General features: G+C 34.7%; 4 long non-coding RNA genes across 4 annotated transcripts; 1 reads left to right on the top strand and 3 right to left on the bottom strand.

The window, feature by feature from the left end:
* Nucleotides 1-694: 694 nt before the first annotated feature.
* LOC122144969 lies at nt 695-1,616 on the bottom strand. Its single transcript, XR_006160001.1, has 3 exons — nt 1,488-1,616; nt 833-871; nt 695-729 (listed from the first exon to the last, which is right to left on the bottom strand). It is a non-coding gene; the product is annotated as an uncharacterized LOC122144969 (long non-coding RNA).
* Nucleotides 1,617-17,454: 15,838 nt separating this feature from the next.
* Nucleotides 17,455-22,325, bottom strand: LOC122144972. The gene is made up of 4 exons (XR_006160003.1): nt 22,145-22,325; nt 20,739-20,991; nt 20,294-20,375; nt 17,455-18,978 (listed from the first exon to the last, which is right to left on the bottom strand). It is a non-coding gene; the product is annotated as an uncharacterized LOC122144972 (long non-coding RNA).
* An 831-nt stretch (nt 22,326-23,156) lies between these two features.
* Nucleotides 23,157-34,446, bottom strand: LOC122144968. The gene is made up of 3 exons (XR_006160000.1): nt 33,820-34,446; nt 31,350-31,425; nt 23,157-23,198 (listed from the first exon to the last, which is right to left on the bottom strand). It is a non-coding gene; the product is annotated as an uncharacterized LOC122144968 (long non-coding RNA).
* Nucleotides 34,447-37,484: 3,038 nt separating this feature from the next.
* On the top strand, nt 37,485-39,371 carry LOC122144970. Its single transcript, XR_006160002.1, has 3 exons — nt 37,485-38,131; nt 38,237-38,317; nt 38,997-39,371. It is a non-coding gene; the product is annotated as an uncharacterized LOC122144970 (long non-coding RNA).
* The last annotated feature ends 24,580 nt before the right edge of the window (nt 39,372-63,951 follow it).

Genomic DNA, 63,951 nt, shown 5'->3' with positions numbered 1-63,951 from the left:
TATTGCTGCTCTAGCTCTGGCAAAAAAAACAATGAATGATTAGATCATTACCTGTAACCTTGAAAGTATGTTATGCCCAGATAAAGTACCTTTCTTCAGCAGCTCTTCAAGAAAATGTATTGTACACTCCCACATCTGACCGACTGAAATAGTGTTCAGCTTACTGATCTCTCCGCTGGCCAGAGACGCTTCTTACCCTAAACAAACAAACCAGCTCAGAGCAAGAACAAACACCACAACTGAAGAATCATATGACCAAAATGAGACTTCTGTACCATGCTCATTAACAAAACTGGAGCTTGGTGAGAACTCGCGGTTCTCTGTGCTGGGATGGGAGGTTAAACATCCGGACTGTCCTGTGGACTGGCCCTCTTTCATCTGTAACCAGGTACCCTTCAGGTGACAGTCTAAACCCACGTTCCGCAACTGAAACCCCGGGCTGGATCCGGAGGCCCAAAACGACCCATGGTCCTTCATCTGGCCACATTCATTGTTCTAGGTCCTGTCAGACAGACCATTACATCAGCTTACTAACCCACCGCTAGAAAAATATTTTGAAGGTTTTAGACTGTAATCATTTACACATAATAAAGTAATATATAAATGGATAAAGCTACTTTAACATATGTAATATAACTAATCTTCATAATTGTTACTATTAAATATATATATATATATATACACATACAACAAAGACTGACTCACCTGTCTGACCCTCCTGCACAGCACCTGCATTCATAACACACACAGCGTTACAGCGCACACACACACACACACACACACACAGTACAAACACATGAAGGACTGGAGCAGCAGTCTGTGTAACACTCACACTCGCCATAATGTGTGCACAGCTTCACCTCACTGCTACCTGCAACAAACAAACACATACAACACTATTTTCAAAGACTTTAAAGAACAAACAGAATAATTAACAATAATGAACTATTACAACAATAACTTACATAAAGTCCAATATAAAGTGTTATGTAACGTTACATAACTATAAATAAAAATATACATGTACAAAAATCATGTTTGGTTTTTTTAATTAAGGTTTCTCACAGTAGACAAGTATTATTTGAGCCAGTGTTTCTATCTGTTACATTATATCAAACAACATTGTATTAAAAAAACAAAACGGCACTCGTTTTCTAGACTAACGTAACGTTAAATAAAACTAAAAAGAAGTTAAATGTCCAAATCTGTCATATGCACATTAATATGTGTACAAATGATCATGGCAGTGGTATATTATGTTTTTCTTTAAGGCATAAATCATCTTTTAATCAGCTCAAACCCACACAAACACTCCACTGTGATGATCCTCTCACTTTAACTTCACACACGATTAAAGACGACACAAAACGCGACTCGACATGTTCTTCTGGTATTATAGAGCTACATGACACGGGTTTAATCGCGATTTGTCGTTATATTTAAAGTGTTTTATAAGGTAAAGCACTGCGTGTTCTCCACTTACTCACCCAGTTTGTCTTTCACAAGGTTCTGCTGGATCACGTTCGCACGCCGAGCGTCATGACGTCACGACGGAGCGCCGCAGAGCGCAAAAGCCGTGAAGAAATGTAACGTAAATGTTGAGTGATTAAATAAAAAGGACAAAATAAAGGCCGCGAAACCGTTAAAATAAATAACCAAATAAATATTATTTTAAATGTTAACAATTCGTCACATACACAATTATACAATTATACAGAGCATATATAATCGTCTCTTGCTGTCTCTTCCTGAAGTCCACAATCAGCTCTAGTTTTGCTCACACTCAGAGAGAGACAATTGTCCTGGCACCATGATGTTAATTTCTCTACCTCATCCAAGTATGTTGTCTCATTATTGTTGTGAATGAGGCCCAGAACCACAGCATCATCAGCAAATTTGATAATAGCTGTGGGAAGACACACAGTCATGTGTGTAGAGAGAGTAGAGCAGGGGACCCAGGACAGAGCCCTGTGGGGCTCCTACGTCCAGGGTGATGGAGCTGGAGGTGAACTGGCCTACTTTCACAGCTTGAGGTCTGCCGGTGAGGAAGTCTTGAATTCAGTTGCATAGTGAAGAATTCAGGCCGAGGTCCATGAGTTTAGAAGCCAGCTTGATGGAGACTATAGTATTGAAAGCTGAGCTATAATCGATGAATAGCAGCCTTACATAGTTCCTGTTATTGCTGTCAATGTGTGAGAGAAGAGTGCAGGATGTGAGAGATGGCATCTTCAGTGGATCTGTTGGGGTGATAGGCAAACTGAAGAGGGTCCAAAGTATCCGGGATGGAGGAGCAAATGTTGTTCTTTATAAGTTTCTCAAAAACCTTCATGACTGTTGACGTGAGGGCAACCAGACGATAGTCATTCAGACAAGAGGGGTTCTTGTTCTTAGGCACAGGGATGATGACAGATTTCTTAAAGGAGGTGGGAACCACCGAGGTAGCAAGAGACTCATTAAAAATAGATGTAAACAAACCAGCGAGCTGATCAGCACATAATAACAATAACACGTTAAAAGATAGATATGTTATTATTTATATATGTATTTAACTGAAATATGTACTGTTACTATATATTAAACATTTAACGTTAAACAAAATATATTAATAAATCTAATAAAAATATATCAGTACAGAAAAACAATATTACACATATATAACTTATGAAATGGAAAATATACTATAGGTTTAATTTAATAATTCATGTTGACTACTAGTAGTAGTACTGTAGACCAATGATATGATAGAAAGTACAATAAAAGTATTTTTATTTACGTTTATATTATGGAGGGCTAAATAACTCAAAATTAAATCACTAAATAAATGTTGAAATATATAAGTAAATCGTTAAATACATAAATAAATAAATATTAATTAGTTTATTTATTTATTCATTATTATTTCATTATCCGTTATTAATTTCCTCTGTCAGTCTTCAGCGGTCATTATGAAATCACGCATGCGTTGACAGGCAACGTCCTCTTGGTGTCAGCAACAGCGAAGCAAACGCTTGCTATTCTGCAGCTGTGCCACTGATCTATAAAAGAGAATATTATTATACAGATCAGTGAGCTCTGCTTTTTATGGCACTATAAGAAATCACAGACAAAAACAGCAAGAAACAACAAAGAGCAAAGGAGAAAGAGAAAGCAGTGGCAAGGTTATAAAAGAGCGGGAAGCTGTCATGAGGTGACCGTCGCTGCACAGGAAGGTTAGACGGGGCGAATGTGTCAGCAGGCCAGAAAAAGCCTGTTTGAGGGGCAGCGCTTCCCCCTGAAGACTGACGCGTCCTCACGACGCAGTGAGTGAGCGAGGTTTGTGCCAGAGGCTTTTACTCTCTCAGATATTCACTCCCGCATCTGCATCACTAGCGGCCCGCCATCTGGCATGTGGACGCAGGGATGAACAGGCCAGCAGGTCTTGGGTGGGTCACACGGGAGCAAGGTTGCCAGGTCTTCACAAAAACAAAAACCGCACAATTGGTGCTCAAACCAAAGCCACTAGAAGGCAACCCTGCAACTATTGGCCAAAAAAGCGTAACGGTTAATGCACACCGAGTCTGAAATTTTCACACATTAAAAAATAAATTTGACCTCATGTTGTGTCAATCACGCTGCCTCCAAAACTTTCGTCTATCATATATAAAAAAAAAAAAAAAAAAAAAATCAGATAGGGGTTTTTCGCATCCGTAGCATTAGCAAGCATTTTCAGAGGTGTTTTGACAACTCAGAGCCAAGCGAAAGACAAAATTGTATGCTGGTTTCACTGCCTGGCGAGACCCTTTCCGATGCCACAGTTTGGTGCTTGTGTTCACCTTAGATACACTGCCAGACTCTATTCAGGAACATTGGTTCACGGTTAGTCTTCTGTTACATATGACAATCTCTGCATTAGGTAAACTTTGAATCGCTCGGGATAATCCCACAACCCTTGATGAGGTGGAACTCCCCTTCATCTCTACGCAATCTCTGCATTAGATTGACCCAATATTTCCTTTCTTTTTCTCTTTATTATAAGAGAGAGAACATCAAAATCATCCTCACTGCTTGAAGACTCCATTTTGAATTGTTTTGCTCATTTTTCATGACGGAATAATTAATACGCATCGGACTCTGTGCGACAGCCTATCAGCTAATCATCAACATGTTTTACACTAAACAATAATTTTGGATTGAACATTTTTTAGTTTTAAAAGAGATGTCACTGACTTTTTGCGACAGGTGGGACTCAGTTTACTGCACTTCTCATTTATTCCTATGGGACTGAGTGGCTGCATCCGAAAACTTAGGCAGCTGACTTGCTGCCGTATATAGGATATATCTATGCTGCCTTTAAAAATCGGCCAAATGAAGGCATCTCAGGAGACAGGAACTGAAGCTAACATTGAATTCAGATGTGCCTTGATGCCTTCCTACCTTGGAATGCGTCCTCAGAAGGCAGCATTTTTCAGTTTTCGGATGCAGCCAGTGTCGCACAACTTTGACTGAAATACAATGACGTCTTGGATTTAAGGGACACGCGCACGCGGCAGCCATTGTACGTCAGTAAGACCACAAGTGCACATGAAGTGTTCTATATGGGACAGGGCCAGTGTTGAGGAAAAACCGCAGACTTGGCAACACTGCGTGACGGGAGCGCGCCGCGTCCTGCTGCGTGACCATCGCCCAGCAGCGCACGAGCACAGGGAAGCGTTTGTGAATTTACATACATTCACTAGAAACTTCAAATGAGCTTAGAAACTAATTTTTAAAACATATGCACGTTGAAATCATATTTACAATTAGCAAACAAGTTGTTTTGAAGAGTTTTAATTGATCCAGTCAAACGAAATGCTGTATTAACTTTATTTGGGCATAAAATCATGAGCAAGTAATGATGAAATTATAATACAATCTGACATCTACATTTTTTAAAATCATAATTATATTAATTTTTAGTTTTGGTAGTTAACTATTCTTAAGGAAATGTGGGTGCAAAACTCACAACACAATGTGCCGGTAATGGTTGCCAGGATGTTGCTGTGTGGTTGCTGGTGTTTTGAGTTGTTTTAAGTGTGTTGCTATGTGGTTGCTAGGGTATTCTCAAGGGTTTCAGTTGCTATGTGGTTCCTAAGGTGTTTTAAGTGGTTATAGGTGTGTTATGTGGTTGCTAAGGTGTTATGACTGGTTTCAGTTGTGTTGCTATGTGGTTTTAAAGGTGTTTTGAGTGGTTTTAAGTGTGCTGTTGCTATGTGGTTGCTAGGGTGATGGGTGGTTGCAAGCAAGACTTAATGCAATGCAGAGACTTCAGGGGACACTTTTGAACCCGATGATTCAATGAATCGTGCAATGAAACTAAATTCTCCAAAATGAATCTGGAACGCCAACTTCTATCATCCATGGGCTTTTCAACAAAAAGAAATGATTACAAAAGATGTACCAAGGCCAGTTGTTTCAAAGCCAAAAATATGAGTGATATAAACAGGAGTGTGTGGAAGCACCCAAATTCAGAGCTGTCCCCTGCTGTGCTCGAGTTGTAGAAAATGCGACATGGATGCGGTGCTGGTTCAAATCTGAATCCTGTTCAGAATCTTAATTACTTGGCATTTGTCTGTGGCAGATATTAAACTGTATATGATTATATCTTCCTTCTCATTACACTAGAAACTGGAGTCCGAAGGACATTTTTAAGATGTGGGACACACAGTATGTAAAACAAATAACGGATTTAGCTGCTTCTGTGTGCCAAAAAAAAAAAAAAGGAATAGGACATAACAGACATACATACAGACATACTTCCTCCTCCTTGGTCCATTCTCGTTTGTAATAGCCATGTAATCAAAATCAAATCAATGCTTGATGGATAGCATTCAAATGCCCACATTCTCCACCACAATTATCAGATTTTATGCAAAAATATGTCACAGAACGGTGGTAAAATTGGCATTTATCATTTCCATTTATGTTTTCTTTTTCCCACATTCTGTTTTTTTCCATTTAAATTTTTCTGAATTGTTTTTTTTTGTTTGTTTAGTTTTTTCTAAACTCTGTTTTAATGGTTAAATTAATTTTTTTTAATCAAAAAGCACGACTAATTAATTAAAATCATGAAACTTGCAATATTAAACAGCAATTTATTAAAAGTTTAGCAAAAATTACATTTTAAGGCCCTATGAAATATGTTTTATTTTTCTGCTAAATAAATTCTGGTAAATATTATTTTAAAAATAATGTTTTAATAATAATTTTAGTAGTAGTAATAGTAGTAGTATCATTACATTAGGTAATATTTCTGGCACAGTTTCTTCAAGTTAAACCAAACTTTTATTTTGACCTTTAGGTTTCTGTTTGTATATAATATGAAGATAGTTTTATTCAAAATAAATGGTAAAATGCTCAGGAAGTGACTCTCAGAGCGGTTCTAGAGATTATGTTTATGTGTTCATATTTTGAGGCGGTAGAGGCTGAAAACACCGCGAGCGTCATGTGTGCTTCAGTATGTGTGTAGTAAATGAAACAGTGTGTCTGCGCCATTCATTCATACAGAGGCACGCACAACATGCAGGATTCATATTTAAATGGTATTTTTGCAGCTTAATATTCACAGACACTAGCTCATATCACGTTTTTATTTAAGTGTACTGACCTACTTTTGATTTAACAATCCAAAATGTGGCAAATTCCACGACATTCCCCATTATACTGCAAATTCGTTTTTGTGATTGGATTCTGCGATTCTGTCCGCATCGATGAAATCATAGGGCCCTATCTATGCACATTACAGTAATAACATGGGTGTTTAGCACATCCATTTTCAGAACGGCGCATGTATTGAGGTCACTCTCATAGTTTAGACTTCAAACTCCTCGTATTTCCGGTCCTTAGCAGAAACGTACGAGTCAGAACTGAGCCTTTTATTGCTGCGCTGTCAAGCTCAGAGAGCCCCAGTGCCAAAAATCAGCACTTTTCCAGGGCAGTTTCATTTTTCGTCCTCGCTCTCTTTCTCTCTCCGGAGAGATGGTAGGGGGCTGTTGGAGCCTCATTAACTTGCCTGATTTGATTTTGCAGCTCTCAGAGGAGCGCGATGGTCGCTCGCTGAGAGAACTGACTGCATCTGTCACCTAAAACTCATAAGCGCCGCGGAGCTGCTAGAGAACTTTGGGACAAGCCTGATGTTGGTTTCACAAGGCTAAAAAACCAACTTTCCATGTCATAACAAGTAAACAACGCAATTGTAATTCCTATTCGCCCCATGCAAATAAAAGTGTAACCACAGCTGGTCTTTGAACCAAAGCTGACTGACAGGAAACGAGTCTTTACTATAATCTTTCCCCTCAGCAACATGTTTTCCACACCCTGACTTGTTTAACCCTTGACAAGACACTCAATGCTCTCGGGGAGATTTAGTAGGTGTTTGTGTGAAGTTCGTTGAACTGGTTGAAGGTTTGCAGCTGACAAAAGTTTACATGTTTGCAATCTGGTCACCTCAGGTTATCTGATGACACACTGGCTTAAAAGACAACATTTTTGGATTCAACTCTTCCAAGTTATTCTTCTGTAAAAGCATGGTATAGAATTGTGAGGAATTCAATTATTCCAGTTCTAATAATGAAAAAATGCAAATAATTTATGTAGCTTATATTTTTTTTTAACAAGTCTTGTGAAACTTGATTTTTTAATCAAAATATGATAAAACTCGATGATAGAACTCACTATAATGTGCATGTTTAATTACATAACGGCATATTATGAATAACTAATTTAAGTCTCGCAGGCAATTAATACAACATAAAAGCAAATTTAAATTTTGATTCACTAAAAATAACCAGTTCATGAGAGTGCTTCATTCAGAATCAGATTATTTTAGAAATAGAAATTATTTTTTGCGCTTTATGTTTTGAGTTACTAAAAAGAACCAGTTCATAAAACTGATTCATTCAAAATCAGATTTCATTGATCACGCTTCACGCTCTGATTCACTAAAAAGAACTGGTTCATAAGAGTGCTTTGTTCGGGAATCATACTACACTGGTTGCACTATGCAATTAACTAAAGAGACAACTCATAAGAGTCATTTTGTTCGGGATCTGGAGTACACTGGTTGAGCTGTTTATTTTTGATTTACAAAATTGGCTCAGAAGATGAATTTGTTCAGAATTAAACTACATTGGTCACGCTATATGTTTTTGATTCATTAAAAACATTTAATTTATAAGAGTCATTCGTTCAGGAGCTGAACAAAACTAGTTGAGCTGCATCTTTTTGATTCACTAAAATAACAGTTTCATGAGAATGATTTGTTTGTGAATCAAACTATATTGGTTGTGCTATGTGATTCACTAAAGAGATGACTCATAAGAGTCATTTAGTCTGGGATCTGGACTAGTCACGCGGTTTATTTTTAATTAACAAAATTGGCTCAAAAGATGAATTCATTCAGAACTGAACTACACTGGTTGTGCTTTATGTTTTTGATTCAATAAAAAGAATTGACTCACAAGAGTCATTCGTTCTTGAGTTGGACTACAGTAGCTGCGCTGCATCTTTTTGATTCACCAATAATAACTGGTAGCCTACATAAGAGTGAATTATTCAGGAATCGGACTACACTGGTCACACTATGTGATTCACTAAAGAGATGACTCATAAGAGTGATTCATTCAGGATCTGGTCTACACTGGTTGCACTGTTTGTTTTTGATTTACCAAACCGGCTCAGAAGACAGATTTATTAAGAATTGAATTACACTTTTTGATTAATTAAAAAGATTCATAAGATTCATAATTCGTTCGGGGGTTGGACTCCGCTGCATCATTAAAAAGAACCAGTTCATAAGAGTGATTCATTCAAAAATCTACACTGGTCGTGCTATATGTATGTGATTCACTAAAAAGAGCCAACCCATAAGAGTAATTTCATTCGGGATCCAGACTGTACTGCTTGTGCTGCTTGTGCTGTATATTTCTGATTCAAAACTGGTTTAAAAGATGGATTTGATCAGAATTGAGCGACACTAGCTGTGCTGCTGCATTCACTAAAAAGACAGTTTCATAAGAGTGATTTGTTCAGGAATTGAATTGCACTGGTTGCACTGTAAGTGTGATTCACAAAAAATTGCAGACTCATAAGAGTCATTTCATTTAGTACTGGTCGCACTGTATATTTCTGATTTACAAAACAGGTTCAAAAGATGTATTCCTTTGAAATTGGACTATACTGATCACACAAAAAAAATAAGAACCAGAGTTGTTCATTCAGGAATCAAACTGCACTATGCTCACTATTTCGTGCTGTAGATTTAGAAGTGGTGTCACATCACTGCTGAATGCAGAAAACTCGTTCACAGTATTTTAGTATGAGTAAACACCATTGAAAACATTATAAAAGAGTGTTTTTTTCTCTCAGTATAAACAGCCTAGGCAAATAACCCCACATAACACAATTCTATGCTACTCAGGACTTTACACTTTCTGTGGAAAAAAAGTGCTGTCAGTTCAATTTGTGCAGAGTGCCGCGTATCTGCTCCAGGGGTTGTCAGTTCAGCGGTACCCAGAAGACCCCTCTCTGTCCCGGGGAACACAGCTCTCTGATCTGTGTGGGTTTGTTCTTCCCTCTGCTTTGATTCCGGAAGAAAAGAAGTGAGTATTTAATTTGAATACAGAATAACAGTGAGGAACAGAAGAGATATATAATGTGAGAGGAGGTGGGGAAGAGCGAGAGAACTTTGAAAGGAAATAGTTTGCATATAATTATGACTGATTCACTACCCTCATTCTGAAAGTGGTTACAAAGTGTTGACATTTTGTTGTTAACTCTGTCCAATGCAGCAAAAACTTATTTAGAAAGAGGAAATGAAAGGAACAGAAACCCCAAAATGAAAATTTATTCAACTCATGCAGTGCATATACTGCATTATTATTCTGCTGTCACCTGCTTTCTGCTCTAATCACAAGTTTTCCTATGTGCTGGCAGGTTTGTGTGTGTACATCTGTATGTGTGTGTGTGTGTTTGTGTGTGTGTGGCAGAACTGCCGTGAGCCAGATCTCTACCTCTCGCTTTCCACACACACACACACATGTAGAGATGTGTTGAGGGAAAGAGAGCAGAACGGTGACATTTTTTAAGGCTGAAATCATTGTCACACTAAAGCATTCTGTCACTTTATGTCACACCAGCACAGAACGAGAGCTAGACTGCAGAGAATAAATTGTTTTTCACAGATGGACGTTTACAAGGTTAGCCAGAACAAGAGCAACAGAAATAAACTATCATGGACTCACAAATGCTACTATGTGACATGTAGGAATGCCTGCACATTTTTGACATAATTTAAGCCACAGTCAGTACACTTGTTTGTACTTTGTTCCACATAATGTTAATTATTCACTTTAACGGTTTTTGTTTGCTCTTTGTTTGAATTTGCTGATTGGTTCACCCCATCAAATACGTAAAGCTAATATCTTGAATTTAAAGATGGATGGGTCTATTATGGAGTTTCAAGCAAAATTAAAAAATCTGGGGGTGATATTTGATTCAAACTTAACTTTTGATCCTCATGTTCAGAACATGGTTAAAGTATCATTTTTTCACCTTAGAAACATTGCAAGACTACGTCCCATGTTGTCTTTTTCAGTGGCTGAAAAACTGATCAATACGTTTGTCTTTTCTCGAATAGACTACTGTAATGCTTTGCTCGCGGGGGTCTCGAAATCTACTTTAGGCAGATTGCAGTATGTTCAAAACGCAGCTCCCAGAGTCCTGACAAGTTCCAGGACAAGTGAGCACATCTCTCCAGTCTTGGAGTCCTTGCACTGGCTTCTGGTCAGGTTTCACATTGATTTTAAAATTCTTATGCTTACCTACAAGGCCCTGCATGGTTTAGCTCCAGAATATCTGACTGAACTTTTAACTGTCTACACCCCAATGCACAATCTTCGTTCATCGGATTCTGGCTTTTTAACTATTCCTGTAACTCGTTTACGCTCTATGGGTGACCGGGCCTTCTCTTCTGTGGCTCCTAAACTCTGGAACTCTCTTCCTACTGAAATCAGACAGGCTGAATCCCTTAGTATTTTTAAATGTTCTCTTTAAACGTATTTTTTCCAGTTAGCATATATGTGATATGTTTCCCTGATGGTCAATCTCAATGTATTTTTATTTGTTTTTTATTGATTCTTCTTTTATATGCCTTGGTAAAGCGCTTTGAGATGTAACTTTTAAAGGCGCTATAGAAAAATAAAGTTTATTTATTATTTATTTATAATAGTAAATTTGCAAGCAAAACGTTAAATATTTGCTCCAGGAATGTTTGTTTGTATTTTATAAATTGTACAGAGAGAATTCGAACAAACAAAACACTTAATATGTTTTAACAATGTCTGTACTTCGTTCAGTGTCTCACTGCAATTTAATAAGTTCATTTTGCCAGCTCAATTTGCTAATAAAATGCTAAATATCTGAGCTTACGTTTAATTTAGCATTCGATTCGTCACTTTGCAAAACAACTAAATATCAGCTTTAGCAATTTTTGTTTGCTCTTTGTTCGGCTTGCCAATTCAATTTACAAAAACAAAACACTAGAAATTCGCTTTAAAAAAATTTATTTTTTGACTTCTCACCACTATTTCCAAACAAAATGCTTTAATTTTTTTTTTTTGTACTTCGCTTGACCTCTCAACAGAATACAAAAAAAAAACACAAATATCCACTTTTACAATATTTGTTAGAAATGTGCATTTGTAAAAAAAAAAAAAAAATATATATATATATATATATTTTCCTTTAGCAAAAAAATTTGTTTGCACTTTATTCGACTTGCCAATAGAATTTGCAAACAAAGCACTACTGTATATATCCACTATAAAAACATTTGGTTATTATAATTTTTTGGACTTCTTCCAACTATTTGCAAATAAAATGCTAAGTATCTGCCTTAACAACATCAGTTTGTACTTCGCTTCACTTCTCAAGAGATATTGCAAGCAAAAAATAAAAAAATAAAAAATACTAAGTGTTTGCAGTAACACTTAAAGCCTTTATGTATAATGCATTATAAAGGTATTCATAATGGACATTGTAATGCATTATATCTTTTCATAAATTATTGCAACCGAACTTAAAATGCATTATTATATTTTACGGTTTGTTTGTCCTGTGTTTTTTAATGCATTATACTTTTATAAATGAATAGATTATAATTTTGGTTACAATTATTCATGAGATCATATGATGCATTATAAGGTGTATTTCAAGGCATAATTAATGCATTAAAACTACTTTTATAATGCATTATACAGTATATAACTGTTTTAAGTGTTACCGTATCCGCTGTAACAATATTAGAAATCCGTGCATTTTTAAATACACAACACACAGTTCACATAGAGAAGTTGCTGTGATAATAATAAGCAAGTACTGCATAATTTGAATAGTACCAAAAGCATAAAGCAGAATCCAGGGGGCAATCATATTCTGTGTTTGTGTGAGGGGTTTGATGCAGGCTTTGAGTTTGGTAGGGGAGGCAAGCCTTGTTTACCTGAGGGAAATTCAGACGGTGAAACTCTAACCCAGACACACTATGCAGCTGATGGCAGTGCTACTGTTAAAACACTCACACACACACAACCGCTTTAACCTCCCCTCTCAACATGCATCACGCACACACACGTTTCTAGGGTCCTAACCTGCCTCCATCAGCACGCATTATGCACGGCATGTGTGTTTCGAACCCTGACAGATACAGGGGAGTGAGGCCGCCACACGACACCTCTGTACACACATACCATAATAAATGCAGATTAGATTGACTGTCTCTTCCTCCAAGTGTGTCTACAAACAATGTAACACATTGCGGACATACAACAAGCATCCATTTGTGAAACAAAACTGTGGCTATTGTCAACAGATATTTATTTTCCTTTAGCTAAACATGCGATTGTTGGGACAAGTCGAACAATGTACAAACAAATGAGTTAGAGTGGATATGTAATGTTTTGTTTGGGAACTGGGCTGACAAGTGAAACAAAATGGCTATTTCATTTGTTTACAAATTATTATGAAAAATGTTTAACTGGATATCTAGTGTTGAAAGATAGTGCAACATACAAACAAACATTATTAAAAGGGATTTTAAGAGTTTTGTTTGCAAGTTGTAGTGAGAAGTCAAGTACAAACAAACATTGTTAAAAAATATATTTAGCATTTTGTTTGTTTGTGGTGACAAGTCCACAATGTTCAGTTACCGCAATTTGCAAACAAACATTAAGAACTGCAACAAAGCACAAAGAAACACTGTTAGAGCAGATATCTAGTGCTTTGTGTGCAAATTCTGGTGACACATTCAACCACAATTTGAGAACAAACATCGTTAAAGCAGGTTTTGTATAAAATTATGGAAAAAAAATCAAACAGTGGATGTTTAACGTTTGTTTGCTGAGAGATTGTTATGCTGAAAGATCAAATCAAGTACAAACAAACATTGTTAAAGAAGATATTTAGTGTTGTTTGTGACTTGTGGTAGTAACAAGATTAGATTACGTACAAGTACAAAAAATGTCAAATCTTTTATTTGCAACCTGTGGTGACAAGTTGGTTGAAGCACGAACAAACATTGTTAAAGTGGATATTTAGGGTTCGTTTGCAAATTGTGGTAACTGAACAAATTACAACAAATATGATTAAAGTGGATATTAAGTGCTTTGTTTGCAAATTGTAGTGACAAACCCAACAATGAACAAACATAATTAAAGCAGATTTTTAAACTGTTGCCGAACATTGTAAAAGCAAATATTCATAGCATTTTGTTTGTTTGAGTCAGATGAAGTGCAAACAAACACTGTTATGGCTTTCTTTGCAAACTGCTGTTGCAATGTTGAAATACAAACAAACATGGTTAAAGAGAATAACTAGTGCTTTATTTTCAAATTGTGATTATTTTCAAATTGAAAACAAGAAAAAAAAACACATTTAGTTATATTTCAATATTTTTGTTGCAAATGATGGAAAAAGCACAAATTGTTAAGATTACTGTAGCTTAAGTGTTTTGCTGGTAAATTGTAATGACAATTCAAAGTGCAAACAAACATTGTCAGAGGAGATACTAAGCATTTTGTTGGTAAATCGTGGTGCTGGTTAGAAACAGTAGATTGTTAAAGCAGATTTTTTAAGTTTGTTTTGCAAAAAGGTATAAACAAATATTGCTAGAGAAGATATTAAGCATTGTGTTGTTAAACTGTGGTGACGATTTGAACAAAGTACATACAAACATTAGAGTGGATGTTCAGTGTTTTGTTTTGTAACCATACTAGCAAAAATACATCCTGCTGAATAAATTGGAGTATACTGGAAGTACTGTAGGCAGTAACATTTACTGAACTGGACTGCTCACCGTAACTCCTGGAGTCCTTCGATTTCCAGAGTCAGTCAAGCAAGAGCAACACCAGGTGAACGCACACACACACACACACACACACACACACACACGGCTGTTTTGATGTTGTCTTTCTCTCACGCTCCATCGACCAGCATCTGTAATTTATCTCTGAAGCAGAAGAAACATCAAAGGTTATACAGTAGGTTTAAGATTTCATATGGTGCTTTCTTTCTGTTTTTCCTGACCCAAGTATTGTGAAACACTAGCGTTGGGAGTATCAGCGGTACTGTGTGGAAAATCGAAACGGCCATATGTCCATATCATTAACTGAAACATTAAAGAGATATTTTTCCATTGTTTATTTATTATAATTTGATTTAATGTTTTATTATGATAGCATAATCCTATATTTAACAGCATATTCTGTATTTAAAAAATGTTCTGGATGAAAAGGGTTGGATTTTTTTTTTTTTTACTTTACACATCCATCTTTGTCAAAACTTTGAACCTTGTCAGAAAAATAAAAATAACTACACTAGAAGTATTAATAATGACATAGACGCTCGATGGATGACATATGGTGATGGTTGCAACAGCACTTCAACATGTTGACATAACTGGGTGAATCTGACTGCAGAAAGCATTAAAATTCATAACATGGATCATATGAAAAAACTCAAAAGCATTTTGTTTGAAAACTCTGGTGTACCATTGCAACACACAGACACACACAGTGTGGTACAGTAGGTGTCCTGGGGCTGATGTCTAGGTACGAGCATTGACCTTTATTGTCCAGATGAGGGGAAACATTAGATTATCACTGACCTGATTCAGCTACCGAATCATATCACCTGAAATTATCATCATGCGGATTACCACAAACAAACAAATACATGTAACACACACACATGTGCAAACACACGTCACACTTACCTTTTCACAAACAACAACAAAAATTGATTTAGCACATTTAAATAATAATAATGATATAAGATAATATTTTAACAAGTTACAGATAAAAAAGTTATTGAATTGATAATCACTATTTTTTAAAAATCATAATAAAATAATGATAATACTATAAATACAGTACTATAAATATATAAATATCGTTTATTAACCTAACTAAATAAGCCTATTGTCAAAAAATGTTTACGAACACAAATTCAATCAGAATTTAGAGTTAGAACAAAGTAATATTTTAGAAAATAAAGTAATTCACCCTTAAATCTATTATGAAATATTTAAAGATGAAGTGTGTAACTTCTGCTACATCAGTGGCACCAGTGTTATTTTAGTATCACTGATACACTGTTATAAGTTTTGCTAATATTTTTATTTTGGTATATATTTGGTAAAATTTATATTTTATTTTTATATTTTCTCTTTCATTTTGATTTTAGTTGTAATAAATATTATATTTATATTTTAAAATTTCTAATATAAATATTATTTTAGCTATAATAAATGTGTTTTTGTCATTTTATTAGTATTTTTGCAATGTAAAGTTTTTATACAATTCTGTTTTTCTTAGTTTTAGTACTTATTTTTTTAAGCTAGTTGCACATAACGTAATATATGTATGTATGTATATATATATTTATATATATGTATATATATATATATATATATATATATATATATATATATATATATATATATATTTGTTTTATAGTTTCAGTTAATCTTATCTATCTATCTATCTATCTATATATATATAATATATATATAAATTGTTTTATAGTTTTCAGTTAACCTTAATAATCAAAGTAAAAAAAAACTATATATATATATATAATATATATATATATATATACCCCTATATATATATATATAGTTTCAGTTAGTTTCAGTTAAATATAACAATAATATGAACATGAATATATAACAATAATATGAACATGAATGCCTTAATACCAGAGTAAAAAAAAAAAAAAAAAGACGATGATAGCTACACACGAAACTAAGATATGAGAACATCTTTTAACACTGAAAAACTGCTTTAAATTTGAAAGCAGCACAATAGGAGTCTGTTTGCTGTCACGCCACATCTGGATGAAGAGTTCAACATCACATCCGATGTTGACTGAATCCTTCAAAACGACAAAGCCAAGCAGTTAATGAATCTGTCTGAGAACTGCCATCATGTCAGAACTCGACTACGGAGAGAGAAAGAGTGCGTGTGAGAGTCGAGCCAGAGGGACAGAAGAGAGAGTAGACTCGCCAGCGTGATTTGATTTGATATGGCTGGGCCACGAGCTCGTCTAATTGCAGAGAAGTTGATCTGACAAATGGATCTGGTCTGTGTTATCATGCTGTACATGTGCCTAGAGGGGGAAAGAGTCACTCTGTACAGCTATATTGATACTAATGACGCAAACACAGACATTTCAGATTAGTAGCGCTTCCTTAATTTACCCTTCATCAAGCCCTACCTAAAGAAAATAACATTTTCTGACCGATCAGATCTCAGAAACTAAGTGAATACTATAAAATTTTAATCCAGTGTCGTTTTAGTATAGTTAAGTTTTGGCTGAAAATGTACTCACCCTCAGGCCATCTAAGATGTAGATGAGTTTGTTTCTTCATCAGAACAGATTTGGAGAAATTTAGCATTGCATCACTTTCTCACCAATGGATCCTCTGCAGTGAATGGGTGCCGTCAGAACAATAATCCATAAGTAATTCACACAGCTCCAGTCCATCAGTTGACATCTTGTGAAGAGCATGATCCTTGCATAGTTCTCCCCTGATTCAGACAACATTACATTTTCACTGAAGAAAGCAATATTAAGGATAGAGGACTCATATTTAGCCCAAGGCAACAATTTAAAGTTAAAAACATCTTAATTATGGATTTGTCTCTTACAAACATGCAGCTTTTCACTTCACATGATGTTAATCGATGGTGGTGTGAATAATTGTGATGTTTTTATCAGCTGTTTGGACTCTCTTTCTGACGGCACCCATTCACTTCAATGGATCCATTGGTGAGCAAGTGATTTAATGCTAAATTTCTCCAAATCTGTTCCGATGATGAAACAAACTCAACTATATCTTGGATGATCTGAGCGTTAGTCAATTTTAAGCCAATTTTTTGAGTTTTTGGGTGAACTATTCCTTCGAAACTAAATGAAAATAAGAAATGTTGCCTTGGAAAACTAGCTGAAATAAAATAAGTTGTAATTGTATTTCAAGTAACATTTTATAGTTCTAGTTTTAGTTATCAACAATAACCCAGCTTACTTAGTAGGCTCATAGCAGTGCACCCTCGTGCACATACTAACACCCAAAGGACGCAGATTAAAGGGAATAAATGAGCAGACAGTGCAGCTATACTCATTTAAAAATCCTGATTCAAACCTCAAGGGTGTTATACGCTAGAGATGCATTCAGTGTAGTTCCCTGGTATGGATGCTAAACCAATGTAGAAACCAAAAACCGCAGTTAAGCTCTGAGAATTTACTAACACTCAATACTGTTTCTATATCCTTAAGCAAACCCCAAAAGAATAGCAAAACCTGTCGACATTCACAGACAAACATCTCGCCAACCAAACGCATGTTCGCAGTAGAGGTTATAGGTGACTGCACACACACAGTCCATGTACTGTAAATCTGCAAAGGGGTAAACAACAAGGTGAAATATCCATTCTGGGAGCATCTGTGGAGCGCTATGTCTCAGCGGAGGTTAACTTAGAGGTCGCAGCGGCTTTCAGTTCTCTATTAGGAGAGAATAGCACTTTGGAGAGAAGCAGTGCTGCTCTGGAGCCCTACTTAATAAAACACAGTCTGCTGGTCTTTCAAGAGCACTCATTTGATCCTGGTGGAAAACAAAGGGGGTTCTCTTTCTGATCTGTCAAAAGCGTTTTTTCTCAATTTTACCTTTGTTTAAACCTGCCGGCGTTTACACACACACCACAGATCAAGACCAGCTCACACAGACACACTCTTTGCTGTTATTTGTACGTTTTTTGCTGTTCTCAATCTTGTAAAATGATAGATGTAACAGTCTATCAACACTATTTTTACATTATACTCAGTGTTGGGAGTAACTAGTTACATGTAACAGAGTTACTTAATTTAATTAAAAAAAAATGTAATTGTAGTCACAGTTACTGAGAAAAAAATGTGTAATTAAACTACAGTTAAATATGAAAGTTAATGATTAGAAAGGGGGTGACATCTGAATGTTTAAACATTCAGATTCTGACGGCACCTATTCACTTCAATGGATCCAAATCTGTTCTGATGAAGAAACAAACTCATCTACATCTTGGATGGCCTGATAGTGAGCAGATTTCCAGCAAATTGTAATTTTTGGGTGAACTATTGCTTTAATATTGCCATGCGATATACAAAATTCGAAGCATTTTTTTTCTCTGTGCTATCTGTAGTTTGCTCTTAAATATTGATGTGAGGTGTTGTGGAGTTAATTGTGTTGTGCTGGGAGATTGTTTAATCCTCTGCTGATGTTCCGGGAGCGGCCCGCGGGTCCATTGATCGTCCTCCAGGGCAGGAGGGGTCGGGAATCTTCTGGCTGTCCAATCGATGTCATCCGTTTCAAGGGCGGTGGGACTCGATAAAGGTTTTCTTCTAAATCCAGAATCTGCTGCCCTCCATCAACAAGTGCTGATAAACAGATGGAATCAGACGAGGGATTTGCAAGGTCAAACACTTTCACACACACACACACACACACACACACACACACTTTCACAAAAAAAAAAAAAAAAAAACACACACACACACACACACACACACACACACACACACACACACGCACACGCACACACATACACACACACAAACAACACACCACACACACACACACACACACTCCTCTGATGCAACATTGTTCATTTTATCCAACACACATACAATTGATATTTCTCTAGTTTATAGTGTCATTTTATCCAACACACCTACAATATTTACCAATGTAAATATATTTAATATATTTTGTACTAAATATAATGTAGAAACTTTCATTTTCTGTAAAGCTGCTTTGCAACAATTTGCATCGTGAAAGGCGCTATACAGATAAACTTGAATGGAACTGAACTAAACTGAATTGAATTTACATTGCTGGTTAATAATAATACTCAAAATTGAATTATTAAATACATCTTTAAATGTCACATTTAACATTGTTAATTAAATTTTTTTTTAGATAAATATTGTGCAGAATTATACAAGGTCATATATTTGCAATATTCATTTGGCGTACATTATCATTAATAATAATAAAAAACATAAATATAATAAAAGAATACAATATTAAAAGAATATAAAAAATAAAGTAAGCTTTTTTAAAATCAATGTAAATAAAAATAATATTAATACACCACAAATTTAAAACTACTGTAAATATGTTAATAATTATTAATTAATTAATTATAAATATAAAACAATACATATATTATTGTAATTATATATAATTATTAATTTAATACCATAATTATATATTTAATATATTTAATGTTGTTCATTACAATATTTTTTGTGATGATGCACCTACAATTAATTTGGGTGCACAAGGCTCTATATATTTTATTTTATTTATTATATATTTAAAAAATAATGTTTTAAACATATTTATTTAGTAAATATAATCTTATATAATATATTAATTATTATTACATTTATTTAATATATTAAATTAAACCACATATTGGTTATTAAAATATGTTTGTGATAATGCACCTACAATTGAATTGGGTATGCAAGACACTATATATATTTTAAAATATTACTAAAAATGTTTAAATAATAATTATTTAGTATACATAATCTTTCATATTTTATTACTGATTATTAAATATATTTAACAAATTGTATTATTAAAAGCGCTATTTAAATAAAGGTGATTTGACTTGACATTGAATTAAACCACATACACAGACAAACATAATGTGTGTGTAGCCTATGTAGAGTTTGTACTCACTCATCTAGTGTTTACATCGCACCAAAAGTTTGTTCTTCACATCCTCCGACTCTTATTCTTGTCTTTTTGCGTTTCCATGAGCCTTGAAAGACCGAGGCATAAAAGAAACATATACATCAGGTTGATTTTGTTTGCACAGGTGTCGTTGAGTTTTGTTTGGTGTAGAAACGAAACAGGTGTGTGGCCATATATTGACCGTTTGACAAAAGAAGAGCACGCAAATAGCTTTAAAGCACGTTTATCTTCGTGAAGAAATCCCATGTAAACCATAAGCCATTGACTTTTAGCTGCAGTTTGTGTCCAAATAAGAAAGTGTGTAATAAAACACAGGGGTGTAAAGGTAACCCTTCCAATAATGCCAAAATGACTTCATTTCATCTGGCTGCAGTAATTGCTAGGAGAAAAGTAAATCAAGTCAGTCGGTTTGGAGTCCACACATACTCACTCTAACATCCAATTATTTCAGCTCTCAGAAGAGCACTCCAGTTTCCATTCCACTAATTGCCAGGCGTGTGTCGTCCTGCACAGCGCTGCATTCTGGGAGCTGTTAGGAGACAGGTGAAAGGCTCTCTGAGGGATTCGATGAACCGCACGGCGCAGCAAATCACAGAAACTTCCAGAAAAGAGAGCAGAGGGGTCAAGGACAGCTGAACTGAACCAAACAGCATGATGATGATGATGATGATGATGAGCGCTGACTGAGAGAGAGAGAGAGAGAGAGAGAGAGAGAGAGAGAGACAGAGAGAGAGAGAGGGAGAGAGAGAGAGAAAACGCTTTGAATGCTCAGGAAGCGACTTTGAAACTGCTATAAATGTACTCATTATGATTATATGAGTTATAATAATAACAATAATGATACTGATTAAATAATCAACCTTACTGCATTTATGCTTTTTTAAGGTGGCAGTATGAGGTTTTATTTTATATTCATATCTCCAATTTATTAAAACTACTTAGTATGGAAACAATGAGGATTTAACATGATATACAACTGCTTTAAATACAACTAATAAACTAAAACCATAATATAAAAAAATAATTTAAAAAATATAGAGATAAACATCAGTATAATATAATATAATATAATAAAATACAACACAAAAAAACATAATTTTTCTCAGAAACCCAGATTTTTGAAAATTGAAGTTATATAAAAATTTGAATAATAGTTAAAAATTCAGCTTTATATCAATTTAATATTAGTCATAATATCTTAATATTAGTTTTACAGTACAGTTATTTTAAAAAATACATATTTTAATAAATAATACAATTTAATATTAGTCATAATATCTTAATATTAGTTTTACAGTACCTGTATTTTGAATCAAATAAATGCAGCCTTGGTGATGTATATACAAAGTTTGGTACAATGTATATAAAAACAAATGGCACAACAGATTATGGATTTTCAGGACAAAATATTGTTTTAATGAGAAATGTATTTAATGTAGCAACTGCTTCGTACTAACAATATAAACACAGTAAGCAACATAGAAAAATAAATAAAAAAATATTATTATAAAAACGTATAGCTAATATCCATAATTTTATTTTGTTATTGATTTTTTGTTCTTATTATTAAATTTTAATAACCATAATCTGATTTTTCTAGTGTTTTTGAGTTGTTGTTGTTATTATAAATAACTTGAAGCTAACATATTCCAAAAAACTAAACCTAACAGAACATAACCATAAAAACCAAAAGAAATAACAACACAAACCCCAAAAAACACCCACAACACCTTCCTCATCTTCTCCTGACATCGGCTCATGCCATTATTTCTCCATATGACTCCAAAGAGGGTTTGTTTGGAAAATCACACAAGTATGAAACATCACTGGCTTTACCTCCAGGCTCTTTGATGACCTTGCCGAATATAGCCACGACCTCTTCTTTACTGTGTCCATGTGGAGCGTCTGGGGAAAAGCGTCGGTCCCAGCAGCACTCTACTTGTGTGTGTGTACATGCTCCTCAGGCGCTCTCCTCACTGTCCTGTCTATAGAACTCCCTCACTGAACACACTCCAAACTCCCATTTGTTATAATTTTTAAAATACTGATTATTAAAAAATATATATTATTAAAGATTATTAAAAGATTTGTTTATTTTTTACATTTATTTTTTTTATTTCTGCATATTTGAACTACCATAATTATTACCATCTGATACCACCACACCATCCATACCATTGTAACCTATTCATTTAATTAGCAACTTCCATGGTTTTTGGACAACTGTAGCCTATTCATATAAATAGCATGGTACATGAATAATACGGTAATAATATGGTAATCATCAAAAAACATTTACATTGGCTAATCTGAAATACTCAGCTATTGAACCAAAAAAAAAAAATCTTTTATGTTGAATGTTTAAAAAGACACTTTGAAGAGGAATCTGAGCTGAAAGCCTGTGTTTTTGTTTTGTCTGATGTTATTTATTTTATTGTGTCTGCAAACGTGCAGGGCTTTACATCTATTTGCTCACATTTCTTTTTTTTTTTTTTCATTTTTTTTTTAACCAAAAGCCTAAGCAGAGATCAAAAGATCAAAAGCAAGTGAGAGTTGATCTTCAGGGCATGAACACATCATTAACATGCTTGCACCTGAGCCTGACCTTCAAGGTTAAAAACACACACATAAACGGAACAGCACAAACACACGACAAAAACACACACATGCAGGGATAGTTATATATATAGCTCACACATTCAGAAACACACACACACACACACACACACACACCTGTCTGTTTCAGTGTGTCAGTGTTTTAGCAGGTGTCACATGATGTCAAACAGTATGTGGCTGATCCATGCGGATCAAACCCGCAGGTCCATCCATGCAGAGATCCTCACAGACGAGAAACACACCCTGAGCTGATGCCATTAATGAAACACAGGAGCTACGACACATGAACAAAGAGAAACGTGTGTGTGTGACTGGAATTTAAGTATTAAAGTATTGTGGTTATAAATTTTGCTATACTACACTAAATCTAAAATTTTATATTTTAATTTGTATTGTTTATCTCTCATGAAAAAATATTTTTATTAATATTAAAATAAAATCATTTTTGGTTATAAATTAAAATGGCATAATATTTATATATTTAAATAGAACTGTATTTTTATAATATTCATATGCATAATCATTAGTACTGATACAATACTAATATTATATTAATTAATTATTATAAATAATGATTCATAGAATTTATGCAATATGTTATATGTATTCTATATATATATATATATATATATATATATATAAAACTCATACAATATACCATTATACTTTCATTAAATTGAGTCATTTTAATAATCATGATATTATAGCAATTATTTTAATAAATATTAATAATTATAATATTTAATAATAGCAATTAGTTCATAGAATAAATTATAATACAACTATATAATATATTCATAATACAAGGTTAATATATATATATATATATATATATATATATAATTATATATATATATATATATATATATATATTTATATATTTATTTATTTATTTATTTATGTGGTATACTATTATTATTTTTATTCATATTGTTTTAAAACAGGGGTTCTCAAACCTCTCCTTGAAGTACCCCCAGCACTGCACATTTTGTATGTCTCCCTTTATCTGACACACCCACTTGAGGTCTTGCAGTCTACACTAATGAGCTGATGAGTTGAAACATGCAGGGCAGGGGGTACTCCAGGACAGGTTTGAGAACCACTGTTTTAAAATAACATACTTTATTTGTACGCAAATTTAAATAAAAACAAAAAAATTCTCAGAAAATTCATTATGTGCCATTCTACCTAGTGCTAAGATTAGCATTTCACTAGTGAACAGGAATTTCACATCATAGCTGTTCTTACAGTATGTTGTGCTGGAACAATGTACTGTCCAATCAGCTTTCAAGACCAGAGCTATCAGTTTTTAAAACAGAAAAATTAATTTGTTTGTAAATACAACATCTTGCGTCTAATACTTCAGCTGATACATCCAAACCAACATGTTTATTAGATCCTGTACCCTCTAAATTACTGAAAGAGTTGTTACCTGTAGCAGAAAAAAACCGCTTCTCAATATTATTAACTCGTCGTTTTATCTTTATGTCACGTCCCCAAAACCATTCAAGCTGGCGGTTATTAAGCCTCTTATTAAGAAACCACAACTAGATCCTAGTGAACTGGCAAATTACAGACCATTTCAAATCTTCCATTTATGTCTAAAATTTTAGAAAAATATGTGTCTCTACTCAATTGTGCTCCTTCCGGCAAAAACATGATCTCTATGAAGAATTTCAATCAGGTTTCAGGCCCCACCATAGCACAGAAACTGCACTTGTTAAAATTACAAATGACTTGCTTCTTGCGTCAGACCAAGGCTGCATCTCATTGCTAGTTTTACTTGATCTTAGTGCTGCGTTTGAAACAATAGATCACAACATACTCATAGATCGATTACAAAACTAAACAGGTATTCAAGGGCAGGCTTTAAGATGATTTAGATCCTACTTGTCTGATCGCTACCACTTTTATTTAAACGGGGAGTAATCTCAATTATCACCAGTAAAATATGGAGTGCAACAAGGATCTGTCCAAGGTCCTCTGCTATTTTCAATATACATGTTGCCCCTTGGTAATATTATTAGAAAATACTGGATTAGTTTCCACTGTTATGCTGATGATACTCAACTATATATCTCAACAAGACCAGATGAAACTTCTAAATTATCTAAACTAATAGAGTGTGTTAAAAATGTAAAAGATTGGATGACCAATAATTTTCTCCTATTAAATTCGGATAAGACAGCGATATTATTTATTGGCCCAAAAAACAGTACACAGAATCTCGTAGATTACAATTTGCAACTAGATGGATGTACTGTTACTTCCTCTACAGTGAAAAATCTGTGTGTTATATTAGACAGCAACTTGTCTTTTGAAAATCATATTTCCCATGTTATAAAAACAGCATTCTTCCATCTTAGAAACATTGCATGGCTACAAAACGTTACCTGTTCCTGATGCAGAAAAGCTAGTTCATGCATTCATGACCTCTAGACTGGACTATTGTAATGCACTGCTAGGTGGTTGTCCTGCATCCTCAATAAACAAGCTACAGGTAGTCCAAAATGCAGCGGCTAGAGTCCCTTACCAGGTCAAGAAAATATGATCATATTACCCCAATTTTAAAGTCTCTGCACCTTGCTACCTATTAAGTTCCATATCAGTCATAAAATATTACTTGCCTATAAGGCCCCTAATAGGTTAGCTCCTGCGTACCTAAATAGTCTTCTACCATGCTACAATCCATCACGCTCCCTAAAGTCGCCAAACTCTGGAATAGCCTTCCTGATAACGTTCAGGGTTCATATACTCTCTTTCTGTTTAAAGACACATCTCTTTGGGCAAGCATTCAAATAATGCATCTCATAATCTGGTACTGCCATTATATCTGATCAAATGCAAAAAAAAATTCTTTAGCTTGGGTTTTAAACAAATCAGTTTTGTTTGGTTGGAACAGCAGCTACGCTAATTATGTCTCTATTTTTTTTTCTCTGTTGTTTTTGCCAGATTGATATCCCGTGGTAACCAGGATTTACACAAAGCTCCAGTCTGGATCCAGAACACCTGAGAAGAGATGATGCCAACCCCCTCAGAGGACCTCAGATGATGCCAACCCTGAAATAACATACAGAACTACCAAATTTTGCTATAAGTTTGATTGCAACATATAATAATTGCTGTTAAGTGTTCATCGTCTGTTTGATTATGTCTTTAATAGATTTTTCCATACATTTCTGCCATATGTACATTAACTGACAGTCACCATTGAAAAGCTACTACTAAATATATTGTATAAACTTAATTTTCTGTAAAGCTGCTTTGCAAGGTTTTGTGTCATGAAAAGCACTATACAAATAAACTTGAATTGAATTGAAAAATCCAAGACAGGAAACGTTTGATAGGTTTTATGCAACACAACTAAATACTCTTCTGCGCATATAATAAAAAGGCTAGTCTTAAAGACAGCTCTCAACAACCCCCAACTGTCCCTTCCAGAAATAATATGATCTTTTTTTAATTTTTTTATTGAGATCTCCAATGAAGATTTCAGGCCTCGGAGAGGCGAACAGCTGTGTTTCTGCCCTGATAAATGACTCATTTAAATGAGTTTCATTAACGATACGTAGGAGTCTTGTTGAGCGCCGCGATATATTTTGATCTACAGCGCCGTTATGACAGCAGGGGTTTGTGCGGCAGTCTGTGAGTTAATGGAGTCAAATGGAAATTATCTGATGGCCAACACATCTCTGAATGTAAATCTCCCTCGCATATTGAAGTCGGGCTCGTCGTATGTCGCCCGGCTATCAAATTATTCATTCTATATGCACAATAGAAACCAAATTACCTCATAAAAAAAAGATACGGAGAAATAAATGAATTCTTTGGCATTGATATCTCCTCATGCTAGGCTGAAATCACTAGCGCGTGACTAAGTGTTTGACGATGTGGCCTGATCCGCGACCAGCTTTTCCGGTTTCTGTGCTGCTTAATTTGAGGGTGGTGGAGATTTCAATGAAGGATTGAATGAAGCTAATCCTATTTCAGATCTGCACAAACAAACATGCCAAAGCAAAGCCCTGCCCGGGGCAAACCGAGACACAATGCTTTAATCGTACAGATACTGTCACAAATGCTATTTAATGGACAAATTAAAGCTTACAGATTTTAACATCCTTTATTAGAGTATATCTATTGCTCACAAACTTAAAATCAATAGAAGTTATAGTCTTTAAGCAATTTAATTTAGTACAAAGTGCAGCTTAAGATGAATGCTAATCTAATAAACGCTAAACCGGTATATTATTAAGATTATTATTAACATCTGGGTTGATAAAATACCCAAGATATAGAGTGGAACTCTCTTTATTAATACCATACAACACTAGGTTAGAATTATGAAAATTTACCATATTTCTAACCCTATCTATAGAAAAATCATAGTAATTTATCGTCAATGTAACTATGGTTTCTAGTTCCTGAAGTTACTGCTAGTTCATGCTAATTAAGCTACAACTTAAGTTGGTAACACTTTTCAAAAACACTTAAAAAATCATGAAAAAAACAATAAGAAACTCTTGACTGGTTTCTATGAAAACAAAATGTAATATATGGAGATTTAGCTACTGAAGCTACAGCAAGTTCACTCTAGCTCATAAAGTTTACATTATTAAAAATCAAAAGATGTATCTAGTAGCATTTTGCCTACCGAAAAAGATGCAATGTCTCAAATTAATGGTTGAATTTCTAAACAAAATGATTTACTAGAATTAATTAAACTTAGCAATCCAAATAGACTTCAAAAGACATTCCTGTGGCACACATTTGATTTCTGCCTTACTATACAGTAAAACAAACACAAACTATTTAGCATTTTGTTATGCTCATAAAAAAATAAATTATTACTAGGAAATGACAAGTAACTCTGATTTAAACATGGAAATTTACTTTGAAATAATTTAAACTCAGAAATTGCGAGTAAATTCATAAATTATTACTAGGAAATGACAAGTAACTCTGATTTAAACATGGAAATTTGAAGATTATAAATCATCTTATTTACAACATAAAATTACTACAAAAAAAATATTCTATATTTAAAAATTAAACCAGTTTAGCGGTGTAAAACATGGTAAATTATCTCTCTTCTAGTGTTAGCGGTTTGTTAAAACATGGTAAATATAGCTCTCTTCCTGCCTTGTGCACGCTACAGAACAAACCCTTTAGCATCTTCACTTTTTCATACGGCACATCGTTCAAGTACTGGATAAATCCAAAATGCTACGTGCTCATGTTGACTCACGCGAATGACAATTCATAGTATACGAGGTGAATTACGGTCAGAAGTTAGTTCCCCTCAGAATCTGAGTAGCATTTCAAAGGAGTGCTATATAAACCAGCACTCGCATAGCCGGGCAGTCTATTCATAATAGAAAATAACAGCTTATCACCAGATAACGCAGACCTGTACTCTCTTTTGCCACACCGGCACTTTACGGCTGCAAGACGACCCGGAGAAGAAATGTAAAATTTCCCTGTGTTAATTTAATCTGCAGCAGCGTTGTGGCATTTATTCAGAAAAAAAACCAAAAGCAAAAAGAAAAAAATCCATCATTTCATAAAAACCCAATTTACAACACACAAAAAAAAAAAAAATAAAAGAAAAAAAAGACCGAAGACAAAAATAGCCCAAGAGCATTTCGGGACCCACTCAAATGATAAAACAAAAACAAACCAAAAAAAACAGTTCGGGACGACGAAAAAATACAAATTTTAATAATATTTGATTACAAATCTGCCTGCTGAGCTTTGAGCTGTCGCATCAATAACCAAATATGTCAAGCATTGTGCTTATACGTGTTTGCCTTTGCACAAACCCCATGAGCTTTGAGCTGTCGCATCCATCACTGTCAGCACTAATTATTGCTCTACACTTTTCTGTGTGTCGTGCAAACATACTGCAAGCCTCTGTCTCTCTCTCTCTGTCTCTCTCTCTCTCTCAAGGTCATTCTGTCTTCTTTGAGGGTAACAACGTCTTGTGTCTTGTGGCTTAAGGGGTCATGCAGATGCATTTAAAAGGCCATATTCACACCATTTAAGTCCACTTTTGATGTAAGTCAAGGTTTCTTGCACCAAAAATCTCATAATTAAGTTTCACATGACCACCCTCTCTCTGACTCTTTAAAACTAAACAGCCTGTTTTTGCTAACAATTTTAATATGTAGGCTAAAGGACCTCTATTGTGATTGGTTTAACCTTATCTACACCCTGGACACTTTCTCAGTTTTCTCTGACAATACTGTATATGAGAAAGTCAATACAGTTGGAAAAATGTATTGTAAAATTGTTTCCAAAAATTAGTGGTATATTTTCAGGAGCTGTCATTAATAATAATAAAAATTCCAAAAATAATTAATACTTTTAACTACTACTAATAAAATATTTACTATTATTTGTTTTTAATAATAAAAGTTTGTTCTTAATAATTATTATTGAAAGAAAAAGAAAGTGAGACAATTATTAAAATAATGACTTTTTTATATTTTTTTGTCATTAATATTAGTTTGTTCTTCTTCTTATTATTATTATTATTTTTAAAGAACAGAAAAGAAAGAAAAGTAAAGTTTAAATAAATAATAAATCAATCAATCTATAAATAAATCATTAAAAACATGTTGTTTGATTAAAATCAAGAAATCTTTTTCAACTGCACTGTGGTTTCAGAACAGCATCCAAATGTGAGACATGCTAGAAATGATCTCCAAACACAATGCACACACACACACACAAATGCAAATGCAACACATTTCCGCCACCGCTGAGGTGCGATATCATGATGGCAGTGAGTTTGTCACAGCAGGGTGCAGGTAAGTGTGAGGATCTGTGTTTTGCTAACACATTAGCTCTGTTCCAAAACCTAGTGAGCTGCTTTGCTGTTTACAGCCTACAGTGCATAGATAACCCCAAAAAATGCAGCTTAGAAACTGTTTGGGATGCTAAACTAGTCAACCAAACTAAGCTAGCAACAAAAATCAAACAAATCAACATTAAAAAAATCCCAATGTATGGAGGAGCATTCCAATTCATCTCAATGGCACCATAGAATTATGCCATTTGAAATATGCTAGCTTTGCTAAAACAAAAATAAACAGCTACTCTAAAAACTAATACTTTTTTAATGACTGGTGAATGGAGGAAGAAAATTTTGGTGTTTATTTTGTTACTTAATCGCTAAAGATCCACTGATAAAACAATTTTCACAGAAAAATTGCTAATAAATTTTCAAATTTGAAATGTTGAAGTTGAAATATCCTGAAAATAGTTTAATATCAATAGTATATAGATGGAAATAGTATTTAATCTTAGTCTTATTTACAACCTGACTAACAAATAGTAAAAAAAGCTTTGCTATCAACAGTGTTTTTAAATATGTCATTATTAACAGAATCTTTTCTAGTATTAATCTACTATCAGTAGTATTTTGCCACAAAACATGACTTTTGCACACTGTGAATCAGTGAATAGGTTTTTGAAACGGAGTCATGAAAAATGGGCAAATTGATTCACTGCAATTAATCAAACAGTGAATCAGAGTCATATGAATCAGTGAACTGTTTTTGAACCAGTTCTTTTACATGAACTGCACAATCTTACCAACAAAGTGCATGCAGAGTGTTGGGAAGTTTGATCCATTTTACCGAATCAGTTTGTTTTTTGCGAAGCTGTGCATCCAGTTAGAAAAAAAGCAAATTTTCACTATATTACTACAATTGTTACTTGTTACTGAAAAAACAAACAACCAAGCAACTGTTAAAAAAAAAATGAAAATGAAAAAAGCTGCTTTGGCAACTAGCTGAAATAAAAATAAGTATAAGGTGTTCTTTTATCATTGTTTCGGTTAACATCTATTTTATTTCCAGAAGCTATTTTTTTTATTTTTTAAAAAGGCTTTAGTTTTAGTTAATGATAATAACCATAGCTAGTTGGTTCCCACCAAAAAATAATTCAAGTGGTTTGGCTAAGATAAAGCAATAAAAGTCTACTTTCTAAGCATTAAACATACACAGAAACTCGCAGAAATACTCAGTAAATCAGTCCATATTTACTGTCATTTCTATTCACTTAGGAAAAACTGGTCAAACTAACTTAACAACATAAAAACTTTAAAATGCCAGGCTTTGGAACACAGCTAATGTATTACTAAAACAGAAAAACTGGTCAGACGGACTGAACCAGAGACAAACAGTCAGAGATGTCTGACACCAGGGAAAACGAAGTACGATTCGTCTGACAACAGGAGTCAGATTACTGACAGACTCACTCGTACAGCAGCGACAATTTGAAAAATCATTTTTTACAGTGTGCTTACTTTATTTCTAGACAAACTTTCAGCATATTTACGCATTAATGAACCACTGAGAGATTTTCTCTAATAAAATAACGCATTAATGAACCACTGAGAGATTTTCTCTAATAAACTCACCGTTTCTGATAGCTGACACACTCAGAATATGCCTCTGGCAAACTGGCACCGTCCCACACGTCCAAGTGTCACAAACCTTCCGAGAGAAATACAGACACTGATGATGTCTGACATTAGCGAACTCTTAACAGCGCCGCTAATTACATGTAAATGCAGATCACCGCAGGCCTGTTTAACCCTGCGGCTATAATAGCTTTGGCTGGAAAAACTACAAATTTATTCGAGTCCAGGGGAAGTTTTATCCAGCATGGACACAGATGATGATGATGATGTATCAATTTAGAAGGTGACTAATGATCTGAATTTGCTTGCGAGTGGCTAATTACACACATATGCTCCTAAAAATGTGTATTAATTACGTTGACAAAGTTATTAGTAGGATACTTCAGTGCAGATTCTCTGTCAGTCAGAAGTCATGTGACTTTTTAACCATTAAATTTGTGCATTCACATGAATGCTTGCTTATATACGTGTGTGTGTGTGTGTGTGTGTGTGTGTGTGTGTGAGAGAGAGAGAGAGAGAAGAGAGAGAGAGAGAGAGTGAGAGAGAGAGAGTGTTTCTATTGGCAGATAATCAACTGCAAAGGCAGCAGTGCAATTAAAGTGACAAATTGGTCGTGAGCATAAAGAATCTTCCCTGTTTGTTCATATCCTCCAGAGCCAACTACACCCGGGGAACACGTGCACACACACACACACACACCATCTGAAAGGCTGCACATTTAATTGGTAGCCATGCTAATTGCAGACAGTACATCATTTTCACCACGTCCTTTCAAGGGCCCCAGGCCTCGCAGAACATTAGCGGGTGAAGACCATGACAGCCGGATCACACCTCGAGAATTACCACCTTCACTTAAAACCCTTATATAATCATTCTGTGACTTATTTATAAGGTGGATGTTTACTTATGTATGAGAACAATACAGAAGAATACCCACACACACTTGAATAATTGCAGAAAGGTGCACTGGAGACATGAAATATTACGAAGGGAGAAGTTTAATTTAAGCCATGAAAAATGAAGTTATATAAAATAAAATAAAATAAATCAAATCTGGGGATAAATAGGTAACAGTTTTGTAAGTAATGAATGCAACTAAAAAATATTTTAAAAATAAAAATAAAGAGAAGATTAATGTAATAAAATAAGCCACAATAAAATAAAATAAAATAAAATAAATAGCTGGCGATTAATGGGAAACAGTTTAGTAAATAAGATCTGCAATGAAAAAATTAATGTTTAGAGAAGATTAATGTAATATAATTAGCCATGAGAAATAATAATACAAATAAAATAATCTGGAGGTAAACAGAAAATAATTAAATATGCAAAAATGTACTGCAACAAACAATTATGGCACATTCAGTTCAGATAACTAAACAAGTCACATGACTAAATGCATCTGTATTCTCAACATTAGTGATTAGCTTCTACAGTACAGCTCTACTGGGACGACTTACACCACTTATACACGAGTAAATGGGTTTGAATGGTGCCTAGTTCCCATTTTAAACCAAGTAAGAATCTTTAGACAGAAAAAGAATGAAATATAGAGAAATTGTTGTGTGTATATCAGCCTTCTTGAGACCTATGAATGGCTGAAAGGATGTACTATAGAATGAGTCTGGATTTAGAAAAAGATCAGTGTGGAAAGATCAACGCTAGCATAATGCTCGTAAACAGCAACAGATCTGTCTTTCACTCATTTTCCCCGCTGTCATTTTGAAAGGAGAACATCATAACAGTCCTATTTCTGTCTCTCTTGCGCTCTTTCACAAATGTACCTCCTTTCATAATCATTCTTTCACGCAGCCATCTGTATTTTCCCCTTCACAGTTTTCCTTTTCTCTCTGTAATTGTCGATGCATGAGGAATGCAGTACTGTTTACATGTATATTAAAAAAAGTTTAGTTTATTTAGTAATGTCTCATATTCAGGCCTAAAAAACCTGCAGTCTTATACAAATATATACTTTTTACTATATTATATATATATATGTAGTGTACACATTGAAATCATTTATATATTTTCTGAGGACTTCAAAAGAAATTAACTATACTTGAAAAACAAAAACAGTGTACACATTGAAATCATTTATATATTTTCTGAGGACTTTAACTGTACTTGTTGAGCCATTAAAAACATAAACAAACAAACAAAAAAAATACAAACAGTTAAATAAAAAAATCAGCCAACAAGAATGTCATGCTCTACTTGGAGAAAAACCACCCTGTTGTTTATTACAGGGGTAAATCACATGACTCATTTGCTATGGAAGTATTCACTAGACCATTTTAACTTCGTCCAATAATTTGTTTGTTCAAAACAAACACGTGCGATAAACGAAGTAGGTCTATGTAAACAACTTATCCAAAAATCTCAGAACTCACTCAGACGAGCAGGTCCAATCAAATTGTGTGTTTCAACAAACAGCGACACGTAAAATGAAAGAAAGCCAAATATTTACATTTCACATTTTCCAGGACCGCAGGATGTGGCGGTGAACGAATCGGGCCACGAATGTTCCCTGATAGCGTATGCGTTCACGATGTGTCGTTTCCTGAGTGAAGGGTATTTTTAGAGGTGATCTGTGTGTGTGTCATCGCAGCTGCTGTCACACACTCCAGCCTCTGAGGAAATGTTGGATTTGGCCTCCATTACAAGTTCATTTCAGATTTGCAGACCTGATTTTACTTGTTCGAACCGGTCCAGATTAAGTTTAGGTTCACGAATAGGTTTATCACCCAAAAATGAATATTCGGTCTCATTTCATTCCACACTCGACTTTGTTTCTTCTGTGAAACACAAAAGGAAAATTTCTAAAGAACATCGTCACTTCTTGAATGTGAACTGAGGCTGTAAGCTTTAATTGACAAAAAAAACAAAAACCTTGAAGTAATCCAAACCACTCATATGACTACTTTCCGTGTCTTCTGAAGTCACTGTTACCAAAATACAGAAACATAGTTGTATCTATCCACTTATAGCTCTCAAATCCAATATGGACACTCCGTATGGACAGTCACTGGAGAAAACACAGCACATGTTGCAAGTATTAAAAGTGATTTCATTTTTATTAAAAAAATGTGCAGGACAATCAGTTACGGGCAATTAACTGAGCTTCTCAGTGTCATTTGGCTGAGATGGTTTGTTTTACTGCCTGAGGAATCGGATGGACAGAGTTCTGGCTCAGCTCTCTTTATACAAAAAGACCTTGTAGCTTTAGCATATTTTCTTTGTAGAATTACTCTAAAACATGCCTTAAAGTCACAAAATCATAAATCAATTTTATTTTTATTTTTTTACGTATTACAGTAAATGATTTATGAAACTGTCTTTATAAAGAATCAAATATTTGAATCTTTCATCTAGCAGACTCTTCAGTGATTCTTTCTGTAGATTACATTGTTACAGCAGTAGGTGGCGCCAGGTAACTGTGTTTAAGAGATTCATTGACACATTTACTTGATTTGTTGAAACATGCTGATTCATTTGGACTTGAAACAAGTAATGGTTCAAATATTCGCATCGCGGTAATAGCTCTAGATTACTTGTAGGATGTTTTTTGATACTCGCACGAATAAAAACATCGCACATGCTCTCTTCCATTTTCTGGTACAACTGGACGCAAAGAAGCTCTTCGCATCCAGTCATGTGAATTTCCTGTTCAAGTTAACATTTTTCAACTTGTGCAGAAGACGTGATTAAGGCAAATATTGTGCATTCGCGTCACCTAATTCGTGTCATTCGCACCTATTCGCATCTTTGCATTGACTTTGTATGTAATCTACTCACTCAAATAATTTAATTCACTTGTGGTGTGCACACACTATAATGCGAACATGTGTTCAAACATACACACATACATACACACAAACTACAGCAATAAAGACCCCATGACAGAGTCACAGCATGCAGGCCTGCGGGCTCTTGACAGGGTGATTAAGAACACTGCGTACATGTTTGCATGCATGCAAACACACACACACACACACACACACACACACGCACACACCAGTGTATGACTGGTGCCTCTGACAAATACACACTTCCCTCCGGAAAAGCTTAAGAAATAAGCTGCCCATTAAGACCTAGAATGTGTGTTTGTGAGTCTCTGCAGTTGCGAAACATTGCCGCAAATCTAATAGGCAATAGTTTTTCTTTTTACTTTCAATAGGCTTTCTTATTTGGAATAAAATTCTTCAAGATCATGAAGATTTGATGTTGGTGACCCACATACATAAACACCTACAGTGACCCAGACAGTACCGAACAGGTTCCAGCTGGCACAGAGGGCCAAAATGCCACAATGAACCACATTAAAGTGAAAATCCTGCACCTATCAAAAGTACACTTTGATCCAGGCTCACTGCTAATGGTCACAGGCAGCGTCTGTAAAACACAGAGACTTACACACAGTTATTCAGGCCACACAGGTAGATAAAGCGACTCACTGAGAGCAGTTAAAAGCTGTTAAAGTGCCATGTGAGAGCAGTTTACTTGACGTACTGTTTAAGAGAAACCTCAAATACTCACAGAAAAAAAGTGCAGAATAAAGAATGAGTACTAACCCTGATAAAAACGACAACCTTAACCAGTTTAAGCTGGTTTGCTGGTCTTAGTTGTGGACAGAGCACAATATTATATACTTACAGCATTATTTTTTTGTACCTTTTTTTTACTTTGTTGTAATGGTCGGAAGCTTGGTAAAGGTTTTGGCATTTGGTAAGTGAAAAAAAAATAAAATCATCGATTTAATTCGAAAAGGTTAAATGGTCCTGAAAAAGTCAATATTGTGCTCCACAAAATGACCACATTGGAAATAAATGGGAAGCAAATTTCATCTAGTGGAAATGTTTGGTACTGACAGCTATTTTTTGTGATATCAACTTCAAATTTGGAACACAACTTGATTTTCAAAGTTTTAGAGCAAAGCATGTTTTGAAAACCTGAAAGTTACCCCTGTAACTTTTTTAATTTCTCTTATTTTTTCTTTTTTTTTATCAAATCTTAACACATTTGGCAGATTATTGCCAAAGCATTAAAGATTTACGATTTTACTTTTTATCTATCTATCTATCAATTAATATAACATTTAACATACAAATAAAAAAACAAAAAAGATCCACAAAAGTTCCATAAACGATAGTTAATTTGTTTTAATTTTCAGGTCTATGCTCAAAACCATACTAAATTATATAAATAAAAGTTAGTGCCATAAAATAGTTTCCTAAAAGTTGAATAAAAATAAAAAATATTAAAAACACAGAAATTCAAAAAACGCAAGGAGCACTAGGCAGTTAGATATACATATTTTTGTAAACAGCATTAAAAAATAGTCATTAATATTAATTATTATTTACATAAATAAATGAATAAATAAACTGTTTTGATAAAAGGTAGCATGCAGAAATTGACATGCACTAATAAATGAAGCATATTAATCTTTAATCTCATTATGATTTAAATTTGTAAACAAGGAGCACATTTGTTTTTAACCTTTTAACATTTTTTGACTGAAAACACATTTTCTTAAATAATACAGGACATGACTTATGTTTATATTATTGACTGGATCTGATTGGATCATGAAAAGCAGGCTGTTATTATTGGACCGTATTAATTCTCTTACCCATAAGGCATCTGTTATGCCAGCAGGAAAAAATATATATATATTATAAAGGCAGAAAAAGTTATAAAATCTATATATATGACCCTGGAACACAAATCCATTTGATACAAAAATATCACAATATTAAAAAACTACATAAAAATCAAAAATCAATAAATAAGATTTCCATTGACATATGGTTTGCTATGATAGGACAATATTTGGCTGAAATACAACTATTTGAAAATCTGGAATCTGAGGGTGAAAAAAAATCAAAATATTGAGAAAATCGCCTTTAAAGTTTTCCAAAGAAAGTTCTTAGCAATGCATATTACTAATCAAAAAAGTGTTGATATATTTATGGTAGGAAATTTATAAAATATCTTCATGGAACATGATTTTAATATCCTAATGATTTTTGGCATTAAAGAAAAATGTATCATTTTGACCCATACAATGTATTGTTGGCTATTGCTAAAAATATACATGCGCTACTTATGACTGGTTTTGTGGTTCAGGGTCACGACTCACATATATATTTGAATATTACACATAAAAAACTGTGTATGAAAACTATACGCAGCCTGTATTGGAGCATGTAGGCAATCTTAAACGTGTGGGGCAGCACAGCAGGGTGGATATTGTTGAGGCTTTGTACTGAGGGGGCCATTTCACATTGAAAGGAAAACAGCTCACGAGAGGCTTTACAGCTGCTTTGGAGATATAAATCTCTCTCTCTCGCTTTCTTTCTTGTTTTACTCGTACTTCATCACGTGCAGTTCTGCAGACACCTGGCTCAAAGCCAGACCTCAGAGAAATGTATATGTAACCGGATCCGCTTTACATGTAAATACATCTGTAAGTGTGCACACATACTAAACCTCTGGATAGAGAACGGTCTCTCTGGCTGACCTGGGGTCAGATTTCACATGTCTGTCAGGGTCGGTCATATATGTGTCCATTGGTCCAGGTAAACACAGACTCAGTCTCTCCATCTGGTTCCAGTAAAGCTGACGCCTGCACTGTACAGTGAATGATTACACATTCCCCTAAGGGCAGTGGTCCAAACACAACCTGAAGGAGACCCAAAACATGACGTAAGGCACATGGTTGCAATCAGATCTTTTGGGCAAGACCTCTTCGGACTCGTTTTCCCAGAGGAAATCAGGTAAATTGTGTTTTACAGGTGATTTAAAGCCTGTCTGAGTTAAAAGCGCCTGTTTTTTGTAAACCTGAGTAAAAAAAATGAAGTGCATTACCTACTGTTTTTCAGCTTACAGCATCCTTTAAGAAATCTAACCCCAGTCGGGATGGAAATGAACAGGAAGCGAATTTCATCTTGTGGAAACCTTTGGTACTGCACCCACCATTTTTTTTTTTTTGCAATATCAACCTCAAATTTGGAACAAAACTTGAATTTCATGCAGTTTTAAGGCACATCTTGTGTTTTGTAAAATGCATTTTTCAACAAGCTTAAACCTCTGTAACTTGTTTATGATTGCATTATACATATTTTTACAATGCAAAATTTATTTTATTTTTGTCTTAATTAACATTAAATATGTCTCAGTTGGTGTGATAGCTTCATTATAAAATAAATAAATAAATAAATAAAAACTGTATGTGTTTTTATGGATGCACCAAGATTAAATTTCTGGCTGAAACTAATATAAAAAAGTAATATTAATAAAAATTCTAGACCTTAAAAAACTAATATATACATATATAATATATATAAAATATATATTTCATATATAATATATATTCACACTGCCATTCAGAAGTTTGGGATCAGTATTTTTTTTTTTTTTTTTTTAAGAATTTAAAGAAAGGAATACATTTATTCAGCAAGGATGTGTTAAATTCATTAAAAAAACTGAAAGACATATTGTCAGAAAATTTCTATTATGAATATACTATTCTTTTTAACTTTTTATTCATACGTTATATATATATAATTTTATCATATATAAATATATATATATATAATTTTATCTATTTTTCAGGGGACATTGCAGGATGAATCACTAAAGGATGCATCACTGTACAACCATGTTGAGCAATCATCAACATCATCATTATCATCATCATCATAACTGCCGTGCTACAATAGATCCCAGCAGGGGACATTGCAGGATGAATATAAAACCTCTAACTTTCTTCAAATGCAAATCTATAACAATGTAAACCTTTTCATTAGATGTTTGTGTTATTTTATTCTCGCCATGTCCATAAATTTACATAAAACACATAAAAAACCTATCTTGCTTCAACAAAAGATTTATTTTGCATGGGAGATGCAAATGGTCCTAAAGTAGATTTCAGTATACTGCTAACTTTTGATTTTGGGTTGAAATATGATCCAGACAGATTCTCACATATAATTTAGCACAAATCACATATTGAATGGAGAGAGAAAGAAGGTCACCCTTGACGCCGCTGATGTTCAGGGATGTCACATAATAGGCAGTTCACTTTTTTCCAGGGCATAAAGTTGTGGCATTCTGGCCCAGATATGTCATAAATGTGATATTTTGAAGAAAATGTCATCTCTTAACTCAATCCAGTTCCACTCCAGTGACTGCGGGTTGCTTCCAGATTGGTTTGCTATAGATGATTCTGTCAGTCTGAGTAAACATTACAAAGAATGTGTGACGCCCCTGAGCCAGAGAAACACTAACTTCTGGCGAATCAAGCGCGTAGGAAACCACAGGCGAGACTTTCTGTTGACATACAGTACAGTTGTTTGCCTTTTAACCAATTTGGCACATCCTTGTTTTCTTTGCACTCTGAATGAGGCTGAACTGCTGACACGCAGATTATGCGAAGTCACATCAGCATGTTAATATCACCCCAATGCTCTTATAATACAGACGGGGGAGAGCATTGCAATATTTGGTTCTTTCATCTTCTAAAGCTGAGGTGCTTGACAGCAGTGCTGAGCCGAGGCTTGTGGGTTGGATTGTATAATGCAGCGGTGACAAGAAAAGGCTTATGGAAAATCATAAGTCTAAAAAACCCTCTCGCTCTCAGTGTCTCATTCTGTCCTCCCCAGTAAAATAGGGCAAAGAAGTGCTACAGACATCCTAGGAAGATCGTCAAACAGACGCTATATGGCAATCAACCCGGACCTGTAACACAAAGATGTGGTAAAATGTTTGGCTCATCCCTGAATCACAAACACTGTCTTTTGTTTCCACTCATGGGTGTTGAAGTACTGGAACTGTTCTAATAATTAATTTTCAAAAGCTTGACTGTCAAAAAAATATGCTTCTGTTGCGTAAAAAAAGAACAGCATGAACCAACAACGTTCTTCAAAAATTCTCTTTCTTACAGGTCTGGAGCATCACGAGGTGTGAGAGGTGAACTCATACCTTTAAGAAGTTCCTGAGATGAATGTGTCCTCAGAGAGCAGGTTGAACTTCAGAGTCCTAATGGTGTTTTTGATATGAGATCACAGGCAGACCTTACCGACTCCGTATGTGTGGCAGGAAGCCGTGAGTTTATGTTTCTATGGTGCCATGAATCATTTCAGCCCTCATGCACATGCATAGCTCACGCTTTATGAGGTGTTGGAAAAATTGAGTCGAGGTTTTGGCTACTCCAACAAACCCCTCACATGAAGGAAACCCTTCATTTCCTTTAGCTGTACCCAGAAGTCATCAACATTCCTGCTCTTTTCAGGAAATTTCATGTTAGGATTGAAACACTGACTCACCGTTTCAAGTAATTGTTTCTAGATTACCCTGTGTGATAGAAGCACCTCTTAACATTGACTTTTCGCAGATGTAACAACTCCCTAGACATGTTCACACTGCGTCTAAATACAGATGTCACTCCTCTTCTGAGTGAATTACTCTGTTGAGTATAAAAACTGTATACTACAAGATGATCACATTTACATTAATTCTTCTAATTCTAACTATTAAATAAGCCAGCAAATTTAGGAGTTTATTGAGGCAAAAGTTGTCAGTTAATAGTTTATTAATAGCCGAGGAATTGGACATTAAAATAAAGCGCTGTGACCCAAAATGTCTCAACATAATCGGTTCTTTAATATCGGTTCTTCCGAATAACTAGAGAAAGTGTGGTGGGTTTCTAAAGAAAAGGACATCGAACAACAAATTCATTAGTTTACAGAAACTTATTTAATGTACTATTTGGAAAATTTCCTAACTTAAAAAAAAATAAAAAGAAATTAAGTGTTTTTTTATCTACTTAATTAGCTTAACTATGAAGTACCAATTTAAAATGAAGAAATTAATTAATTATCAGGTTTAAATTTGTCATTTTAGACTATGGAAAGCTAGGAGTACCACTTAAAAATAAAATTAAATAAAAATGATGAATTGGAATTAAACATTTATTTTAAATGTCTAATTATTTATCAGTTTGAAGAAATTTATTTTATGGTTGCATTTAACCATTTTAAAACATGATTTAAAAAAGCAACTGTAAAAAATATGTATGTTTATTTGTACATTTCAAAAAGTGGTTTCTGTTTACATTTTATTTTTTAATTAATAAACTGATAATTGATTTCTCCAATTTATTAAGTGACATTCATATTACTTTTTATTAAAGTAAAGTAATTTGACCATTTAAATCACAAAATGACTGAATAAATATAATGGTATAAATAACAAAATAAAAATTAAGATATTAAATGTCCAATTACTTGTCTAATTAGTTTTATATGTGCAATTGTCAATTTGAAGTTATTTTATTATAACATTTAACTGCACTGTAAAACATTAAGCAGTTTTAAATATACCTAATTATTTGTCAAAAAGAGATTTATCTATGTACATTATTTTTTTTTAAATAATAAATTGGTAATTTCAACTTATTGTTACTTCAAAAATAAAAATAAATTCAACCATTTAGATTAAAAAAACTGCATAAATATAATGGTTTGAATAAAAACAGCAGTAATATTAACTTTGTATATTATTGTATGAAAAAAAGCATAGAAAAACAAAACAAAAATAGGTTCTGAATTTTGCAAAATGAATACTTACATTTACTAACAAGATCAGTCAAAATTCTCTAATTAAAACATATGAGGTTGCTAATTCTCCTGTTCTCAAAAACTGTTAAATGATTGAAACTGGCATCCATGTTTCTAAGATGTTCTAAATCAATAAGTTACCGGAAATAACTCTAACTCTAAATAACTATAACTGCATTTGTGCACACACTATGGCTATTTCAGGGAATGCATGGGTGTATATATATTCTTGATGTTCCTCAGAGCAATCCTACAAGTAAAGACTGAATTTGGTGTTGGCGGGGGTAGGGGGGAGGGGGATGTTCTAAAGTGGAGTTTCTTGGAAACCTGCGAAAAAGATGCAAAGCAAAACAATTCGACATGTGTGAAACGAGCCAAAGCATGTGTGTAAAGACGGGGTTGTAACTCCATGACTTCATCAGAACCGGACTGCAATGAGGCCAAAAGTTTTAGGTCTAAATATTGGCAAGAAGAGGGGAGCCCAATAAATGCATCCAAATAAAAGATACACACACACACACACAAACACACACACACACACACACCCCACACACACACACACACACCAGCACAACACACACACACACACACACACCCACACACACTACAGATCAGAGAGAGATGAGAGAGAGAATCCAGCTGAACGCAAACCCCCCGAATAAAACAGCTTGTACATTTGTGTGTTGTAATTGTGCCTGCTGGTTTTGATTATTGCAACATTAAATCATAGCACGTACAGTCCATCAAGAAGAAAAACAATTAAAAGTAATGAAAACTTTACAACCTTGACAACCTATATGAGTGTGTTTTTCGTTTTGCCGTCTGGTGGGGTCTGTGAAAGGGATGGTTGCTTCCTTTAAACACAACAACACACACACACATCACACACACATCCCCAGCTGAGAAAAAAAAAGTATTTTCCATTGTCGTCTTCCATTTAGCTAGAAAAGCCTGTTTTTAATCGCAAAGAAGTAAACAAACCACAACATTTCTGTGGGGTTATTAGCGATGTATATATAAGCCAGACGATTAATCTGACAATATTTGGCTGTTTTGAGATTATTGACAGGTTATCTTGAGGTAAGTGCAAAACCCAGATTTACTAGCCTGGCTGATGTATCAATCTGTAATAAACCATATGAAATGTACACTGAGATTGTATGGTTTGCAATTGAAAACAGACGTCCTTCCACAGAGTGCAAAACTGCTGCGCAATGTGATGCAATCACAACCAGTTATAGTTTTTGTTTTGTTTTGTTTTTTAAATAACCAATTACGTGAAGTAAGCTGTGGATTTTTTACTGCCAAATAACCTGAGGAAATCATCATATAAATTATTCAAATATGAAATAAAAGATTCCTCTGTAGAAAGCCGCAAATAATTCTGATGTTTTTTTTCCATGTTTTCAAATAAAACAAGAAAAAAATCACCAATATGCAAGAAGTTGTTACACTTCTTGCACTTCTTAACTTAGTGTAAGTTTATAAGTAATGTTAGTAATAAGTAAATAATAAGTAAATAAGTAATAATTTGAATTCTGCCACCCTAATTAAAATCCTTAATATTTTGTGCTAGATTATTTTAGCTAAGTTCGTAACTTGGGGAACGTTTACACAACACAGTTTCCATCAAAAAATGGAAAATTAAAATTTTTCATTTACACAACAACAGTATTTCGGAACTCCAGCTGGCTAAGCTACAAACTAATAAAAATGTAATGTACTAGAGACAAATTTCTAAATATCTTTAGCTACTTATGTTAGAAGTTTGTTCACAAAAAAAATAGCTCAGAAACAGCTAGCAAATTTCACAAATAGAAATCGCAAGTAACACATTGAATTAAACATGAAATTTTAAAGTAGTAAGACTAAAATAGTATTTTCTTGTAAAATGTATTCCAATAATCTTTATTTAAAAATTTTTACAGTATAGTTTTTTTTTCCACATTAAATGCATACATTTATTTACATTATAAGTAGCTTGTTTCGTAATTTCTTAGTTTCAGTGTAACTTCCCCAATATTAAAATTCTTGTAAATTACGACCTTACACAGGCAAATCCTTGTTTTTAAAATATTAATCTGCCACTTATAGTTTTCCGCCTATCGGAAATATACAACACCTGAGGTTACATCAGTGACAGGATATGACGTCATCAGATGACTTCCTGCATCCTGTGCGATTCAGCTGAAGGGAAGTGCCATATCCGTGTTTGGATTTGCTCACTTCCCGACAGACGTGAAACACTGGAAGATTTTTAAGACCTCTTATGAAAAATACTATGGTTTTACCATGGTAAAATGATGGTATCAAATGCTAATAAAATGGTACTTTGATATATAAAATGGTACATTTAATACACCACAATGCATGTGTCCAAAAACATGGTTTTACTATAGTACAGGTCATAAAGCATAGTATTTTTGTTACTTTTTGTTAGACAAGAAAAACATCAATAACACGTAAATAAATGCCACACGGATTGATATTTTTCAATGACATTTATGCATTTTTAAAACCGTACAAACACATTTTAGGGCCACTGTATCTGCAGTTCACATTTCATCGCATATTAAAGGATCTAGCTGGGAATCTAGGGCAGACCTGTACAGAAAAAGCCTGGAATGAGGAAAGTGCACACAGACACACACCTACACCTCGTTTTTGTCGTTTGAGAAGCATGAATGAGAGAAACCTGGCCAGAGAAAAGCAGAAACTAATCTGGAGAAGTAAGACAGGGAGTGATAAGGAAGAATAGTCAGTGTTTCAGGCTTATAATTTGACACCGTTTCTATATCAGGCAGAGGAACATGTGCTCTGGATGGCTTAGTGTGAGTGTGTGTGTGTCTCACGGGTCATGAGGGTCAAAGAATCACCTCCTTGACGTCATAAATCCCCGCAGGCATCAGTAGAAGACCTACTGCCATATAATGTTAGCATGACCTTCATAAACCGCTAAGAAACTGCAGTGAAAAGTTCTATATCCATGCTAGCCAGTCCAATATGTTTCTTTTGTATAACTATAGCAAATGCAGTTTTATATGTAGAGTTCATTTTAGTGAATCAGTGTGTTTGGGTGATTTGCTTCAATGAACCCGTTCAAAAAATTCAACTAGTGTTGCTGTGTGGTTGTGGTTTTAGAATGTTGCTATGCATTTGCAAAGTATTTCAAACAAGTAGTACTTGTTTGCTATAAATTAATTACAGCAATAAAATAAAATTTCATCATGAACAAGAACAGGAACAACATCACATTAGACCACAGAAATTCCAAAATTACATTTCCCTTACATTCAACTTCCAAAAGCGCATTCATCTTTGGCCAGTTACATTCATTAGTTGACTAGTGTTACCAGTATACCCGCTGTATTAACAAAAACATAAATGGGTTCATTAATAAAAACACACTACACTGACAAGCTACATCAATACTGCATTCATAATCTAATGCGACTCATCTGCGAGTTATGAACGCAGTATATTCGTAGCGTTGCAGTGATCTATGGCTCTGTGTATCCATCTGAAAGCATGTGATGGAGATTTACTACTAATCACAGAACCGGGCTTTACTGACGAGATGCGCATGCCAATCACATGCAAATTATAATCAGGTGCAGCTCTAGGTTTGTTTGTTGATGCACAAAGTACAAAGTAGATTGAGGAAAAACTAGGATGCGGGTGTATTCAAAGCGGTGCCATTACTGTCTAGAGTGCTGGAATGGAATGGATGCGCTATGATTGGTTGAGCGCATATATCACTTTGTGCGGTTGGAAAGAAAAGGGAGAAATGCGGGAGTGAGTAACAGAATAATTGGGTGGGGGGGGGGTTGATATCGCATTTTGCGTAAAATAAAAAAATTTACTTTTCAATACCAACCAGATACAATACTGATTTTGTCAGATTTTTTTTTTTTAATGGCATTTATCTCGCGTTTTGAGAACCAAACTCGTCATGTATACAGTAAAAACAAAAACAGCAATCAATTTGTGATAAGTCTGAATGAATGCACTAAACAAGAATCAGTTTCAGAATATAGGGGAGTGACGAGGTCTCAGGTCACAATATTAAATTGTGACGGGATTTCTCTATAGAGGTGTCTCGCAATATCGCCATAATGGAGTGTGGTGGGTGTGAAATTAGCATACAAGATGCACTGATGCTATTTTTACATTAGATTATGGTGCCCACTGCAACACCGGCTTCTCACTGGTGTCGTTTGCTATTTAAAAGAAATAATTCCATTTAATTCATTGGATAACGGTTTTGGAGTGGTTCTAAACTGAAAGAATATGCATATCCAGCACAAACTACAGAGTGCAGCAGGAATTGTTGAGTATCAGTGATCATGTGACGATCGTTAAGGCGAGCTGCCCATTACAAGACCATTGCGGAGGTGATTCATTGCGCAATAGAGCCTAAGGTGTGTGCACTGACAAAAGTGTATTTAAATTATTTGCGCTCGAATATATTACACACAAAGTCAATGCAAAGATGCGAATGATAGATGCAATTGCCGGTTAAATGTGCGATTTTCGCCTCATCACGCCTTTCGCCATGACGCGGTTGTTGCGGAAGCCAATGTCGCTACTGAAGAGTTTAGTGAGCACGTCCAGTTGTTTTCAGAAAATGGAGGATTAGGCATTATTTGTAGCAGTCTCCACCCCGAAAATTTATGATCACAACTTCTTATTAATACAGAAACAGACAAAAAAGGAATAGCCTGGAGAAAAAGTTTGGCGATGAAAGTTGGAAACTAAATGGTTTGGTGATTTTTGTATGCATCTGCTTACTTGATTCTAGCTATGAGTTTTACATTACTAGGGTACTGGTTATTAGCTAGCATTACCCAAAGTTAGCACATCTGAGATATCTGTCTGGTTTGCTAGTAGATTTGCATTTGATTGTACGTTAGTGTGTGAAGACAATAACTCATCGTACAATGTTTTATTTGCGGCAAGTGAAGAGAAAAACATCCCATGAGTAATCTAGAGCGACTATCACGAAAAATATTCGCTTCGCTTATGGTGTGCATAAGAACGACCCCTAGTTCAGAAGAACGATTCGTCACTATTATTTGGTAAAATCTTCTCATCTAAACATTATCGCAGGAAATTTGCTTGGGTTTTGACACTTTTTCATCAAAGCAACACTTATGATGAAAACACAGCTGACAAATTTTTAGTATCAACGGTGTAATAAGTCTGTACACCCTAAAAACAGGAAGTCACAGACACAAACTCTTATTAAACATTTCTCTTTTTGGATTATGAAACACTAAAGCTGCCTTATACTTCCCATAGAAACAAAGAAACAAAACACGTTGTTTATCGGCAACTGATGTTTCCAATTTGTTTGTCATTTTGTCGCCTCTGGGATTCTGACTGTGCTTCTTTTTAAAACTGATAAACGGATTAAAATATTGTCCGTCGGCACCTTAACGCTGGTTTCATCACATCTGTGTCTCTAGGGAAACGAGGAATAAATTGGAGAGACATGTGTCTGCAGAAACTCTCTAAAAAACACAAACATTAAAACCATTTCCTGAGTGTTCTCCTCAGGTGGAGTGAAGATGTGTTATGATGGAGGACCAGCTGCATTGCTTCATCAGTCTGTCCTGCACAAACAAACCTGGACTGGAGGAGCAAATCTGTCCAGAGTCTCGGACGTTTTTGAGACCATCACACTGCAGCAGCTTCTGGCCAAGAACCGCCCACTCAAGTCATCATGTGACATACAGAACATCCAAACCACAGCTGGTGGCTGTCAAAACTAAACTGTTTACAGCCTTTCAAAACTATTAGCCTCCACTGTGTTGCTATGCTGGTTGCTAAGGTGATGAGAGTGGTATTTGTATGTTGCTATGAGGTTGTTAGGGTGAACTGGGTGTCTCTAGCAGGTAGCTATGCGGTTACTGTTGTCATCTAAATGGTTTGGCATGTTGCTATGTGGTTACTGAGTATTTGCAATAGCTTAAAGATCTCCTGCTCTGCCAAAAACAGGATGATATCACACAATCTGATTGTAATATGCAGTAAATGTGCGTTTATGAATTACACAGGGACAGGCAGCACGGCTCGATAAAAAAAGACAGCTGCGTCTCATGGTGCATTCGCAAGCATTAACCGTATCCATACCAAAAATTAACCTTAAAAAGCAACAATAAACTACCACATAACTATCAAAAATCAACCATACAAACTTCAAAAAAAATCATCAAAAAACGTGAAGGCTTAGACATCAGTGAAAACAGGCAGAGACAATGGTAGCTTTAGCAACATTAGCCTTACAGAGGGCCAAGAAGCTCTTTTGGAAAACAAAATATGATGCGTGATGCTTACTTTGTCTGGAACTGACGTTCATGCACAAAGCGTTGGTATCGATCCCTCTTTCAATGTCAAACTTTGCACAACTCCAGCGCCAAACTGACCCTTATTTGTGAGACAGTCCGGCGTAAAATGATTAACACAAACATATAAAAAATTTAAAGGGTTTTTTTCCTTCAAAAATTTAATTTAACCACCGTTTCCTCAGCGGTCTATACTTGTAATGCTTCTATGGTGCTGACATTGTACCTCCAGCAGCTACAGCAAGAAAACAGTAATGGCGGACTGCTGCTTCTCACTCAGGGCCGTGTCTATGGTAATAGGGAAGAGATCGTGACAAATGGGCGGGACTTTCCCTAGTATGATGTCATAAGGAGAAATCAGGAACTGCTTGTTTGGAGAGACTGTTTATGATTTATTGGGATTATAAAAAATGAGTAGGTGGATTTTTACCATTATAGGCTGGTTGTTTTCACACACTGCAGCCACAAAACTGTGTTCAAACACCTTATAAAAGTGATTTTTGCATAATAGGTCACATTTAATGTTTTTGTGGTGTTTTAGTCTGTCACTATGTGGTTGTTAAGGTTTTCGGAGTGGTTTTAGTGCATTGCTATGTGGTTGTTAAGGTTTTTGGAGTGGTTTCAGTGTGTCGCTGTGCAGTTGCTAAAGTTTTCAGAGTGGTTTTAGTGTTACCGCTGTGTGGTAGATAAGGTTTTCAGAGAAGTAGTACTAAATGCATTGCTCTGTGGTTGTTAAGGTTTTTGGAGTGGCTTAAGTGCGTTGCTATGTGGTTGTTATGGTTTTTGGAGTGGTTTTAGTATGTTGCTAAACTGTTGCCAAGGTTTTTGGATGGTTTTTTAACGTGTTACTATGAGTGGTTGATATGCAGTTAGTCTTGCCAGACTGGCTGTTCTGAAGACTTGGTTTAGATATCATCCCACCTCCAACCTCTAACGTCCAACCTCTGTACAGTTTCTGGTTTAAAATCAGTAAGTTCTAGAAGAACAGAAGCAATTTCTTCCAGCCCAGATCCAACTCTGGCACCAGAATTGCCACCCCAGCGATGGAAAAAGTCTGCATTTGATATGAGAAGACAAATACAAGCCTGTTTCCAAAGGTTTTCAGAGGTACAGAACATTTAAGATTGCAGGATTTAAAATACCCTACAGCTCAAATCCCTCATTTTTTTTCTCCAAATTCCCTCCCTTAACAGCAAGCTAATAGTTCAGCAGTGAATGAACAGAGTGAAAATGACACCTAGGGAGTTCTTCCTCTGATCCGACCACAGAGAATGTGTCCATATCAGGGTGGAACTCAACATCCGCAGAAATGAGGTCAACAAATCCTCTTGCTTATTTCTAATTTCTCCACAATTGCCCAACATCTTGCAGAGGCTCCCCGACCAACCATTCCCACATACATCTGGACAACAGTGAGCCAGAATTTGCCACAATTCCATCCAGTTTTCCTTGGCTCTGAGGATTTGCCACAAGACTGCCAAAAACCATAAAACAAACAATGGGTTAAACCCCAAAACCTGCTATTGCAGATATGAAAATCCAAAAAAAACAGTGTTTGCCCCTGTCGAACAAAAAAAGAGAGGGAGATGTCTCAGGATTGCACAGATTTAGACGCAATCATGTCAGAGACGCTGATCAGATATGGATTAGGGTGTGGCAATGAGCTGATAACACCCTGCGACAGCTCGGATTGCGGACCCACATGGCATCCTAGATCACTCCTGCCCGATAATAAAGCAACCACCATTAGACCGAAAACTCCCACAAAGTAGCTGCCATCATTGTTCACAAAAGGATATATCAAGCAAAACCTGTAACGAACAAAATCTGATATCTCTTTGTTTATATTCAGGTGGTGCACTCATTAAAACCTCCCCGACCGGATCACTTCCCGCCTCAGATCACTGCTCTTCTCCTCCATTCCTTCACTCTCCATCCCTAAGGGCATAATAAACATTTCCAATCTCAGAACACAGTACGCATAACAATTAAAACCATATTAAACCTTTAACATGCAACATATTATGTCTGGAGGGAAGGGCTCACAGCTTGAGAAAGATGTAGATTGATTCAGATCCATATTTGCAAAAAAACGATTGGTTAAACAAATGATGTGTTTGTTAAATAGAAGACATTAAACATGATGATTATATAATGGTTAATGAGAGGTATGGGGCCACTTTACTTCGTGGTACATAGGTACAAAGTAGTGTCAAGATTATTTTTTAAAGATGCGATAGAAGGTATTGATACAATATTTTAAATTGTTTTCCACTCTATGGCGCATTTTCAAAACGCAATAAAATGATTATAGAATTTTAAAATATAATCAATAAAAATAATTCTTTATATTTAAATTTTATTTAAATGTAAAAAATTTAAATAATTAAAAAATATATAATTATCATTTTTTATATTTAGATTTGACACGTATTAAAATAACATAAAACATAATAAAAACAATTTTTTAGACAATATTTTTTGAACAGAATTTAAATATCAAAAAATGATGTTCAAATAAATGAGGAAGAATTTTTTAGAAAGTTAAAGGAATTTTTTTAAATTTTTATTTATTTATACCTTTTTGCTTTTTAAAACTAATATTTAAAAATTTACCCTATATAAAAATAAAGGAATATTTTTAAAAAACTGAAATAATAATTATTGTAAATAAATGATAAAAAATTAAATATTTAGTATAACCTCCTGAGGTAAACAACCAACATTTCTCAAAAATAAAGGTGAAAATAAATATTAAGCCTTATTAAATAAATACACACAACAAAAAATATAAAAAAAAATTGAAACATTAAAAATGATTTAAAATAATTTAAAATTATATAAAGAAGTAAGATTAAACTTTCGTGAGATAAACAACCAACACAATACAGTTGAAAACACTTCATCTCATATTTTTATAATTACGTTATAAGCCCTATTTTGTGCCCTATTTGTGGGCCATATTCGCTTTCTTCTGACAAATCTACTGTACCAAACCATGACGGCAGCCATCGCTAAACGAATAAACTTATCTGAAAGGGTTTTTTCTTCAGAGACGATAGAGGCTGACCAGGCTATGTTTGACAGAGAGAGGAAAATGACCCCCTTCCCATGTCTTTAATACGGTTTAGTAATCTTAAAATCCGTCCTGGTATATATTAAATCTCGTTGACCACTGGGATTAATGCAACAACATGCTCATGTTCCATTAGTGTTCCAGGATCCCCACCTCACTCAGAGATATTCATCTGCTTATGATTTGGTAACACCCTGTGTTGACGTGCTCCAATGCACTGCACATGATAGCATGCAAGTACGTGGCCAGGGTTTTCAGTCCTAATAATAAGCTAACGCTAATGATAATTCCCAAATGTCCCGCAAAAAGAGGATTGAGAAAATATAAAATATATTTTTCAGTGTTCTTGGGAGTAGTTTTAGTTAACCCAGCCCATGGGTAACATATGTAACAACCCCAAGTGGGAAAATTTTAGTGTTTACCCAGCTTCTGGGTCAGACGAAACCCAGTGGTTGAGTTACTGATATTGCAGGTATTTGCATCTTATTCAGGAGAGAGCAGTTCAAAGTTTCCATTCAAATTGATGCATTTCTTCGTTTTTTTACATTTTATTTATCTATAAAAATCGTTACTGTGCTATATATCGTTCAATTTTATGCAAAGCATCCTACAGGGCGCGTTCGGTGTGAGTCACCTTAAAACGAGCACATTGCATTGGGTTGTTTTTTTGCGTGATGGAAAAGCCTGAAGCTTTGCATAAAAAAACTATTTTATTCATAAATGATTACAGAATATAAATACTTTGGATGTTAAATAATGTCCTCAGAGTGGTTTACTGTTGTTATGGGCAGGGGTATGGAGGCCAGTCGCAGTATATTTATGCAAAGAGTGAAATGCAGGTCTGCGGTTTTAAGCCGTAGCATAGCAGTTGCCCCCCCACTGAAACACGACTCCAGCTCCGCACGAAAACAGCGTCCGTTACGGTGGAAAACCACAATAACAGAGACGGTTGATTACACCGGTGACTTACATCTGTTAACTGCTTAGTTTTTACTTATTAAAGTTTGTTAAAAAATGTTGTAAAATATTAGGCAATTTGTATTAGCCAGATATATGAAAAACAACTACCAAATTATACGTAAATGCCGACAGGGCTAAAAAAGGAAAATAAAAGACGCAAAGTTATTCATGCAAAACCAGTGGTTGTCGTAGAGTATTTTACAAATGTTTAGAGACGTTAGGTTATCTGTAAAATTAATTTAAAACTCTTAAAGAAATACATAAGCTAGTAGCTATCTTATATTAAAATAAACAAACCCAATTTTGCTGGGTTAAAATGAAACCAGCTTGTGTTCAATCCTATACTGTTGGTTGTGTTTTACACCCAGTGTTTTTAAAACAAGTGCAAGCAAGAGATGACATTAGAGAGCAACAATACTGAGGTTAAAACATAATAACAGCGTTATTTTGTGTGTGTGAAACTCTTACATTTAAGGATTGTTAAACATTCAATTGTTTATCATCTATAGTCTACCTAAACTAACTAATAAATAAAACTCTGATAGGGTACATTGTGGCATTTCACCCCAGCAAGTAACAACTAAAAATAAAACAAGTTTAAGGTTTTAAACACTATTAAGATTTTGAAACTCACTGTGACATTGTTTTTAAAAAATCGAAAATAGTACATTTTAAAAAAAAAAAAAAAAAGTCTTGCAAATTCTATTCGTTTTTTATTTTTATCAAATAAAATGTATACCTACCTTTAAAGCAGTAAAACAAATAATACGGAGGATGGATAGACACTGTATATTCATATATATATGTATATAGTCCAGTTTTTGTATCATAACATTATTGTAATGAAATTCAGACATTAATGTAACTAAAACCACCCTACATAAATAATAAGAAAGAAAAAGATCAACAAAAGTGGACTTTAATTTAAGCAATTAAGCAATTCAGGATCACAAATTACACCCTATTAAATATATATTTGCGTTGTTCTCTGATTTGCATAATTCCTTAAGTACTAAACAAAGAAACAGACATTTCCCTTGTAAGCCTGATCTTTTAATAACAATAAACGCCAATTCCTCCCCAAATCTTGAAAGTTGGAATGTTTGTCTTGGATTATTCCCATCTGCAGACATTTCCCTAAGCCTGATCTTTTAACAACAATAAACATTATTATAAATTCATGACCGTCTGTTTTGTTTCCAGCACAGCACCAGAAACACACGTCTCTCTCTCGCACACAGAGTCTGATCTTCATCCGTGGGTAACACACAGCATAATTACACCATTCCGTGCTTAATGAATGGATTAAATGTGAAAGGACTCTTCAGATCACGGGAGCTCCTTTTCGAGCACTACATGGTCACATGAGCACACCCAAACAGCGTCTTCACACACCAAAACACGGCAGCATTTTCTAAAGAGTCCATTATTGGACTGGACCTATTCATTAGAGAGGAAGAGACGGGTCTCGTTTCTGTCCGCAGGCAGACAGGTTGGGTCCAGGACAGATTGAGGAGTCGGCGCAATTAAGGTAAATATGGTGACAATATGTGCTGGAGACAGCTGGATTGAAGGGGATCGATATAATCGACCCGAAAGTGAGGCCCCTTCGTCAAGCTTTTTGTCATCTCTCACGTACATTCGGGTCATCCCCTCCTCCCTGCCGCGCACCGGGCTAAACACACTGCATCATTTTCACCGTGTATAAGCGTCTCTAGTACAACAATAGCGAAATTAGATTTGTAATTTGTATTTGTTTTAAGTAATCACTAAGATTTTTGGCATGCGTAACATCTATTTTGCACTGGAAATTAAGTATATTTTCCCAGCTCAGGATCTCTCATATGAGACAATTCTATCTCTTCTCTTAATATGATAATGCAAATACAGTGCTTGTTACTTATAGTAACTAAAACTGTCAAATAATGCCATTTTCATTGTAATCACTCTCTTTGTTAAAATTGAATAAAAGCTGAAATAAAATTGACAATAGCGAAGACCTAAAAAAATACACTAACATAAAAACACTTAAAATTTAGCAGACAATAAAATCTAAGTAAATCGAAAGGAATCGGGCCATTAATAAATATTGCCAAAATAACTATCGTTTAAACACTACTACAATAGGTCTGGAATCAAAGGGCTTACGCCACCCTCCAAAATGAAAATTTTTGTCAGTAATAAAAAACAAAAACAAAGTCTTTAAATTAGTGTTCTGAAGATGACACGCAAGCCGTTTACTGGCTTCGGAACGCCATTACGGGGTATCGTAATTACACGACAATATTTTTTAATTTTGGGGTGGAGTAACCTTGTAAGAGATGAGTCATTCATAATTCTAAGCAAACAATATCACAATGCCAAATATCTTAATGGACCTAAAATGGTTTTTGCATTTCTTTAAGCAAAATATAATTATTTTTGTCTTATGTTTTTAATGACATGAAACATCGACCCCAGACATGTTCTTGACAGGCTTTGTGATATTCACCCCGGGAGTTCTTTGTTTCTCGGACAATCTCTCTCTCTACACAATCCCATTATGATAAGAGGCTCCTTGCTAATTGAGTCATTAATGAAAAGCGAATGGTATTATCACACACAGACGCTATTTATTCCAACATACGACCTCAAATTAATTCATTTTGAAGGGTAAAGAAACTCTCAGATAATTACACGGTCACATCAGCAAATATCAAGCAAGACACAAACATGCACAGTCTGATCCCCCAAAGGCTTAGTATTCAGTCTTTCAAAAATTAGCATGATGTTTAAGCATCACACACGTTTATCTTGTTATCTGAGTTAACTTATCTATCCAGTGTATCTAAATGAGAACTTGACACTTTTAAATTAACATTACTTTTATGCATTAAACATGGAGAAAAAAACAAAAACAAAACAACAGTTAGTGCTTTCCTTAAAGGGATAGTTCACCCAAAAAATAAAAACTCTGTACATCATGATTCACCACAGCCTCAAGCCCAGTCCTAGGTGTATAGTGACTTTCCTTCTTTCATGACGAGATCCATTATATTAGAGACGTTTATTAAAAATAGTCCTGGCTCTAACCAAGAAGCTTTAATGACATTCCCAAAAGAAGTCCTATAAAGCGCATCCATCCAGACTAAACAAGTGCCGCCACATTGGCTCGCAGAGGGGTGAATAAAGGGCCTTCCTGTAGCAAAAAATCAGCTGCTTTTTGGCTAGAAAAAGCAAAAAAAAAAACGGGCTATCGCCTTTAAGCAATAAACAACTAGTGACTACGGGGCCTCGAGCTGTTATTTATGCTCTACATTTCAAAGGCAGCAGACACTATATTATACTAAATAAATGAAGTAAGTTTTAGTCACTGATGATCTTATGCGCAATTATATATAATACGACCATTAATTAAATAATGACATTTAAAAATACATTTTATTTACTTTAGAACCTATGCTTAATAAAAAAAAACAAAAAAAGTGCAATTTTTTGGAAGTATCAACAAATGTAGCGGCGGTTTTGCGAGAACCTCTAATGCTCTTATTTTCCAAAAGCTGACACGAAACAATGCATATTATTAGATTAATTCAAACACTATTTATTAATTTAAATAAGAATATTAAAAAAAAAAAAGTTGTTTTTCCAATACTTAGGTCGACAAACTAACACCACAACAGAGCGCTTAATAAATAACATGTGGCAGTTTTTTTGTTTCGAATAAAAGACAATTGAACATGGTCTTGCCTATTTAACTTATGCGCACTTTTACATATTAAATTCTATATAATTCAAATTAGTAAAATCCGACTATTATAATGATGATGACTACAAACTCTTCATCAAACGAACTACATTTTCACACAAAATGTCACACTTAACCAAATGAACATGACCTTGAATGGAGATTATTCTTTAAAGAACAGTTTTGAAACAAAAAAATTTTTTTAGTGAAGAAAAAAACAAAAAAAAATGAAAGAGCAAAAAAACTCGAAAAAAAAGAAAAAAAAAAGTTTGGACAGGGAAAATGAAAAAAGAAGAGGAGTAAAAGAGAGAAAAAATGCAAAAAAGAGTAAAATAAAATAAAAATACAAAAACGTAATTGAAAAGGAATAGAGAAATAAGAAAAAAGCAACAAAACAAATAGGAGATGAAAAAGAAATAAAAGAGAAAGAAAAAAGAAAAAAAAAAAACAAAGAATACGAAAGAAAATAGAGTAAAACAATAGAAAAAAAATAAAAAAAAAAAAAGGAGAAAGAAAAGAAAGCGAATGAAAAGGAAAAAGAGAAACAGAACGAACACACACTCCAGGGAGGACCTCAAAGGAACACTTACAACACACACACACACACAAACATACTCAAATGCAAACTGTGCTTTCTGAATGCACATTCGAAGCATAATTAATAGACTCCTTATTAAAATTACAAAATGAATGGAAATGAAATGATAGAGGATGGCAGAGATGAAGATGAAGACAAATGCTGATGCTCACAGTAGCGGGACAGGTGTGTATCAGCCTCATACATGTGAACATCTCTCACACACAGAGGCCAAAGAGCAGAGCAGATGGCAGAGATGAAGAGTGAGAGTGAAAGTGTGTGTGGCCAGAGCAAAAGGCAGAGGCTTCAGCATATGGTCAGCTGACTGCCCGCTGTGAGAACATTTACCATTGTGTGTGAGCTAATGATAGTGTCCTTCATCCTCTGTAATCTACAGTGTGTGTTTACCAGCGTGAAATAAGGTGTTGTCTTCAGTCAGGGATACATAAACACAAGCAATGACTCACGCAAGAGATCATGTAGTCAGCCGGTTAGTCATTAAACCAAAATAAATCCCAATTTGAGGCAGAGAGGCGTCGCATGACTCTGAAGTAGAGATAGAAGCCGAGAACCGCTTCTTTTTCCATTAATTCTCACAATTGCTTTACATTTTCCACTGATGCAAACGAAATACCATACTCAAATAGCCTACTCTTATAGAGTTCTGAAGGAAAATATAAAGCTCCACCAGTCTTATCACAAAACAAGTGATTTTTATTATACGTTCTTCTCAAAAACCTACAGCGCGAGCAGTAGTTTGATTCCTGAATGAATGATTCTTGATCCTGCTGATTCAAAAACACACTCGCAATCCGATTCCTAAATGAATAACTCTAATCCAGTTCTTTTTATGGAATAAAAAATACAGCGAGACTGGTACAGTCCAATTGCCAATCTAATGACTCTTATGAGACGATTCTTTCTGGTGAGCCAAAAACATGTCCAATAAATAAAACAATAAAACTAAAGAACGATAACTATAAAAATATTAGCGTCCACACTAGCAGACAGTATCATCTGTTTATTCTAAGCACATGTTTGTCTTTAAATTCTCGAGCTCGTTACAGCAGGATGGATTCTGATTCGCTGTCAATATTTTTTTTTGTTCATCAGCTGGAAAAAAAATCGTTCTGAAAGTGATTCCAACGATATTGTTTCTCTTTGCCTTTATCGTTACAGCTGTGGTGTGGATTCTGCTGTTCTTTAATATTAAGAACGATTTTTAGAACTATAGCTTTATTGTTATCTTTATAGTTATCGTTCCTGGTGTGAACGGGCCTTTATGATTCGGTTCTTTTTGGGAATCAAAAACATACAGTGTAACCACTGCAGTCCATTTCTCGAACTAATGACTCTTATGAGTCTGTTCTTTTCAAATCATATAATTTAGAATTGAATTTAGCAGCTGGTGATGTTATATATATAGTTTACAGGACAAACTGCGCATTTCGCCCCAAAATTGTTTGTTGTGATATGATCCCAATGTAGGGGCCCCCCTCTAGAACCACCCCTGGCTGGGAGACCAGCTAAAACCAGCTACTTCCAGCTTGCTTTTATTTGAAACAGTTGTTTATTATGTAAAAAAGAAGGAGCAATCAGTAGCCTGTGTTAACAGTGAATTATATAGTTTAGCATCATTTTATGTAAATACCTGACAGCAGTATGCTTGACCAATCAGATTCAAGTATTCCAGAGATCTTCTTTAGATATATCCACCTTCTTCTGGACTCATTCGCTTCCAACTTTTTGCTGTACTAAACCGCTCATTTTGCTGCTTGATATCGCAAACTGGTGTGTCTTACCATATTATTTTAATGTATTATCTTAATTATGAACACTGGTTTGTAATACAAACAGTTTTACGGTTTACTGCACTTTGTTGTTCTTTTCTTCTCTATAGCGGCTAATGAACCGGAAGTCTCGCCCATAGGCATAGGGAGGATACAGAAAACTAATTTCAATACTCCAGTTTTAAGATCAAAAAGTTATCGAACCGTTTTTTCTTCAATCATTTCAGAAGAAAGACATAAATAAAATTTTTAATGAGAGCACAATAAGATCTTAGACCCAGAGATATCGCACATCTTATATTATAAAACCCACAACAAAAACAAAAAACGCACAAAAAAAACGCCCCCCTCATAAAAAAAAAAAACTGTGCCGCTCGTCATCTGCCTTTGGAAGTCTTTGTGAGCGTTTAATTGTACAGGTAGCTGTTCTGCTTTGTGTTCAGAGGTTTTGATCACATAAATCTACACACACACACAGTGGCTATTGTCTGTTTCCTCTCTGTCTGTATTCTGCAGCTGTGCATGACTGATTCTCTCAGCCTCAGGATTTACAGAACAAAGCTTTGCAGACAGCACCTATTGATCCTGCATCTTGTGTGTGTGTGTGTGTGTGTGTGTGTGTGTCTGTGTGTGTTTGGTCTGGGTTACACAGACATGGAATGGGAAGTGACATTTCTAACACTTGCGAGATACTTCCTTGGGAAGAATCACTGTTTCAAACCCTAGTGAACTGCCTTGATGTCTTTTCCCTACATAGGCAGCATCCTAACTGAAATATGACCTTGTAAATTATTGTTTTGAAAGTCTACACATAGTCGTCACACAAAGCGAGAGAACCACGCTCGACTCTTACCTAATTTCAATCAAAGTTGAATGTGATGCTGTCTTAGAATCTGATAAAAATCCCTTCAGAGCAGTTTCGCGTCGGTAGTGCAATTTATACCGCCTTTTAGTGGCCTTTCGTTTGTTTATGAATCTTTTGAGTGAACGCATCAACTTGCGTCATATTTTGATTGACGTGTTTGGCGACACGACCAATAGCATTCGAGCGCGGGCTTTGAGGGAGCGTTTTCATTGGTTGGATGTTACTGTATGGCTACTTCCTCTGTGCTGTGATTGGAAAAGGACATGGTTTGGTTCACCAATTCAGTACGGAAGTTCTAATGCCGGCATGCATATAATTTTTTTTCTTTTTGTTTTTCTCGTTATAACGACTTAATTTTCCCTCGTTATCTCGACATAACGAGTTCGTTTTCACCCTCGTTATAACCGACTTAATTGTTGCTCGTTATCTTGACATAACGAAGTTCGTTTTCTCGTTATAACGACTTAATTTTCTCTAATAATTTTACACAAAACTGCGCCAGCAGGTGGCAACTATAGACCTGAATCATAACCTGATGGGGTGTTGTATCTATCCACTTTACTGTATACGGTACGCGGACCTTCCCTCGTGATCGCTATACATTTGTTGCAGTCTTGTTTATTACTGACATTTAATTAATTCATAAATGTTAAATGCTTGAATCAATATGAATATTTTGTGTATTAAGTTCCTGCTAGATGCATGAGTTTTACCAACCACGCATTCTGTTTCATCAATAACTGCTTATCAAAACCAAGGTTGACATCACTGTATTCTGTTTGCACACCAATGTAATATTATAAGTTTTGTGCTTCTTTAGGCTTAGGCTCATGATTAATTTAAATTTAATTTTTTAATTTAATGATTAGGTAGTTAATCAGCGGAGATATTTCTGGTTATCTACAGTAGGGACGGGATTTAACGATGTAGGCTGATGTGCTTCTTTTCCTTATTACCTAATCTTTATTGTTAACCATATTGATGAGAAATGTTGATGTATATGTAAACATCCATAGGCTAATTTATTCAGTTTTGTTCTGTAATGTTGTAATTGTTTTTTTTCTACACACACCACATACACTACACGTACATGAACGCTACACAGAAGCTTAACACATGATATCTGCTTTTTCAAACAGAAGCTTGTTAACACACATGATATCGGGGCCACATAATGACTACTACAATTTCCATTAATATAATTTTTATTTCATATAAAGGAAAATTAAAAGTGAGTTTAATCCAAGCAGCTCTAATGGCGCGGTGTTTGCCATTTAAACATGTTAATTACAAAAACAAACGTTCGTTGTACTGTCGCTTCCTCTCTGGAAAAAAAATCAACAGTGATTGATCAGCCTTATTTTATATCAGTATTGTAGACGTTTATTATTAACCTAGGGCGAAAGCAAAATTTGCTGAAATATAGGCTACAGTTGAAGAGATGCCCTCTTAGTGCGCTGTCCATCAGATCCCTTCAAAGTTTCGAGTTTCGTTACATATAGCAACTTTTAAAACTTTCATGTTTTGTTATGAACGAGAAACGCATCAACTTTCGTTTTGATCGAGTTTGGCGACACGACCAATAGCATTCGAGCGCGGGCTATGACGGAGCGTTTCAAAAGGAAAAATGTTACTGTATGGCTACTTCCTCTGTGCTGTGATTGGAAAAGGACATGGTTTGGTTCACCAATCTGAATGAAAAAATAAAAAAGATAAACTTTTTATCTTAAAATTTTGACTTTCCTTCTAGCACCTCTGCAACTATTTACCACAATTCATCCCTCACGATAATTAACCATGGTTTTATTATAGTAAAACTGTACTAACCATATTTTTTGGTGTATTAAAAACAAATTTTAAAACAAATTTCATGGTTAAACTATTATTAGTGTAGCAATACTACTAACCATATTTTTTGGTGTATTGATTACTATTTGTAAAACCACAGTTTACTGCACATTTCATGGTTAAACTATTATTAGTGTAGCAATACAATGGTTAATTTGTTGTTGTTTATTTGTAGTAAAACCATGGTTAATTTTCGTAAGGGCTTATCTTATTCAGACTTTTTCTTTCACAATTCTGAGTTATAAACTCAGAATTGTTAGAAATAAACTTGCAATTACAAGAAAAAGTCAGAATTGTGACAGATTTGTTTACGTAAAGGAATAAAAAAAAATATAGAAAAGGTAACTGAGACTTTTTTCAATTTCATCTTATTTATATATTTTATACAATTAATCTTTTCTTTTCAGAATTGCGAGTATTTATGACTAACAAAAAGCGTTTCTTGTCAGAATTATCTTGCAATTCAATTTTTTTCTCATAATTGTGTTTATATCGTAATTCTGAGGTTAAATCATGCAATTCTGAAAAAAAAGATTATTCAGAATTGAACACGTGAATTGTCAGATAAAATGTTGCTATTGCTTTAACCAATGAACAAATCTTTTTTGTGAAGATTTGAGCCACTGCGATGAATGACAGTCAGTTTTAGATTTCCATTGTTGTTGTGGTTTTATATTATATATATTATATATATATATATATTATCTGTTCTACCTGCTCTCTCAGATTTTTAAATGTTTTAATACTTTGTTTGACTTGAGCGCCACATTGAATGCAAGTGTTCTCATAAACAATTTTGTCTCCAAGCAAACAAATCCACAACAAAAGGTGATAGAAATGTCCGAATGAAACATCTTGCATCAAAACTCATGTCACAGCAGCTTCTGGAGATGATGAATTGAGCTATTTCATGGAAGTCTTGCTAGCCTCTTTCCCCCAAGGCATCATGGTTAGGCGGGTCAAGACAGACACCAAAAGCACAATAAAAGTCGATCACCCATGCGGCCCAATGCTGATCTGCACTAAGGGGCCATTAAGAATGGCATTTCAATTAGTGCCTGTCTTATCAGCGCTGTATGTGCGTTTGGGTGTTTGTGTTTCCAGCGGTGGGACATGATTTAATTTCCTTCCTGTCTGACAGGTGTTAAAGCGATGCGTGTGAATTCACACAACCATCTCTATAGAAGTTACCGCATACGTGTCTCAGAATAGCAGTGTACAAACAACTATATTTCAATATGAACCCAATATGACACTTTATCCTGTCTGACACACACACACACACGTGTGACCTTTAACCTCACAAAAGCAATAAAACACATGCAAAAAGGTTCAGACCCAAACATATTGATTTTTTTTGCTGGAATCCCAAAGTGCTAAATGGTTTTGAGTTTCCGGATTCACCCAAGAGTGAAATGCAATTCATCCGGAGATGTTTTGAACGCTACATATTGCTTGACATTTCATTTGTCACGTACTGTAACCTTGGTCGATTAATGGAAAATGTGAGAACCACGCCGCTGACACATACACGTACCACATCAGCACACACTCACACAATATTCAATATTCAGATGTTATAAAAAAAAAAAACCCAGACCAGACACAACACATTTACGGTTCTTGTTATCAAATCTGCCTTGTTCGCCGTCTCTGACATTTCCCCTGACTGCAGCCGCGTGTTCACACATTAGAGCGTCCGGTCGACTAGAAAACACCCACCAGAGAAACACACTTACTCTAAACATCTAAAGGCAGATACGAATACAACTGTAGCTTGGCTAGCTTATTTGGGCAGGTTGGCTGAAGCTACAAATGAAAAATTTGTGCAACTTTCTGATGTTAAAGTGTGTAAAGTTATAAAGTAGTATCTACTGTAGAACTAGTTGGATTTTCTGAAGAGACATGATGTGTTCTAAGGTGTTCTTAGTGATTTTGGCATGCTTTTTTGTGTTTGTTTGTTTGTTTTGCCTGTGCGAACACCACTTAACAGTACCATGGTAATATTGTGGTTTTTCAGACATGGTAGTCACATGATTATTTGTACATGTATCATGGAAATACCCTGTTTTTTGGACTTGTAGCTTGGTAATATCATGATATTCCTTGAAATTCCTGTGAATATATTAATACCATAGTACATCAATATGGTAATCTTTCAAGCACTTGGAAAAAGTACTATTACAGTGTAATCTGGAGATGTACCATGGTACTCATGGTGTGTACAGTATAGTACAGTGGTATATACCAAATTTAAAAAAAAATATTTATAAATAATATATTTGTATTTTATAAATAATATTTAAAAAAAATATGTTAATATATAATTATTATAATTTAAACTATTACTTTAGTATGCTATTATAGTATTTATTAATATATTGAATTATGTTTTATTTTTATATTTTTATTTCAGTTTTATTAATTTTATGTGCTGCTATCTTTTTATGATATATTTGGCCTTACATTTATTTTTATTTCAGTTTTAGCTCCAGTCATTTTAAGCTGGCTTAGACTTATTTTATTTCAGTAAGTTGTCAAGGGAAAAAAATCTAATTTACAAGGTTTTTAAGTAGGGCAAAAATGGTTTTTTAAGTTTTCTTATATTATTATCTTTGAGTATTCAGCTTTATTTCAATTAACGAATAATGTTAGTTTTATCACTTTTAACAAGTGAAACATTAAAAAATGTGCAAAATAAAATATTATAAAATAATCATTTCAATATAAAAAAAAATAAAAAATTATAAAAAATAAAGTCATATATAATTAAAAAATGTGCAAAAT

This window comes from Cyprinus carpio, unplaced genomic scaffold (genome assembly GCF_018340385.1).
Source record: "Cyprinus carpio isolate SPL01 unplaced genomic scaffold, ASM1834038v1 S000006810, whole genome shotgun sequence".
Lineage (NCBI taxonomy): Eukaryota > Metazoa > Chordata > Actinopteri > Cypriniformes > Cyprinidae > Cyprinus > Cyprinus carpio.
This window is presented reverse-complemented; position numbering and strand designations above follow the sequence as displayed.